The sequence below is a fragment of the Musca domestica genome, unplaced genomic scaffold, assembly GCF_030504385.1.
Source record: "Musca domestica strain aabys unplaced genomic scaffold, Musca_domestica.polishedcontigs.V.1.1 6, whole genome shotgun sequence".
Classification (NCBI taxonomy): domain Eukaryota; kingdom Metazoa; phylum Arthropoda; class Insecta; order Diptera; family Muscidae; genus Musca; species Musca domestica.
In genome coordinates, this window is record NW_026712363.1 from 20,747,647 (window position 1) to 20,808,594 (window position 60,948).

The 60,948-nt window shown below is 35.8% G+C and overlaps 7 protein-coding genes across 9 annotated transcripts; 3 read left to right on the forward strand and 4 right to left on the reverse strand.

Moving 5' to 3' along the window:
• Nucleotides 1–17,747: 17,747 nt before the first annotated feature.
• Nucleotides 17,748–22,414, reverse strand: LOC101889074 (putative uncharacterized protein DDB_G0271606). Of its 2 annotated transcripts, XM_011295072.3 has the most exons (3): nt 22,255–22,414; nt 21,938–22,172; nt 17,748–21,789 (listed from the first exon to the last, which is right to left on the reverse strand). In XM_011295072.3, exon 3 carries the CDS (start codon nt 21,744–21,746, stop codon nt 18,015–18,017), a length of 3,732 nt encoding a protein of 1,243 aa, XP_011293374.2. In that variant the 5' UTR covers nt 21,747–21,789; nt 21,938–22,172; nt 22,255–22,414; the 3' UTR covers nt 17,748–18,014. The 2 variants fall into 2 exon arrangements, with proteins under 2 accessions (XP_011293374.2, XP_005185632.2); XM_005185575.4 differs by having other exon boundaries at nt 17,748–22,172.
• A 2,565-nt stretch (nt 22,415–24,979) lies between these two features.
• LOC101888893 (uncharacterized) lies at nt 24,980–25,534 on the reverse strand. The gene is made up of 2 exons (XM_005185574.4): nt 25,336–25,534; nt 24,980–25,270 (listed from the first exon to the last, which is right to left on the reverse strand). The coding sequence occupies exons 1-2, from the start codon at nt 25,427–25,429 to the stop codon at nt 25,083–25,085; spliced, it is 282 nt and encodes a 93-aa protein (XP_005185631.1). The 5' UTR covers nt 25,430–25,534; the 3' UTR covers nt 24,980–25,082.
• A 2,290-nt stretch (nt 25,535–27,824) lies between these two features.
• LOC101888713 (syntaxin-12) lies at nt 27,825–35,404 on the reverse strand. The gene is made up of 3 exons (XM_005185573.4): nt 35,223–35,404; nt 28,781–29,691; nt 27,825–28,716 (listed from the first exon to the last, which is right to left on the reverse strand). Exons 2-3 carry the CDS (start codon nt 29,490–29,492, stop codon nt 28,538–28,540), a joined length of 891 nt encoding a protein of 296 aa, XP_005185630.2. The 5' UTR covers nt 29,493–29,691; nt 35,223–35,404; the 3' UTR covers nt 27,825–28,537.
• A 1,722-nt stretch (nt 35,405–37,126) lies between these two features.
• Nucleotides 37,127–37,732, forward strand: LOC101888366 (SOSS complex subunit C homolog). Of its 2 annotated transcripts, none has more exons than XM_011295071.3 (3): nt 37,127–37,286; nt 37,355–37,470; nt 37,535–37,732. In XM_011295071.3, exons 1-3 carry the CDS (start codon nt 37,256–37,258, stop codon nt 37,730–37,732), a joined length of 345 nt encoding a protein of 114 aa, XP_011293373.1. In that variant the 5' UTR covers nt 37,127–37,255. The 2 variants fall into 2 exon arrangements, with proteins under 2 accessions (XP_011293373.1, XP_058985113.1); XM_059129130.1 differs by having other exon boundaries at nt 37,550–37,732.
• Nucleotides 37,733–37,798: 66 nt separating this feature from the next.
• Nucleotides 37,799–38,837, forward strand: LOC101888534 (rRNA N6-adenosine-methyltransferase Mettl5). Its single transcript, XM_005185572.4, has 4 exons — nt 37,799–37,931; nt 37,999–38,130; nt 38,269–38,492; nt 38,554–38,837. The coding sequence occupies exons 1-4, from the start codon at nt 37,800–37,802 to the stop codon at nt 38,711–38,713; spliced, it is 648 nt and encodes a 215-aa protein (XP_005185629.1). The 5' UTR covers nt 37,799; the 3' UTR covers nt 38,714–38,837.
• LOC101888197 (putative aldehyde dehydrogenase family 7 member A1 homolog) lies at nt 38,748–43,780 on the reverse strand. The gene is made up of 3 exons (XM_005185570.4): nt 43,623–43,780; nt 39,997–40,636; nt 38,748–39,936 (listed from the first exon to the last, which is right to left on the reverse strand). The coding sequence occupies exons 2-3, from the start codon at nt 40,633–40,635 to the stop codon at nt 38,935–38,937; spliced, it is 1,641 nt and encodes a 546-aa protein (XP_005185627.1). The 5' UTR covers nt 40,636; nt 43,623–43,780; the 3' UTR covers nt 38,748–38,934.
• A 5,385-nt stretch (nt 43,781–49,165) lies between these two features.
• LOC101889590 (uncharacterized) lies at nt 49,166–60,711 on the forward strand. Its single transcript, XM_005185578.3, has 11 exons — nt 49,166–49,391; nt 49,457–49,642; nt 51,509–52,160; nt 52,450–52,559; nt 55,363–55,578; nt 55,636–55,831; nt 55,900–56,051; nt 56,111–56,345; nt 56,402–56,820; nt 60,125–60,292; nt 60,358–60,711. The coding sequence occupies exons 1-11, from the start codon at nt 49,317–49,319 to the stop codon at nt 60,550–60,552; spliced, it is 2,604 nt and encodes an 867-aa protein (XP_005185635.2). The 5' UTR covers nt 49,166–49,316; the 3' UTR covers nt 60,553–60,711.
• The last annotated feature ends 237 nt before the right edge of the window (nt 60,712–60,948 follow it).

Here is a 60,948-nt window from a genome sequence, read left to right on the forward strand (position 1 = left end):
ATCTGAACCGATCTCGATAAAATTTAGCAAAGGTATTTCTGAGCTGCATTTGATATATTTCTCCAAATATTGTTGTTACAGAGTGTATATTACGGCTGCGGAGAACAAAAATATCAAATCGGATGAACAATATATATGGGAGCTATAAATCTGAACCGATCTCGATAACATTTAGCAAAGGTATTTCTGAGCTGCATTTGATATATTTCTCCAAATATTGTTGTTACAGAGTGTATATTACGGCTGCGGAGAACAAAAATAACAAATCGGATGAACAATATATATGGGAGCTATAGCTATATCTGAACCGATTTCGATAAAATTTGGCATACTTATTTTCAGGCCTAATTTGGTTGTATTTGCAAAATTCCATACTATTCGGGCTGATATTACACGTTTGGTACACAATAAAAGCCAAATCGGACGAATATATATATGGGAGCTATATCTAAATTTTTACCGTTTATCTCCAATTTCAATAGGGTTCGTCCTTGGGCCAAACAAATGTTGTTTGCCAAATTTGCATTTTGCATTTTGTTCACAAGAATACATGGACAGACGGACGGACGGACGGACAGACGGACTGACATGCATAAATCAACTCAGAAAGTGATTCTATGCAGATCATCAAAAGGAACTAAGGGTCTATCTCGTTTCCTTTTGCCTGTGACAAACAAATGCACAAAGACATAATACCCTGACCACCTTGTGGAGTAGGGTATAAATATAATTAACCAACACGGAAAAGTCACAGGTCAGGCGGGGCCGACTATATGATACCCTACTCCACTATGCATATTTAGTATAGCTCCCGTAACAAAAGAATTTATTTGAAGTAGATCATACCACCTATCAACATTTGGGTTACGAGCAGTTATAATTCGGTTTCAGAGGGAACTAATATATGGGAAGCACAGAATTGATTTTCACCAAATTTGACGAAGACATCTTCAGCTATTCTACAAAATAAAATTGATACAGAGTGCATGATATCACTTCGAGAGGATTATATTAAAAAATATATATCGGAGCCGAGTTCCACAAAATGGAAACGTACGTCCCGAAATTCACTCCATTTGACATTATTATACCCTCCACCATGGGTAGGAGGGTATATTAACTTTGTCATTCCGTTTGTAACACCTCTAAATATTCGTCGTAGACCCCATAAAGTATATATATTCATAATCAGCATAAAATTCTAAGACGATTTAGCGATGTCCGTCTGTCTGTCCGTCTGTCTGTCTGTCTGTCCGTCTGTTGAAATCACGATACAGCCCACATTATTTGACGTAGAGCTCCAAAATTTAGCAGAGCTATTTGCATTGTGTCTAGGATGGTTGGTATTGAAAATGAGATATATCGGTCCTCGTTCTGGTATAGTCCCCATATAACTGTACCTCCCGATATTCGGTATTTTGATGATTTATGCCACATTTTTTCACGGATTTATCTGAAAATTGGTATTTGTAGGTCATGACGGGTCCCTAAGCGTGTGGCAAAACATTGCATGTATAGGTCCACGTTTTGGTATAGCCCCCATATAACGGTACCTACCGATATTCGTTATTTTGATGATTTATGCCACATTTTTTCACGGATTTGTCTGAAAATTGGTATTTGTAGGTCACAACGGGTCCCTGAGCGTGTGGCAAAACATTGCATGTATAGGTCCACGTTCTGGTATAGTCCCCATATAACGGTACCTCCCGATATTCGGTATTTTGATGATTTATGCCACATTTTTTCACTGATTTGTGTAAAAGTTGGTATTTGTGGGTCATAATGGGTCCTAGTTCGTGTGGCGAAACATTGTAATTATAGGTGCACGTGTTGGTGTAGCCCCTATATAACGGTACCTCCCGATATTCGGCATTTTAATGTTTTTTGCCACATTTCTTCTAATGTTCTTTTACCCTAGGGTGGAGGGTATTAAAAGTTTGGCCCGGCCGAACTTAATGTTTTTTTACTTGTTTGATATTAAGGGTATTTTTGGGAACAATATCCAAATCTTAGCCAATCTCGATAAAAATAGGTATTACCTAACTCTATAAGATATTTTGCACAAAATATCATTGCTGTCGAAGGCATACAGAGTGAGATGATAAAACTGCAACCAACTTTAGACAGCTTTTAAAATTATTCTAATGACAGCTCATTATATTGTTTATTAGCGTACAAAGCATTTTGGTGAGAAATTTCCAGAAAAAAAGTTATTCGTTATGGAATTCAGGCGTGATGGTGTGCTTTCTTTATATTTGGCTGGAAAACCACAAGTGGCTATCATTAGAGGACTCCAGTATTTAAATGTGAATAAATGTTTTGTGTCTCGTAAAATCGCTCATTGATACTGGTAGCGTAGCCCGGCTCAAAGAAGTGGACGGAAGAAAACAGCAACATCAGCAGAAATGGTTCGAAAAGTAAAAGCGACTTGATCGAAACCCGCGTAGCTGTGGCCGAAAAATGGTTTACTTACCAAAGAGCTGAAAATGTGCACCTTCGGTTGGCCACCAGAACTCAAGCACCGGCCATGGTGATGGTGATGGTGTGGGCCGCCATAACAGCCGATGGGCGCTCTCCGCTCGTATTAATCGACCGTGGCATCAGAGTAATTGCCGAATATTATCGCGAAAATATTCTGATATTCAGGCATGTCACAGAATGTAAAATCGTTTAAGAGTGAAAACGAAAACGGTTTTAGCTTCTCTAAAAAACGGAAAACGCAAAAATTTTGCGTTTTGATATCACTTTCAAAAAGCAGGGTGAAATTGAAATGTTTAGAAGACACATACATTTAACAGAAAATATTGTATTAACCAAATTCTCTTAGAATGAACAAGTTTTTGGAATTTATTTTACAAAAAATCTATTATTTTTCTAATCCATGATGAAAACGCAAAAAAATATGCAGAAATGAACGGCAGACTTGTATTGTTGAACCAGTAAGGAAAGCTCAAAAGTCGGGCGGGGCCGACTATATGATACCCCACACCACTATGCATATTTAGTAGAGCTCTCGTAAAAAGGTTTATACAGGGCATTTCAGAGCTCTATGAGATATTTGGTACAAAATCAAAATCTATCTAATTCTATCGTGCATTTTACGAACAATAGCTATCTCTGAACTGGGTTTCTCCAAATTTTACGTATTCTTCTTCTTCTTCTAGACTGGTGATTTGGGCTGATATTGACCATTTTGTGCACATTTAACCCGAAATCGGATGAAGATATATATGAGAGCTATATCCAAATCTGAACCGATTTCGATAAAATTTAAAACAGCTATTCCTGTGCTCCATCTAATACCTGGTACCAAATATCACGGTTGTGGAGTGAATATTACGAATGTATGGGACTAAAATTCTAAATCGGATGAAACATATATATGGTTGCTATATTTATATCTGAACCGATTTTCACTAAATTTGATATACTTGCTTCTAGGCTGAATTTGGCCCGATGTACTAAAATTCAGTCCATTTGGACTTATATCGGCCATTTGGTGCTCAATTAACCCGAAATCGGATGAAGATATATATGGGAGCTATATCCAAATCTGAACCGATTTCGATAAAATTACAAACATCTATTTCTGGGCTGCATCTTATATCTGGTACCAAATATCATTCTTGTGGAGTGCATATTACGAATGTGAGAGGCTTAAACATCAAATCGGATGAAAGATATATATGGGAGCTATAGCTATATCTGAACCGATTTTCTCCAAATTTGATATACTTGCTTCTAGGCCGAACTCGGTTGGGTGTGCCAAAATTCAGGTAATTTGGACTGATAGTGGACATTTGGTGCACATTTAACCCGAAATCGGATGAAGATATATATGGGAGCTATAGCTGTTTCTGAACCGATTTTCTCCAAATTTGTTGTATTTGCTTTAAGGCTAATCTCGGTCACATGTGCCAAAATTCGGGCCATTTGGGATGATATTGGTCATTTGGTGGTCAATTAACCCGAAATAGGATGAAGATATATATGGGAGCTATATCCAAATCTGAACCGATTTCAATAAAATTTAAAGCAGCTATTTCTGTGCTCCATCTAATACCTGGTACCAAATATCACGGTTGTGGAGTGCATAGTAGGAATGTGAGGAACTTAAAGATCAAATCGGATGGAAGATATATATGGGAGCTATAGCTATATCTGAACCGATTTTCTCCAAATTTGATATACTTGCTTCTAGGCCGAACTCGGTTGGGTGTGCCAAAATTCAGGTAATTTGGATTGATAGTGGATATTTGGTGCACATTTAACCCGAAATCGGATGAAGATATATATGGGAGCTATATCTAAATTTGATCCGATTCTCACCAATTTCAATAGGGTTCGTCCTTGGGCCAAAAAAATATTGTTTGGAAAATTTTATCTCAATCGGATAATAAATGCGACCTGCATTTTGTTCACAAGAATACATGGACAGACGGACGGACGGACGGACGGACGGACGGACTGAAATGCATAAATCGACTCAGAAAGTGAAAACTATGTCTCTATCTCACTTCCTTCTCCATGTTACAAACAAATGCACAAAGACATAATACCCTTACCACTATGTGGTGTAGGGTATAAAAATCGCATAAAAATATCTCTCTATAGATGAAAATATTGATTTTTTAACATTTTCTCATATTTTTTCAATTTTGTCATATTTTTGGCATATTTTCATTATACCCTACAACACTATGTGTTGGGGGTATTATAAGTTTGATTGGGCCAAAAATTATGTAACACCACGAAATATTGATTACCCACATAGGAAAGTATATATGGATCTTCCTATCTCGCCGAGCTGAGTCGATCTAGCTATGTATGTCCGTCCGTCCGTCTGTCCGTCTGTCCATGTTAATTTGTAATCACTCTACAGGTCGCAATTATGGTCCGATCTTCACGAAATTTAAAATGGAGGTGGGGCTAGGGTCAGAATAGAACCCTATTTCTTTTGGTGATGATCGCATAATATTTAGGGGTTGAAATGGACCAAAAACTGAAAAAATTCCTGATTTTGCACTTGCTCTACAGGTCGCAATTATAGACCAATCGACGCGGAATTTCGCATGTAGCTAGAGCTTAGGGCGGGGAAGAAGCCTACCCATTTGGGTGGTCATCGGATAATATTTAGCGGGTAAAATAGACCATATCTTTTTTGTTGTAAAAATTCAAAATTTTTCATTAAACCGCGAATCCCGGCGAAATCACAAAGCCGTGACAAGGTTACTTCTGATCTTTACATTGATCTTAACATCCAACAAAACGGATAAATAGCAAAATATGTGCGATATATATGTTTGTCAAAGAAGATATGCTTGAAAAATCTCTTATATGTCGAGAACGGCTGAACTATTTCGACAGTTCTCATTAATTCAGAACGGCCTCTTGGCAGGAAAGAAAAAACGTCTAAAAAAAACGCATAAAAATATCTCTCTAAAGATGAAAATATTGATTTTGTAAAATTTTCTCATATTTTTTCAATTTTGTCATATTTTTGGCATATTTTCATTTTGAATTAAACATTTGGTAATATTTCTACAGCTAACAAAACAGATCGCATTTATGGCCCGATGCTTACGAAATTTTGCATGGAGATAAGATGAGGGTCAGAATAAAAGCCTATTCTTTTTGGAGATGATCGCCATATATTTAGGGGTTGAAATGGACCAAAAAACTGCAAAATTGTCAGCAGGTCGTAATTATCGCAAAAGCCAAGCAGTTTTGGATGGCCATCCAAAAATATTCAATGTGTGAAGGAGTTTGCCAACTTTTTTAGACAAAATACGAAAATGTCCATTCCAGTGACTTTTTGGAGAATTCACTTCTTACTATTTCGTTAACGCTGATTTCGTTGAAGAATATAGTCAAATGTCTGCATCTCATATAGATACGTTTCAGTCAAAAACCAATAATAAATGTTTATCTTTTGCCACTTCTGAGAGATTATAGGTCTTTGGGAAATATTGGTTCCAGATCTAGGAAGACCATTTACGTGCAACATCTACCAATAAATTGGAAATGAGCAAATTAGTTTAAGTTTATTATTCGAAAATTAGAGAACGAAACCTGATGGTTTTCTTTTATTATTTGTCACAATATCTTGTGGAATTCTTTCGAGTATCTCGCCTATATAAACTGTATCGTTTATTATAGTGTTGTAGGGTATTCAACGGTCGGCCCCGCTCGACTGTAGCCTTTGCTTACTTGTTCTAAAATTTGATGCTATTTCCGACATTTTTGCTTTCATTGAATAAAATTTGATTCAAAGTTGTAAAAATTATGGCGTTTGACCTTGCTGCAGTTTTTTTTACCAAACCTTGTATGTGGGAGTGATATCCAAATCTTAACCGATCCTGACAAAATTTGATACACTTATTTCAGAGCTGTATCTGATATCTGGTACCAAAGATATATGGAAGCTATATATGAACAGATTTTCACCAAAATTTGGTATACTTGCCTCTTGGCTGAATTCCGTCGAAAGTGCCAAATTTCAGGACATTTGGACTGATATTGGTCATTTGGTGCATAATTAACCGGAAATCTGTTGAAGATATATCTGGGAGCTACATCCAAATCTGAATCGATCTTGATTCAATTTGTCGGAGGTATTTCTGGGCTGTATCTGTTATCTGGTACCAAATGGCATTCTTGTGGAGTGCATATTACGAATGTGAGGGATTTTGGAAACATCATATCGAATGAAACATATATATGGGAGCTTTAGCTATATCTGAGCCGATGTTTAACAAATTTGATGTACTTGCTGCTAATAATAGTTATGTCGGATGTCTAAAATTCAGGTCATTTGTACTACAGTTATATCGTAAAAATATGGTGCCATAATTAATTACTTAGAATATTTTAGAAATAAATAGTACTGAATTGGAATTAGTGGATTTTCACATCAATGTACCCTCCCTAATAAATGTACGTACATCATCATATTTACCATTTAATTGTTTATCTTCTGGTAATTCTCTAAATAAATTCGGTCGAAGGTTTATTGAACTCTCGATGGATTTTGCCAACAACAATTAAAGTAGATAGTAGGTAATGGCCGTACCGAAAGTATTAATGTATGTAAATATGTAGATGGTTATTATATCTATTTGCAATTTAGGGTAATTGAATATTGGCATAACCGAAGAAGAGATTAAGATATTATCAAAGCAGAAGAGGAGAATGAAAGTCATTTTGGTGATGACGAATTAAGTTGACTTAATGTTCTTCGAATTATTGGGAAATGATAACGAACCGCACCCAAAACTTAAGGAAATTGGGTGAGTGTGGATCGAAAGATAATAAAAATAACAGATAAATTATGAAGAGGTAACGAGGAAGTCAGCCGATGATTGCAAAAGATACCTTTTTTGCGAAATTTTTGCCGATTTCTCTTCGATAACTCAAAAGTCTAGCAAATGAAAATGGGAACACGATAATTCAATAATTTGTAATATTTTGTACAAATTAATACAAAATGTTGTGCGATAAGCCAAAACCCAGTAAATAAGAGTGAACTGAGAGTTTACAAACTCTTACTTAGTGGGATGGTATACAGGGTGAGATAAAAAACTGCAACAAAGTCAAACGGCCAATGAAACCGTCACACGCTGCACGAATGTTGCTCTGCGGTATTTTGGTCCATTCCCGGCGAAGTGCTTGCTTGAGGTGATCGACACTTTGGTAGTTTTTGGAGCTAACCTTGCTTTCCAAAATACTCCAGACACAATAGTTCAACGGATTGGTATCCGGAGATTTTGGTGGACACTGTGCGCTGGAAATGAAGCGAGGAAACTCATTTTGTAACCATTCATGGGTGGCGCGTGCTGAGTGCGATGGTGCTGAGTCCTGTTGGAATGTCCAAGGTCTGCGGCCAAAATGTTTGCCTGCCCCAGAACATTTTCGCCATAATATTCGTTTACTCTGATGCCACGGTCGATTAAAACGAGCGGAGAACGACCATCGACGGTTTGGCGGCCCACACCATCACCATGGCCGGCTCTTGACTTCTGGTGGCCAACCGAAGGTGCACATTTTCAGCTGACCTCTTTGGCAAGCAAACGCGATCATTTTGTTTGTTTACAAACTGCTGGACAACGAATGTTTTCTCATCGGAGAAAACCAAATTCGGCAGTTCACTACTTTCGGCCAAGCAAAGCAACTCTTTAGCTCTTTTGAGTCTATTTTCTTTCTGTTGCGGTGTAAGTTCTTGAACTTTTGGGAATTTCAATGGCTTTACTCCGAGCTCATTTTTCAATATTTGCCGAATCGAACATTGCGCCGCGGGTTTCGATCAAGTCGCTTCTTTATTTTTCGAACCATTTTTGCTGATGTAGCTGTTTTCTTCCGTCCTCTTCCTTGATGCCGGGTTTCGCTACCAGTATCACGGTAATGAGCGACGGTAGAAAAGAAGTATTCTCATTTAAATACTGGAGTGCTCTAACGATAGCCACTTGTGGTTTTCCAGTCAAATATAAAGAAATCACACTATCACGCTTGAATTCCATCAGGATTAACTTTTTTTCTGGAAAATTCTCAACAAAATGATTTAGAACGCTTGTAAACAATATAATGAGCTGTCACTCTAATAATTTTAACAGCTGTCGGATGAGTGGCTTAGAAATGACAGGAGTCTAAAGTTTGTTTCAGTTTTTTCATCTCACCCTGTAAACCTGTCTGCCAACCCGTACAAACCAAAAAACGTACAATATTGTACCTAAAATCTCTATGTTCTAACAAATTGTAATTGTGCTTCGTACACAATAAAATTTAGTTTTCGCTCGAAAACCAGTTTAGCTAAATTTTTACTGAAAGTTTGAAAAATGTTTTTTTGATAAAGGACTCATTCTCCTAACTTAAGTTACTGAGCAATGATTACTCGGCAAATAACAGACCTATAAATGTTCTATGTAATTTATGAAAAATTTAAGTCTTGAAGTTTTCCTTCGCACAAAAAGTTTCGCTATGTTATCTTTAACAAATAATCAATATTCCAAAAGTGCATTCAAATCTCAGGATAAGTCGTATGAATAATCTTGTACATGCACTTGACGTTCGTCGTACTTCTGTCCCACAGCAACTAAAAAAATTCCAACGAGTGACTTCTTTATTCCATTATGCTACTCTCAAATTTTCCATTTGCAGATAAAGTTAATAAAAACAAGTTAAAAAGCACTAAGTTCGGCCGGGCCGAACTTTTAATACCCTCCACCATTTGAAACGAATTTGGAAAATTTTAAAAAATACAATCCTTAAAAAATTCTGTTAAAATTTTAAAAATATCGAATATAGCCGTTATATTGGGGTCTATACGACGTGGACATACCTAGGCATTGTTTGTCATAAGCCATTACCATATTTAAATTCGAAACTTCAAATAAACGGTGAATAATGTAGCTAAAATCATCAAATAGTAGGTGCCGTTAAATTGGAGCTGTGCAAAGACCTGGACCAGCATAGACAATTTTCTGTCACAGGCTGTAGCATCCATTACGAACTTCAAATACCACATTTCAAACAATTTCGGTGGGTATTGTAACTAAAATCGTCAAAATACCGATTATGGGGAGGTACTGATATATGGGGCCTATACGAAGACCTGGACCCGCACATACAATTTTCTGTCACAGACTGTAGTATTCATTACGAACTTCAAATACCAATTTTGAAACAATTCCGGTGAATAATGTCGCTAAAATCATCAAAATACCGAAAATAGGGAGGTACCGTTATATGGGGGCTATACGAAGACGTGGACCTGCATAGACAATTTTCTGTCTTAGTGTGTAGTATCCATTTTGAGCTTCAAGTACCAAATTTGAAACAATTCCCGTGAATAATGTTTTTAAAATCACCAAAATACCGAATATCAGGAGGTAACGTTATATGGGGGCTATACGAAGACATGGACTTGCACAGACAATTTTCTATCTTAGACTGTAGTATTCAATACGAACTTCAAATACCAATTTTCAAACAATTCCCGTGAATAATGTCGTTAAAATCATCAAAATACCGAATATAGGGAGGTACCGTTATATGGGGGCTATACGAAGACATGGACTTACACAGACAATTTTCTATTTTAGACTGTAGTATTCATTACGAACTTCAAATACCAATTTTGAAACAATTCCGGTGAGTAATGTCGCTAAAATCATCAAAATACCGAATATAGGGAGGTACCGTTATATGGGAGCTATACGAAGACGTGGACCTGCACAGACAATTTTCTATATTAGGGTGTAGTATTCATTTTGAACTTCAAATACCAAATGTGAAACAATTCCCGTGAATAATGTCGCTAAAATCATCAAAATACCGAATATCGGGAGGTACCGTTATATGGGGGCTATACGAAGACGTGGACCTGCACAGACAATTTTCTGTCTTAGGGTGTAGTATCCATTTTGAACTTCAAATACCAAATTTGAAACAATGCCAGTGAAAAATGTCCCTAAAATCATCAAAATACCGTATATAGGGAGGTACCGTTATATGGGGGGCTATATGAAAACGTGGACCTACATGGCCCATTTACGAACTTAACATGCCTACTGGAAAAATAAACATGTGTGCAAAATTTTAGCCATCTATCTCAATTCATTCGAAAGATAGCGTGATTACAACAGACAGACAGACGGACAGACAGACAGACAGACAGACAGACAGACAGACAGACGGACAGACAGACAGACAGACAGACGGACATCGCTAAATCGCCTTAGAGTTTTACGCTGATCAAGAATATATATACTTTGTTGGGTCTGACATGAGTATTTCGAGGAGTTACAAACGGAATGACAAAGTTAATATACCCTCCATAGTAGGTGGAGGGTATAAAAAGACTCAAAACTTACAAAACAAAATTTCATTATTTTGTTTTTCTTTTTTTTTTTTCTTTGTTGAAACCACAACTTTTCATTTTACAATTCGATTTCCCACAATTTTTAGTCATTTATTTTTCCTGTTTTATCATTCATTTAGAGTGCATATGATTTCTGTTCAAAGAAAGTTTCCTATGAAATACGATAGTTGTTAAGTTTGTAAGTACGTTATGTGCACACACACACTCGTATGAAATAATGTTTGGCATTGTGTGCAAATGTTTATGTTTTATATATTTACAGAGATTAAAAGTGGTTTTTTTATGCCCTACACCTAGTAAAGGTATTATGTCTTTGTGCATTTGTTTGTAACATAAAGAAGGAAGCGAGATAGACCCATAGTTACTTTTGAGGATCTTTATAGAATCACTTTCTGAGTCGATTTATGCATGTAAGTCCGTTCGTTCGTCTGTCCATGTACAAAATGCAGGTCGCATTTATTATCTGATTGAGATTAAATTTTCTTTGGACCAAAGACGAACCCTATTGGTGAGAATCTGTTCAAATTTAGATATAACTCCCATGTATATATCCAACCGATTTCGGGTTAATTGTGCACCGAATGACCAATATCAGTCCAAATTACTTGAATTTTGGTACATCCGAACGAATTCAGTCTAGAAGCAAGTACCTCAAATTTGGTGAAAATCGGTTCAGATAAAGCTTTACCTCCCTAATATGTATGTTTCATCTGATTTGGTGTTTAAGTCCCTCATATTCGCAATATGCATTCGACAACCATGATATTTGGTACCTGATATCTCATAGAGCTCAGAAATACTTTTCCAAATTTTATCAAGATCCGTTCAAATTTAGATATAACTCCCATATATATCTTCAACCGATTTCAAATGACCAATATCAGTACAAATGAGCTCAATTTTGCCACATCCGACCGAATTCAGTCTAGAAAAGAGCACATCAAATTTGGTGACAATCGGTTCAGATATAGCTATAGCTCCCATATATATGTTTCATCCGTTTTGGGGTTATAAGTCCCTCGCATGTGTAATATGCACTCCACAACGATGATCTTTGGTACCTGATATCAGATACAGCTCCGAAATAAGTGCCTAAAATTTTGTCTAGATCGGTTTAGATTTGGATATAGCTTCCATATATAAATGTATCCGATTTCAGGTTTATTGTGCACCAAAGGGCTAATATTAGCCCAAATAGACTTAACCGAGCACATATGTTATCAATATAACAATTTCTTCTCTTTATTTAAAAAATAGCATTTGCCATATTTTTTATTATATGCTATAGAAGAGAATGACATTTACCCCCCAACGAAAAGTTATTTGTTAAAAATATTTCTTTTGGTTATCAAGTACTCCCAATAAAAAAGTAAACTTTTCATAGTAACTGTAAAATAAAAGCACTTCCCACCACAAGTGTAATAATTCAACTTCAGATAACTTTCTAACCACAACTAAACGATCGCTTACTTTCCCCTTTTGTATAAACACACACATAATTTCCAATATCTCTGCACAATGACATATTTCTTCCAAATAAGTAACACATTCACTAACCAGGACAATGAGACCCAGCAGATACTTCCTTATGCTCTTGTAAAAAATGCAAGAGACCAAGTTGTGTTAACTTGTTTTTAAAAATGTCAAAAATAAAACTAATTATCGATAAAAAAAAAACTTTAGACAACCCACCGCCACCCACACTTATCAAAAATAACTTGAAGCAGCACTTTTGCAAAGTATCACATAGTAATACTGTTGCCAGTGAACACTGAAAATTAAGTCAATTTAGAGCGTAAAATTTCACTCACACTCACGCCAAGGCATTATGAAAAGGAAAGTTCTAGCCAAGCCAAATGATACATATTGAAACCCCCTTCAATCGTAAATATATTGTGTTCACATGCCTTTAAACAAGTAAAAAATCAGTAAATTCGGCCGAGCCGTACTTTGAATACCCTCCACCATTGGGAACGAATTTGGCAATTTTCAAAAAAAAAAATCCGTTAAAAATTCTGTTCAAATTTAAAAAAATAACGAATGTTGCCGTTATATTAGGGTCAATACGACGACGTGGACCTGCATAGGCAACTTTTGTCATAAGCCATTAGAATATTCAATTGCGAAACTTGAAAACCAGTAAAGAAAGTCCTAACGTCGGGCGGGGCCGATTTTATGATACCCTACACCACTTTGCTAATTTAGTAGAGCTCCACATAACAATTAAAAGTTTTTATGGGAGAATTCCGCCATGATTATAATTATAATTTAAAGTTCAAAGGACTAAATATGACGAAGCATTTGTATCTTTTAAATTCGGACTTGAATTGCCCATTTGGTGCACAATTAATTTGAAATCAGATAAAGATATATATGGGAACTATATCCAAATCTGAACCGATCTCGATAAAATTTGGCAAAGATATTTCTGAGCTGTATTTGATATATTTCCCTCAATATCGTTGTTACGGAGTGCATATTACGGCTGTAGGTAACAAATACAACAAATCGGATGAACAATATATATGGGAGCTATAGCTATATCTGAACCGATCTTCACCGAATTTGGCATACTACCTTCTAGACTCAATTCGGTAGTATGTGCCAAATTCCATCCCATTTGGGCAAATATTAGACGTTTGGTGCACAATAAAAGGTAAATCGGACGAAGTTATATATGGGAGCTATATCCAAATCTGAACCGATCTCGATAAAATTTAGCAAAGGTATTTCTGAGCTGCATTTGATATATTTCCCTAAATATTGTTGTTACAGAGTGCATATTACGGCTGCGGAGGACAAAAATAACAAGTCGGATGTTATGGGAGCTATAGCTGTATCTGAACCGATTTCGATCAATTTTGACATACTTATTTTCAGGTCCAATTTGATCGTATGTGCAAAATTCCATACTATTCGGACTGATATTACACGTTTAGTGCACAATAAAAAGCAAATCGGACGAAGATATATATGGGAGCTATATCTAAATTTTTACCGATTATCTCCAATTTCAATAGGGCTCGTCATTGGACCAAACAAATGTTGTTTGCAAAATTTCATCTCAATCGGATAATAAATGCGACCTGCATTTTGTTCACAAGAATACATGGACAGACGGACGGACGGACGGACAGACGGACTGACATGCATAAATCAACTCAGAAATTGATTCTATGCAGATCATCAAAAGGAACTATGGGTCTATCTCGTTTCCTTTTGCCTGTTACAAACAAATGCACAAAGACATAATACCCTGACCACCTTGTGGTGTAGGGTATAAAGAGTTCGGTGCATTATGTCGCTAAAATCATCAAAATACCGAATATAGGAAGGTACCATTATATGGGGGATATAACAAAACGTGGACCTGCACAGACAATTTTCTGTCATGATTTGTAATATAATGATTTGTAATGTAAGAGTTGCCGTTACATGGGGGCTATACGAAGACGTGGACCTGCACGGACAATTTTCTATCCTAGACTGTAGTATCCATTACGAACTTCAAATACCAAATTTGAAACATTTCCTGTGAATAATGTAGCTTAAAACACCAAAATACCGAAAATAGGGAGGTACCATTATATGGGGTTATACGAAGGCGTCGACCTGCACGGACAATTTTCTGTCCTAGACTGTAGTATCCATTACGAACTTCAAATACCAAATTTGAAACATGTCCGGTGAATAATGTAACTTAAATCACCAAAATACCGAAAATAGGGAGGTACCATGGACGTGGATCCACGTGGGCTATTTTCAATACTAAAAGTCCTGCAGACATAATATACATTTGATTAAAATTTTATCATTTTATACTTCATTTCGTTCGGAAGCTAGAGTGATTTCTACAGACGGACAGACGTACGGACATCGCTAAATACTTTATGGGGTCTAAAAAGAAGCTCACATCGCCTGCAATCATAAACCGTTTCCCCTAAAATGTAACGTTTTTCAAATCGTAAGTATAAACGTTTAACAATAGTGTACCTAACACACTTCCCTGCGCCATGATTGACCGATAGCCGGAAAAATAATGTGTTCTGCTTGCACCCAACGTATGCCAGCTTCTTTATCAGATTGCTGTGGTCCACAAGATCGAACGCTTTGGTGAAGTCAAAAAAGAATCTCCAGTCACTCCTTTGCTGACAGTATCTAATCCCTTGCATATGTACTTAATTAAGATAAACACCGCAACAGGTCTGAACTTATCCACACTTTTCGAGTTAGCTTTCATAGTAAAATAAATAATCGAGATATTTTCCTTTTATAATAATATCGTTAAAAAGCTGCTTAAAACCTCAGCAACCTCAGATTATCTCATTAGTAACATCTTAGGCTGAACATCTTATCTGAACCACAACATTTTGTGATGTCTTCAATGACTAATCGTTCGTCACTTCCAACATATCAAACCGACTCCAGCGGTCAAAATGAATTAATTTCATTATTTCATATCTCTAAAGTGTCTCTTCAATTTCTCCACCTTGTCAACATCTATAAAAAGGACATTATCATTGCCATCAACTATTTCTGTCAAAAGTCATATTTCTTCCCATTTCCTTGTCGAAATGTGTCACATTTGCTCGTATTTCATTTTCACGATCTAATTTTGTTTAAAAAATAATAATCTCATAAATTTAAAATTTGTTCATTACATTTCCACTCCGTTTTAATCGATTTTTTACGCTTATATTTTTTTTTATTTTTACGCCTCACAGCAAGCCATTTCATCTTGTAATCAATCAATGAAATCAACTGATCAGAAATCCAGAGAGCTTTGTTCCGTCGAATATTCACATTCTCCGCTACATATTCAATTATCTGACTAACAGCAGACTGTAGCACGTAACTTAACGTTTCGCACTTGCTCTCCTTCTTTTTACAAGAACGTGACAGGTAAAAGATCAAAGTTATAAATCAAAAGCATGGAGTTATTAGCTGACCTTTGGCATAGTATTTTCACCCAAATCTTATCATGGCATTTTCAGTCAAATGTTGGCATGATTTCTTTTTAATAACTCAATTTTTAGTAAATATATGTTCTCAGAAAGAATTTGAAAACTGACAATAGCAAATTGCATTGTCAATTCAATCCCATTCACTGGACTTTGGGTTATGGTACACATTATTACAAAACTAACAAGTGTCTGCTACTTCGTCAGCCCAAAAACTCCTCCCTAAAATCTTGCATTCGTTCCAACAGTTCTTGCTAAGCCTTTTTAATACTCAAAATGTACAATTTGTTCATTTTGATAATTTTATCAAAACTTCATACATCGTGCTAAATTTTTCAGTCTTTCAAGGTTTTATATATTCTTCAAGTGTTTACCTTTTAGGAAAGAATAATAGGGATAATGGGGAATACACCAAAATGTGTAAAAATCGTTCATTTTGAAGTTTACATATAGTTTTCTGTCGAAAACTATATCAATGTCTCCTTTTATAAACCATAGAAACCAACAGAGACCTCAATATCAAATTTTAGAACGCTTAACCCAAATACTGAATTTAGTAACATATAGTACGCATATACAAAATAATCAACATCTTTCTTTCCTAAACACCAACAGTGATCCACAATTAATACCACTTACTACTTTTCGAACAATTATAGTACACATTTCCAATACCACCTCTATTTCTATATCAAATTTCAGGATTTAAGCTCCATTCCTTCACCCTGTACTATGTTAAGTACTTTTCGTACAATAATAGTACACATTTCCAATACCACCTCCATTTCTATATCAAATTTGAGGATTCAGCCAATATCCAGTTTAGTACGATTAAGTACTTTTCGGATATAGAATGCATTTACAATCTACCGCTAAATCTCAGATACAGATACCATCGTTACCGTATACACATATATACATGCTCTGTTCTAGTACTTGCAAGAATCTACTAGTTCTACACATAGTGGCAAGGGTATTATCTTTGTGCATTTGTTTGTAACATAGAGAAAGAAAGTGAGATAGACACATAGTTATCTTTTAGGATTTTCATAGAATCACTTTCTGAGTCATTTATACATGTCACTCCGTCTGTTCGTCCATGTATTATTGTGAACAAAATGCCGGTCGCCTTTATTATCCGCTTAAGATAAAATTTTCCAAACAATAAGTGGATCAGATTTAGATATAGCTCCCATATATCTTCAACCGATTTCGGGTTAATTGTGCACCAAATGACCAAAATAAGTCCAAATGATCTGAATTTTGGCACATCGAACCGAATTCAGTCTAGAAGTAAGTATATCAAATTTGGTGAAAATCGGTTCAGATGTAGCTATAGCCCCCATATATATGTTTCATCCGATTTGGTGTTTAAGTCCCTCACATCCGTAATATGCATTAGATAACAATGATATTTGGTACCACATAGATACAGCTCAGAAATACCTCTACCAAATTATATCAAGATCGGTGCAGAGTTGGATGTAGCTCCCACATATATCTTCAACCGATTTCGGGTTAATTGTGCACCAAATGACCAATATCTGTCCAAAAGCCCTGAATTTTGGCACATCCGACCGAATTCAGTCTAGAAGCAAGTCATAAAATTCGGAGAATATCGGTTCAGATATAGCTATGGCTCCCATATATATGTTTACATTTGACTTTATATTTTATAGCCATTTCAAGAGTTTACATTTTATTTGAACATACGCATTTGGTTCACAATGAACTGAATTCAATTCCATCCATCATACAAATATCATGGGAACATATATAATTAAAGATATTTTGTAAGATAAAAAGAACGCTTTTGAAACTCCATTAAAAAAAGAAATCTTAAGATAAGAAACTTAAGAAAAACTACCAAAACATTGAACCCCCATTCATTAACAGATTTCTTTAAATATATTTTTTGTTTGAATAATTTTATTTAAATTGATTAATTAGTTTTACATAATATTGACAAAAAGTTAATTTCGCTTCGGTAATAATTCAATTAAAGAGTGTGTGTGTGTGTGTGTTTGTTTGGGGGTTTGATTAAATATATTTATATAATAGAGATTAAAATAAAACAATCCGTTCTTCTTCATCATCACCATTACATTGTTATACTCTCTCTTCTTTATTGTTTTGATATATCGTTTGTGTGTATGTGTGTGTTGTATTTCAAATTAAACAAATTGATGGGTTTTCAGATATTCCAGCATACCTTGGACACTAGCATCAACATTTAGATGACCCTGTGAATTATGATGTTGACCATTTGGCATTTGACCATTACCACCTGGTGGTCCGCCACCTAAGCCAAAACCTGCAGCTTGTTGGCTGAGATGTTGCAAGAACATATCCTGAGGTGGTGGCTGTTGTTGCTGCTGCTGTGGTGGTGGCGGCATTTGTGGGGGACCCATTTGATTTTGTTGTTGCTGCTGGGGAAAAGAGAACTGTCTAAATGAAAGTATGGCTGGATCCATGGCGGTCCAATCACTGCCACCACCACTGCCATAGCCAGGCTTCTGATTTGCCATATTTTGTGGTTGTCCGAGGTTATCGTGACGCAATCCCATGCCCTGCTGTTGCTGCTGTTGCATATTGCCTAAGTGTGAGCTCCAAACATTGGGATTGGGCATTTGTAAAGGATGTGTTTGTTGTTGCTGTGGTGGCATGTGTGGAGGATTACCAGCCCCGCCGTTGTTTGTTCCAGGCAAATTCATAAAAGGCAACATTTTACTATTCTGATTGCTATGCATTCGTGGATCCATGCCTCCATAACCTCCTAAATTGCTATTATGATGGCTAAAGCCGGGCGGAGGCATGCGTAGTCTTTGCATATATTCCAGCATGGGATCTTGTTGATGTGGCGGTGTCGGTTGAGTCTGCGGTTGTTTGGGTGGACCAATTGGATTGGAGTGTGACGTAGGCACATGATTGTGCTGTTGCAGTTGCTGCTGTTCCTCCTCATTTTCAATGAGCTCAGCTAAAGCCTTTTGCGTTTCAATGAATGGATCAAAGCCTAAGTCATCGTCCGCATTGGAATTCTGTAAATATTGCGATTTCAAGTGATTTTGGTTCCCGTGCATGTTGGAGAGGTTCTTATTGAGGGCCTGTTGCTGCTGCAGTTGTTGCTGATGATGCATCATAGGATCCATTTTACCATACAACTGTTGCTTTTGTTTCTGTTGCTGCTGTTGTAGATGGGAGTTAAGCAACGAATTTGGATCCAAGAGTTGGGAATTCAAGGGTTTGTTTTCCAACAGGGACATCATGTGGAAATTATCACTTAGCGACCCCAAACCACCAGCTGCAGGGCCTCCAATACCTCCACCGTAATGCTGCAGTTTTTGTTGCTGCTGATGTTTGTGAAAATCGAAAAATTTCGACATGTTTGTTTCGAATGGTAACTGCGCGGAATTTTGCAATAGGTTTTCAGAGGACAGATTCGGTTGATGCTGCAATAAAGGATTTTGTTGGGCCATAAAGTGCGAATGTCGTCCAAGATCACTTCCCAAGGGACCCAGTGGCCCTCCCAACTGTGACACACGCATGGAGTTCAATAAAATATTGCGTTTCTGCAGTTCCTGTAACTTTCGTAAATCTTCCTGTGTTTTCAGATGAAGATGGCTATTGAGGTGCTGTTGCAACTGCTGTTGTTGTTGCATCTTCTCCTCCATTTGTTTATTCGTTTTGAGTATGACACTTTTGAAAGCATCCTCCCAATCATTACTGCAATTTAAATTACTCTGGTAACCATCAATGCCATTAATAAGATCGGGTAAATTGGGCATGGTTCTGCCAGTCAGAAGGGGATCTTCCAATAGTTTGTTGTTTAATAATGAAGCGGTATGTTGTTGCTGTTGTTGCAATGGAGGCATCTGAGAGATTTTGTCAGGATTTAAACTAAAGAAACTCCTATCATCGAAGAGACTCAACTTGGGCACATCGGAAATAGTTGTGCTTAAAAGTGTCGCGGATTGTGTACTCTCAATGGAATTCTTGATCTTATCGCCTTCATCTATTGAAGAATTTATACCATTATACAAAGGCGATTTGTTTTTATTGCCGAAAACGGAAAAGTTATCTGGGATACTGGCAGCTGTGCGCTCGATGCTTTCTGTGAATGGACATGTTGCCGATTTTTCTAGGGAGTCGGATGTTGTGATGGTAGTTGCGGGTGGCGACGCTGCTGTTGTTGTTGTTGCTGTTGCACTAGCCAGAGGCTCCTCTACGGAATTCGATTTCAGTATCTGTTGAGTTGTGGTTGTTTCCGAACTTAGATTTCCATTGCTGGCGGTACTGCTACTGCTGCTATTGCTAGTACTACTACTACTGCTGCTGCTACTACTAAGACTGCTATTACTGCTATTAGAAACGTACATGGTGTTCTCTGTTGTTGTTGTTGGTGGTGTTGCTGATTCCTGTTTGCATTCGTTTTTAGATCTGTCTCGTTCACTATTTGTAGCCTGGCTTTTGCTGTTATTGCTATCTGTGCTGGCGGCTTTTGTTTTGGAGTTGGTTTTGCTGGTTTCGACTGTCTCGGTTCTTGCTGGTAGTTCTTCTTTTCTTTGATTTTGGGAATTATTGGATGTACTGTGACTGTTTTGTTGTTGTTGTTGCTGCTGTTGTTTTCGATCCCGATCTTTATCTGTTGTTCTTGTTTTGTCACTATCCGCGACTGCCGCTGTTGCTGATTTACTGTTGTTAGTGTGTGTTGCCTCCACGGGATCTTTGCTTGCAGGATTTGTATTACTGTTGCTATTATTGTTGTGGTTGTTGTTATTGTTGGAGGTTGAGTTGGAATTTTTGTTTTTCGCTTTGCCATTCTTCTCCGGTTTCGTCTTTTCCTGTTTTTGTCGTTCTTTCTTACTTTTGGGACCACCATTCGCCGGATTTGCTTCATCCTTTTTAATTACCGGCCACACGAATAAACTAGGCCATGCCTCCGATGAGGACTGTTGGCCACCATTGACCGCTGGTGCCGTTGTACCACCACCGGAACTGTCGTGACCATTGTTAATGGCATTGGCTGATTTACTGGTAGCCAGACCACTCGATTTGTAGTTGGAATCTGTCGACTTGCCATTACCACTTAATATACCACCGGACGATGCAGATGACGACGACGGTGTTGTTGTCGACACCAAACCACCTCCTGTCGTCGAACTACCCGCAGTGGCTATTAACGCCTCATGTAAACGTTTCTCATAATCCTGATGTTTACCTTGGTGCATTTCCTCCTTGGTAAAACTAGCTTCGGGATCACCCAACTCATGCAGATACATACAATCGCTCTTGGGGCATTGTTGATTCTTCATGAAATGGCTACAGTACTTGGTGGTGCCCAAACTAGTTTTTATTAAACGGCCATCAATCGTTATGTTGTTAACGCTCTGTATGGCCCTCAGTGCGTCCGGATTGTGCACATAAGTCACATAGGCTGAAGCCGAGGGACCCTGCACTCCCGCGTACGTTGTGCTAGGATTAATAACTACCTTATGAATCTTACCATATTTGCCAAAATACTCATGTTTCTTGAGGATCTCAGCATCCGCCAACCTGGGTGGCAAGCCCACCACGAATACCAAATTCTTTTGCACCACTCTCACATTGGCCAGATGTTTACGATTTTCGGTAATTTCCTGCTTACGCTTCTGATCGCGTTGGCGTTTTTGGAATTTAAAGGCAACCATTTCCTCCTGACTAAGTGGCTTGAAATCAGCTGGATTCTCAGGATATTCCTTGCGGCATGCAGGACACAGCTGATTTTCGTCGGTACGTATTCTGTGCCAGCAGAATCTGCATATTTGATAGCCACAGGTGCAGGGAAAGAAGTTGAGATCATCAACCTCCAATGGCTCCATGCACAGTGGGCACTCCACAATGTCATCGGTGTTATTTAGATTATTCATAGTTAATTTCCAGGAAGTAGCAGCACAACTTCTTGGGTTAAGTCTATGAAAGGCGAAAAGAGTTACTGATGTTGTGTGGTTGTTGTTGCTTTTGACGACAACGACGACAACGAATGGATGAATTGATGGTTGATTGGTTACTCTGCCACAAAAGCAAGCCAGCAATCAATCAATCAACAGTTTCTTCTTACTCTAAAAGGTCTTCTTCTATTTCGTTTTTCTTCTCCTTTTCCAGAGCTCGTTTCGCTAAATTCGCAAAGATGATGTTTTCCTCTTGATTTAAATGTACTCGCCTTGGGATTTCTCTTCCACAACGAAGAAAAGTTTTCCCAATCGCTAGATCTCGTTGAGTTACAAAAAAGTGATTTTCTCGGACCCTCTCGAACAACGACGACTACGACGATGAATATGTTTGTGGTGACACAACTATTTCACAGTTAAGAAAAGTGTTGTCAATATCATTGATTGGCAGGCTAATGAGGGGGAGTATCAATATCATTCAACAAACCTATAAAAATCCGTTGAGTTTTTGCAAAAAAATTCAATATTCAAGGGCTCCTGGTATTCTATATATACGGCAATTCATATAAATAAATAATTCTACACGTTAACCTTCAGTAACTTTTTTATTCCATCAGCAGTGCTAATATTTTGGGGAAACTAACAAATTGACTATAAAGTATTCGGTATAGAAACGGGCGAATGTGTACATAACAAGCGTTTAGCGCTTCACGAATTTTCAAGCTTTGGAGAAGGAAATTAATGGCCAAAATCCAATTTCTATACCAATAAACATATTCACAATGTAATACGAACATTAAGTTTTACATTTCCATACATATATAGAACAGATGGGATATATAAAATATATATTAATATATTAAGCCTCAAAATATACTTGACGCCTAATAAGTGTTGTGTGCAACACAGCTTCTCTAAGTACTTGGTATTTAGTTACTTTATTCTCTTATTATTGCCAATCGATGGATGTGTTCAATACTCTTGCTGTTTCACTCCCGCTCATTGTTATTCATATTTACCTTTTGTAGTTGATAATTGCTTCTATGCAAAGGAAAAACATGTTATCTCTCTTCGACGAAAATACAAGTGTTAAACAAAATGCAGGCAAAAGCGTACAACGTACGGCGATAAAACGGAAATTCTACATCATAATTTTTTTCGTGAAGCTGTTAATATTTGAATAAATAAAAGGATTTTGTAAAGTAAATCCTCAAGTCTTTGGGGAAAAAAGGAAATGCAGCAACATTCAGTTAAAGTTAGTATTTGAATTCCATAAAATTTGGCAGTAGTATTTCTTCTTTGTAATCTCGAAGAAATGGAAAATAGGTTGTTCGGTTCCAGAACTGCAAGAATATAAAAGCATTTAACAATTTTTACTACGATAACCGATTTTCCCATTATAATTAAAAAAGTAGATTCTTGCAGGTTCTTGAACAGGTCAATAATAGGTATTTTTTCGTAAAAGCACAAAAGATTTTAGATTGACTTAAATTGATTTTCTCACAATTTCAAACCGAATGTGCTGTAACTTGGGAATATGTTTTTCCAGTATGTAGGAAACATCCGTGCGGAAAACTGTGCATATAGGTCCAAGTTTTGGTATAGACTCCAAATAACTGTACCTCCAAATATTCAATATTTTCCCGGAATTGTTTCAAATGTTGGTATTTGAAGATTGTAAGGCTTAACTCTAGTTTAGTAAAAACTCTTCAATTTTTTTCGAAATTTTTTATAATAGATGACAATATAGATGAAAATACTTATCCAACAAGTGGTCACATGAAGTTATAGTCAAATTATCGATTTTTTGGACCCGGATTTTTTATAAAACCCCCAAAAAGTCAAAAAATGGTCCATTATTGGGGACAACAAAATTGATGCCAAATTACACTGACACTCTTACCTTTCCAAAATGCTACAATTTGTGCTAATACCTTTACTCAATCCAGATAAATAGGTCTTTCCATCCGCATAACCCGATTCTAACCAGTTCATTAAAATGATGATAAGCTTTCAATCGATACCCATATTGTCTATATCGGGTAAGTGGATCCGGGTCCAGGCGGGGTCTTGATCCCGGACTTTCGGGTCAAAAATCTGGGGTCCCGGGTCCGCCCCCAAGAAAAAAATAGTTTCCCGGGATCAGGGTAAAAATACCTACCTCTGGAAAAAATTTCGAAAGAATCGAAGAGTTTTTACTAAACTAGAGTTGTTCCGATTGTAACGGTAATTAAAAAAGCAGCTAAGTTCTGCCGGGCCGAATTTGCTGTACATATAGGTCCAAGTTTTGGTAAACTCCATATAACTATCCCTCCAGAGGAGGGAGGTATCATTATATGAGGGCTATACGAAGACGTGTATCTGCAAACGTAATTTTTTGTCAGTAGTATCAGTTACGAGCTTCAAATACGAAATTTGAAACAATTCCGACGAATGATATCCCTAAACTCTTCAAAATACCGATTATGGGATGTAACGTTATACGGGGGTATACGAAGACATGGGCCCGGAAACGCAATTTTTTATCATAAGCTTACGAGCTTCAAATACGAAATTTGAAACATTTCCGATAAAAAAAATGCCGCTTAAATCATAAAAATAACGAATATCGGCTGGTACAGTTGTATGGGAGCTATACGATATCGTGGGCTGTGTTACAGGCGGAAAAATACCCTTGTGTAGAATTTTAGACAATTCCATTGAAAAATGTTTGCTAATTTTTCATCAAAATACCAAATATGGGCGCTATACAATATCGCAAACCGATGGTTCCTATCTTAAATTGTTTTTACTCTAGCGTGCTTACAACAGACGGACGGTCAGGGCCAAATCGTCTAGAATCTTTCGCTGATCAAGAATATATATACTTGGTTAGGTCTACAATTATTAAGAGTAACAAACTGATGCCGAACTTAATATACCCTCTATACTAGTATGTTGAAGGCTATAATAAGGAATTTGTAAACAAACGACAGAAATCGGAAAATTGTTATTTCTATTGTGCCAAATATTATTGATATAGGGAACATATGACGGCCTTCCGGATGGTTGAACTCATATCGGCTACAACATACATCTGGACACTGTAATTATCTAGATTTAATACCCTGTTCCGCAGTTTGGTGTACCGATAAAATATGAATAGATTACAAGAATAAAAATAATACAACCTTAAACTATAAAATTTGCTTCATCCTTCTAAAACATCTTGGTGACATGATAAAAAGTTTAATTTATTTGGTGAATATCTATATTTTTACAATAACAAATTAACTAAAAATATTTAAGACGCATTTTCAGAGGGCATCACGAAGTCTACGTGGAGGGCTCTACCGTTTTGTTATGTTTGGCCACAGCTTCCTGAGCCTTACTCAATTTTAATTTTCCTTCGGCAGCACGAGAACGCATCTCCTCCTCTACGGACTTGTTAAGAGTTTTGGATATGGCCTGTTTTATCTTTTGATGTTCATTGAATTTGGATTTCTTTGCTTGAATTGGAGCATCTATGGAAGAAAAACAATAAGGTTTACCATGGTTTGGTTGTAATAAATATTTGGGAAAAACTTACTTGATCTCCTTGTAAAAGCGGCACTGTTCTTTTGCTTTTGTTTCTTTTGGACACTCGCTGGGAGTTTTGCCTTCTTGAATTTTCCTTGGACCATATTAAATTCTTTTAAAATTAAGTTGCTAAGAACACAAAAAACGTGTGTTGTTGTTTTGTTTTGAAATCAAAGGGAGAAAAACAGAACAAGAGAGAGAATGATGTATTGCCGAGAGCGATTATTTTGTGAAAACGGTTATTGAATAACGAAAATTTAACGTGGCTTGGCGACACAACAATCTGTTTCAACTTTCCAACGGCAATAATATCACATTTACATGTCTGTAAAAATTGATTTCTTATTGGGAATCATAAATGGTAAATAATTAATATGGTACACAATGGAAATCAACTGAATACATTTTTTCTTATGGGAAATATTAAAGAAAAACACAGTTTTTGTATCACTTTATTGTAGAAGAAAATTTTGCGTTTTGGTGAAAAAAAGAAAAAACAACTTAATGTTAACATTTGAAGTTCCCTTCTCCCTAGGCTTGGAGGATAACAATAAACCAGCAGGTCTACGAATGGAGACCAACTGCGCATCCTTTAACCCAACCAAGTCATCATTTGAAGTTACAAGATTCTAGCTTTAAAATTGTGCTTTATATATTTAACCAATCGGCCCTACCTTGTAATTATTGGATAATACCAGAAACTAACTCCCACATTCCAAAATTAGTAAACGTTAAGACCTATTTTTAAATAGGAGAAATACACTCTGCCCCAAGGCCTATTCAATAAGGTCGCTCCGGAGGCAATTTCAGATCCTACTTTCGGTAAGGAATCAGTTAAAAAGAAACTGACAAATGTTTAAACCAGTAAGGAAAAGTCAAAAGTCTTTGTCTATGGAAGCGAGATAAACCCATAGTTACTTTGGAGGATCTACATTTAATCACTTGCTGAGTCGATTTATGCATGTCAGTCCGTCCATGTATTCTTTTGTATTTTTTATCCGATTGAGATGAAATCTTCCAAGCAGTATTTGTTTGGGCCAAGGATGAACCCTATTGAAATTGAGAATCGGTTAGAATTTAGGTATACTTCCCATATATATCTTTAACTGATTTCGGGTTAATTTTGCACCAAATGTCCGATATAAGTTCAAATGACTTCGGCACATCCAAACGAAGTCTGGAAGCAACTAATTCAAATTTGGTGAAAATCAATATAGCTACACCTCCCATATATATGTTTCATCCGATTTCGTGTTTAAGTCCCTCATATTCGTAATATGCACTCCAAAAGAACGACATTTTGTACCAGATATCAGATATAGCAGAAAAAACTTTGCCTAATTGAATCAATATCGGTTCAGTTTTGGATATAATTCCTATATACAGGGTGAGATAAAAAAAACTGCAACAAAGTCAAACGCCATAATTTTTTATTTTTTTAATTTTATTGAATGAAACCAAAAAATGTCGGAAATAGCATCAAATTTTAAAATAAGTTTAGATTTGTTCGAATTGGACAATTATGGCCTTCAAACGGCCAATGAAACCGTCACATGCTGCCCGAATGTTGCTCTGAGGTGTTTTGGCCACTTCCCGGCGAAGCGCTTCCTGAGGTGATCGACACATTGGTATTTTTCAGTGCAAACCTTGCTTTCCAAAATACGCCAGACACAATAGTCCAACGGATTGATATCCGGAAATTAAACATTCTTGGGTGGCGCGTGCTGAGTCCTGTTGTAAAGTCTAAGGTCTGCGGCCAAAATGTTTGCGTGTCCAAGGCTTTAATACACCATCCAGAATATTTTCGCGATATTATTCGGCATTGATTCTGATGCGGAGAGCGACCATCGGCTGTTATGGCGGCTCACACCATCACCATGGCCGTCGCTTGAGTTCTGGTGGCCAACCGAAGGTGCACATTTTCAGCTGACCTCTTTCGCAAGTAATCACGATCATTTTGTTTGTTTACAAACTGTTGGACAACAAATGTTTTCTAATCGGAGAAAAACAAATTCGGCCAAGCAAAGCAACTCTTTAGCCCTTTTGAGTCTATTTTCTTTCTTCTGTTACGGTGCAAGTTCTTGCACTTGTTGAAATTTCAATGGCTTTACCCCGAGCTAATTTTTCAATATTTGCAGAATGGAATATCACGAGCCATTTTTCGGCCACTGCGAAGTTTTGTAGTTTTTTCATCTAACCCTGTATTGTAGCATTTTGGATAGGTTATAGTGCCATCTATAATTTGACATATATTTCGTAGACTCCGACTTTTGGGGTTTTTTTGGGGCTCTACTTGTTGGATAGGTATTGGTTGGATAACTCGAAATGTGTTCGACACCAAATGAGGTTATTTACTCCCTGTACATCATGTGTCCGACTTCTGACGTTACTTTACCTGTCAATAATAAGGTGATTTCAGAACTCTTAAAAATGTACATATTAAATCTAGAGGGAAGGTGAAAACCATCAACATGTTTTAAAAAAATAACGAAATAAATATTTGTTTTTGAAATATAGAGACGACCACCATATTTATTAATAATTTTATTTTCATATTTCTTAAAATATTAAAAAAAAACATGTTTTTTTTTTTTGCATTTACAATAACTGAGCAACAAAATGCAATACGCTTAGCTAAATTGAATGTTACAATTTGATGACACATTTGAAATAGGGTGTACTCGCAAAGGTTCGAAATTATGTAAATTGCCGGGGCAATTTTCTGGAACTCATATATGTACATACTTCACGAGAAAACAATCAAAAGTTAAGACAAATTTCAGACATTCTCGACTACACTCTAAATCTTTAAACAAAATTTCATTTCATTTAGTTTGATATTAATAAAACATTTCACTCAATTATATGTAAAAAAATAATGTTTTCCATAAAACTACACAGCAAGTGTAGTGTAGACATTAAAGAAAATGATAATATTCTAATAAAATACCCTAATTAAATTTGAATAAATAATGTAAATTTATGTATTTTATGGGACATTTTCAATGCCTTTTTTTCGTTTTAGTGGAAACTATGATGTGATTATTGTATGTCATTTGATAAAATAACATATGTACGCTTAAAAGGGGACCCAGTTTAGCAAACAAAAATAATGTGATAAGCTATTTGTTGGCATGGTAAAATGCCCAAACTTAGGTTGAATAAATACTTAGTAGAATACAATAAATGAAGGCAAAACGCATATCAAATGTTTAACTTGTTAGTTTGCTGACAATAATACCAGTCACTATTAAGCCTATTATCACAGCAATTGCTAAAAGTATTAAAATTTTACGTCTATAACTTTGACGGTGGCTAGCAGCTTTGGCTAATTCCTCACGACCAAGTTCAACTTCATTGGCGGTATATTCAACGGAAGTCTCAATGCGTTCTGAAAGAGATCAAATATTGATATTTATTTATGACAAAAAGGAAATACTGTTTGCTACACTTACCCACATCTTCACCCTGTGCCTGCACCAGGGTGCTAATGTTACGCATTATTGAATTAACATCCAAAATATCAGCCTCTATTTGTTTAATTTGTCTTTCACGGTCCACCATTAAATCATGCTCGAATTGCATTTGTTGTTGTTCCATTTGCATTTGTCGTTGCAATAATACCTGCCTATCCGAATCATGCTGCTCACTCTGCATTTGATCGTGCATTTGGGCCAGTTGTGTTTGGTTATAGGTTTGGCGCATTGCCGTGGCAATGCGTTTTTGCACGGCCGAATACTTTTCAACCACGTTACAGAAGTCATTGGTGAGTTTTTCCAGCTGCAATTTTTGCTGTTTGTCACCACGACGCACGATAGCGGTTAAACGTTGCAAATCAGTGGTTGTTGCCTCAATGTGTGGATTTACTTTGGTATGAATATCATGGGCCTTATCACGTGTCGACTGTTGATCACGAGGTGTACCAATAATTTGTAAAATCTTATCCAATTGCTTGTATGACGAATTGATGGCCTGTATATTGTGAGCAATATCTTCGCTGAGTGACATAAATTCGGTTGGACTGAAACCGGAGAAATTCACATCGGGTATTGATGATGTTGTTCCCGTCGCGGATGTGCCACCACCAGCCATGATATTTGCCGATGTACTGGAAGTGGCACCATAATCACGATGTGATGATGACATAGTATTGAGATTTTGCGACATGTTCAGTGTTATTCGGAGATATGGCGCCGGACTCTCTCAGCCTGTCACTCTACACCACCGCCAAACAAAAGCAATGTGAGCTTAAGTTGGCTTTGTAATTAATTGGTTTTTTCTTTGTTTTAATCACGAATTTTGGCTTCTCGATAATAAGTGCTCGCTCATAGACGTATGTATTCTTGTGTGTATGGTTTTCGTTTAACTGTGGAAAAATTCAATAAACAAATAAAAAATACTGATTACAATATAAATCAAGTGTATTCTGATTGATTTCATAAAGTCAAGTATGGGAAAGTCATAAAATATGGGATGCAAATCAATCTCAGCCTATTTTTTGGAATATAAAGACTTTAGAAACTTTTGCTGTTGAATAAATATCAAGGCCCATATAAGTTCGGCCAAGAAGTCTGCTTATGACATTGTGATCTAACAATCTTTGAATTTCAAATCACAATTTTTTTTGATAGCAAATTTAGTTGTCGAATGGGCTTACTGGCCAACCTTATATAGGCCATCATGCAGATATCTACATTTTCACTTTTTGTTTCTGCCAAAAACATAATTATTTGACTAGATACATATATGTTTTCGACATAAATGTTGTATTTTTACAAAACTCAAACAGTGACGTAAAAAATATAGGGTGTGATGAAAAAACTGCAACCGACAGCTGTTAAAATTATTCTAGTGACAGCTCATTATGTCGTTTACAAGCGTCCAGAAGCATTTTGGTGAGAATTTTCTAGAAAAAAAGTTATGATGATATTATGGTCATGGAATTCAAGCGTGATTGTGTGATTTGTTTGTATTTGGCTGGAAAACCACAAGTGGCTATCGTTAGAGCACTCCAGCATTTGAATGTGAATAAATCTGTTGTGTCTCGTACAGCGATGCTTAAGAAAAAATACCTCTTTTCAGTCAAATTTCTCTTTGCTTATTTAAATCAAGAACAAAACAGTGTTAAGTCATTATTTATACAAATATTATTTATCCATTTGCTTTATAAATTAATTTGGCAAACATTCGTGTTTAAAACAATTTAATAGAACCGTAAAATATAAAGAAAAACAGAATTTTAATTTTCTCTTAAATGATCTCTTTTTTCGATTAATGTTCTAGAACACGGTTTTGAGCACCGCTGGTCTCGTACCATCGCTCGTTACCATGATACCGGTAGCGCAGCCTGACGTCAAGGAAGTGGACAGAAGAAAACAGCAACATCAGCAGAAATGGTTTGAAAAATAAATAAGCGACTTGATCGAAACACGCGTTGCAGTGGCCGAAAAATGGCTCGCGAGCTGAACATATCGCAATATTCGATTCGGCAAATGTTGAAAAATGAGTTCGGGGTAAAGCCATGGAAATTCCAAAAAGTGCAAGAACTTACACCGCAACAGAAAGAAAATACTAGACTTAAAAGAGCTAAAGAGTTGTTTCGCTTGGCCAAAAGTGGTGAACTGCCGAATTTGGTTTTCTCCAATGAGAAAACATTCGTTGCCCAGCAGTTTGTAAACAAACAAAATGATCGTGTTTACTTTCCATAGAGGTCAGCTGAAAATGTGAACCTTCGGTTGGCCACCAGAACTCAAGCGCCGGCCATGGTGATGGTGTGGGCCGCCTTAACAGCCGATGTTCGCTCTCCTCTTGGATTTATCGACCGTGGCATCAGAATAAATGCCGAATATTATCGCGAAAATATTCTGGAGCACGCACCACCCAAGAATTGTTACAAAATGAGGTTCCTCGCTTCATTTCCAGTGCACAATGGCCACCAAAATCTCCGGATAACAATCTGTTAGACTATTGTGACTGGAGTATTTCGGAAAACAAGATTGGAACTAAAAAAAATTCAAAAGTGTCGATCACCTTAAGCAAGCGCTTCGCCGGGAAAGGGCCAAAATAACGGAGAGCAACATTCGGGCAGTGTGTGACGGTTTCATTGGCCGTTTAAAAGCCAAAATTCGTGCCAAAGGTGACCAATTCGAACAAATCTAAAGTTATTCTAAATTTTGATGCTATTTTCAACATTTTTTGCATTCATTCAATAAAATTTAAAAAAATGTAAAAATTATGGCGTTTGACTTTGTTGCAGTTGTTTTTATCTCACCCTGTACAATGTTTTTGACATATGAATTATTAAGTCAATGAACGTGTTGTTTTTTACAAAACTCAGTGATGTAAACAAATACGTCGTGTTGTCGTTGTATACAATGCTCACTACGCCACTGACATTATAACGCCCTCAATTGAAATAAACAAAAAAAAAACACATTTTAATAATTTAACTGCAGTAGCATTACACAAAGCATTTCTATTGAGTTTTATAATAAAAAAAAAAAAAAAAAAACACATCCCGCATTTATTCGATGTCCAGTCGTAATATAAACGGCGATGATTCATGGTGCATTATTTCTATAATAAAAACAAAAAATCTTTGTTTTCCAATATCATAGAGACCAATAACTTTTTACTTTGCCGCCACAACGATTAAATAACAATAAACTTATGACTTACTCTAAATACCACAAGACATTGATAAAGCGTCTACAAAAAAAAAAAAAAAATAGAAATGAAACTTAAGCTATTTCCCGCATACTTCAGGGTAGAATGCAATACAATATTCAAGATAAAACAATTATAAGTTGCACATCAAAAGAGCTTCTAAGATTTGTTAAAAAGAGTGGTGTTGTCTAGATATTGGGTGGGATCGAAAGTTCCGTTGTGAAATTATATGTGTCATAAGAAACTTTATTATTCCACACTCTCAATATATCCAAAGAATCTTGGGGATGAAACACCTCATATTTCCACATCATATGTCGTCTTTCCTTTATGTGCATGTAGTTATATTAATCCACTTCCATATCAATCAAAAAAAAAATCACTTATTTTACACATATCAGATGTATAATCTTTCTTGTGTGGCTGCTTGAGTTCACTGTCAACAAAAAAAGAAACTGATGATCCCAACCAGAGGTATACCAAACATAAGTTATGTTATTTTTATATGGCTTCTTTGAGTGAGAATTTCTTCAGAACAAATAAAGAGCACAGACAAAGTGTCAACACATATTGAGATAAGAATATGGAGCACATGGACGTCAAAACCGCATGTCAAAAAGTTCCATGACATTTCGTTCTGTAACAATATGAAAAAATTAAGTATGGGAACAATAAGATTAACACGATGTGCACAAATCTGTTGAAAAAATACAAGTTTTATGCAATCTTTATTAAATTTCGATGAGAAGGTTTATTGACTGTCTGCGCTTATTTCGTATTAAAATGCGATTGAAATTTTTAATATCTTTTATCCAGATACAAATCGGCAATAGAATGTCCACATAGTGATAAGGGTATTATGTTTTTGTGCATTCCTTCGTAACATGGAGAAGGAAGCGAGATAGGCCCATAGTTACTTTTGAGGATCTTCTGTCCGTCCGTCCATGTATTCTTGTGGGCAAAATGCAGGTCGTATTTATCATCCGAAAGAGATGAAATGTTCCAAACAATATTTGTTTGGCCCAAGGACGAACCCTATTGAAAAGTCCATATGACCTGAATTTTGGTACATTCCACCGAGTTTAGTCTAGACCCAAGTACATCAAATTTGGAGAAAATCGGTTCAGATATAGCTATAGCTATAGACCCTCACATGCGTAATATGCACTCCACAAGAATGATATTTGGTACCAGATATCAGATACAGCTGTGAAATAAGCTATGTTTATAAATCTGCAGAAGAGGGAGGTCAAAGCATATCAATATCGTTTTGCCATTTGTGATATGGAAAATGCTTAAGTCGTTATATATCATGGAGGGATGTTGAATATTAGAAAAGGAGGTCCAACGCTATAAGAGAGAAACTCTGGTCAAGAAGCCTATCAGGCAGATCTGATTGGCATTCATTCAATTAAAATATGAATGTCGTCCTTAGAGTTCACCTCTCATTCATTGCAGCTGAAGAATGTTGGCAGTCTTGGCAAACCAGGCTAGTTTGTATTGGGCACGAGTTGACGAAGAAAACGTCAGCCCGACGCGTGATATAGGCCCGCACAATACGCTTTAATTGCCTGCCAAACCTACCCCAAACACTTCAGAAAGTCTTTGGCTTCAGGCCGCGAAAGTAGCCAAATTATTGAAGCTAGTTTTCGGATTTTTTTTTCAAATTGTTCAAGTTCCTTCCAAATGGTGGATGATATTAAAAGTTCGACCCGGCCGAAATTAACAGCTTTTTTACTTGTTTTCCTTTGTTTTTGATTCTTTTTACCTAAGACTATGATCAGTTTAATGAAGGTACTTAGAACTGATTCTGTGCTAATTTTCCTCTGATCGTCGTCAGCATTCTTTATAAGCACTTTGTGCCGATTTCATAGGTTTTCTTTTAATGTAGGCGTATTGTACAGCACGAAAAGAGATTGGATGTAGGAGGTTCTTGATCTAACACTCTATTTATTAAGGAGAATTGTTAGTCTGTGGGTGTTGGAAGTAGTTGATTTGGTTTCGCAGCAGTGGACATGTAAACGCCTTTTTTCAACAGAACAGGGGAGAGTGATACGATAGATATTCTTGAAAATTTATCTTAACAATTGATGTCTGTTGATGGTAGATTTTAGATTTTTTTAACTAAGACTATGATCATCTGACAGTTTAATATAGGTTCTTAGAACTGTTTATGTGCTAATTCGTCGTCAGCATTCTTTATAACAACTTTATGCCGATTCCCAGGGTTTTCTTTCTATGTAGGCATATTGTTTTCACTTGATCTTACCCTATATTTATTTGAGAGAATTCTTAGTCTGCGGTGTTTTGATAGTAATTGATTCGGTTTCCTAGCAGTGGGCATGTAAACGAGTTTTCAGCAGGACCGGGAAGGATGATAAATGGATAACCTTGATGTCTGTTGATACATGGCAGGAAAAATAACTTCTGGTCTTGCTCACTATATTAGTTTACATTTTCTACAATGAAATTCTTGCAGAAAGTAATATAACATAATTATGACATTTCATATAAGGGTTATCTTACTCTACGGCAGAGGTCAAAGAACTTGTGGAACCCAATTGAAAGACAATTTAGTTTGCTAATTTTAATCAGTGTTTACGGTATATGCTTTAGCCATCAGTACCACGCTTCAAAAGATGACTATATCATGACGACTCAAAAAGTCCCACAAAATGAAAGCACGTATTTTGGGTTTTAATGTGGTGTCACTGTTGACACTAAGTTTTGAGGTTTTTTACATTTCTATATTGCAATATGAAGTGCAATTTTGACCATTTTTAAAGCAACCCACACCATTTATTTAGCAAGATTTCCATAATTGTTTTTAGTCAATTTTTGCTCCAAATTCTTTTTATTGTAGTAAATATTCACACGACGCTTTCCCTTATCCATTATAAGTCTTATTCCCTAAGGGATATGCAATTCTAAGAAATGATTAAAACTTTACATCACCCCATTTTCAGTTTGACCACCAGAGTTTTGTTTCGTTTGTTGTCAGGGGCGAAAATGCAATGGCATAAATGTTACTAAAAAAAGGGCATCATAACCAAGTGGGAGGAGGGTGAAGAAGCCCGAAAAATCATTACTAACAACAATGCAAGTTAGGGAATTGGATAGGGGTACGGGAACAAGGCGCTGCAACAAGCAGCAATTGTTTTGCAAAAACACAAAAGACTGATATTTGCAACAAATCATTTGGTATGTTTGACACTTTAGTTGTTTGTTTACCTCACGGATGACAAATTAGCCAATTTTTTTATCTTTTGTCCGATACTGGTATTAGGTAGGAATTAACAACAAAATAAAAACAATGCGTTTTATATTTTTTCTATTGCGTTTCGAAGGAATAAACAACTTAAAACTACGCGAACCACAATGTAGGAATTACAAAATCGCCTTTAAACTAATCGATAAATGGGGAAAAACTCAAAGTCGACTGTTTCTTAATTTACGCCGAGAGCAGCTGATGCCATGAGAAGGGAAAATACGATCAGCTGTTTTAATGGCTGTGTAATGCTAGGAACACAATTGGAGCGAACGACGAATTTCGCCCTACGCGGCGACAAAATGAGCCGCGAAAATTCGTCGTATGGAACACAATACCGACGAAATTATAAAACAGCTGATGAAGTTGTTTACTTTTTGCTCATTTGTTGACTACAATGAATTATACAAGAACACATAATTCTTTACGTTCTCTATTATAATTTCACTTATGTCCATCTTCTCTATTATAAATTCACTGATATCCATCTTCACTCAGGCGCAAGTACACAAATAAATAAACAAATTAATTAGGTTTTTTTATACGAGTAACAGATAGTAGAGTGACCATAACAAATTTTAAAGTAAAAAGTAACTTTATTTACTAAAACACATAAAATTCGTACAAGTATGGCCACCTTGTACTGTTTTGTTCGCCGGTCGCCGGCGTATGAAATAGAAATAAAGCTAATTGAGTTCGCGGCGACCGACGAAATTTTCGCCGGTGCCGTGATTGTGTGCACTTCCATATACACGTATGTGTTTTATTTTTGACGGCGAACATACGCCGCGAAAAAATTCGTCGTTCGCTCCAATTGTGTTCCTAGCATAATGTGGGCTAAACACTATTCCCCAAATTGAAAATAATTGCCAAATTTTCATTTGTTTGATAAAACTGAACGACTTGTCTTTGAGAATTGGTCAACAATAATAAAGAAAGAAGCATTGTTTTATTATACAAAACGCCAACGTTGATGGCGCGGAAGTATTCTTTAACGTTTTGTAAAAATGTATTTTCTTTGAATTGTAAAATGTGGTATACCCTATTGGTTTGTGTCACAATTTGAATTTGGTGTTGCTTTTACGACGATTTCCTAGCGATTGAAATGCACGGTCCATGGTAAAAGTATAAAGGTAGATGCATCAACGCTTGGGAACATTGATATGTAAGAATTATTAAAAGGTTTTTTTCAAAAATAAGTAGATTTATACAACTACTCTTATACGATACCAATCGGAGGTTGTTATAATATTTGTTTTTCAATAATTTTTTACAAATTTGTATAATTTTTCATTAAAAATGTTCTATTTCACAATTGGTTTGACACATGGTAGAAGAATATAGGTAGATACATCGACGCTTGGGAACATTGATATGTCAAACATTTTTAAACAAAATGTTTCTCCAAATATAAGTAGATTGTTATATGTTTTCTTATACGGCGTCAATCGGAGATATTTATAATATGCGTTTTTTAACAGTTTTTACAAGTTTAAATAATTTTTCGTTCAAAAATTTTAATTGCAATATATGTTTGACAGTTCATTGTCCCAGCAACTGTGTCGATGCGTCTGCCTGCATTCTTCTGCCATGGTTTGACAGTTAATTCTTAGCAGATGCATTCTTCTACCATTGCACGTTTCTTTCAACCATTGATTTTGACAAATTGTTATTTCTATTTCCTAAATAAAAATACAAAATTAACAGGAATAGGGAATACCCAGAAAAAAAAAAAACGTTTTTATTGTACCGAGTTTGATGTAACCAACACTTTTCTCGTTTATTTCTCCATGAATTTTTTTTTACACATGTAAATGTATCATTAGTTTTTTGTCTATGTTTACATTTCTCATCCACAGTAACGACGGCGTTACTAACATTTATACATCGCCTCAGTTATCCATTCAACAGACAAAGATAAGCGTGCTCAAGTTCTCTCTTTTGTCGAACAATTATAAATATTTTTTAATTTTCCAATATTTTATTTGTTTATTTGATGGCTTTTCCTATTCTTGGAGCTCAACAAGGTACACAAAAAACTAAATCATAAGAATTTACAGAAAAACTTAATTTAAAACTTATCATTTTACCATAGAAACCAATCGAAAAATTCTGGAAGATTTACAGATTAAACGACAACTCTTGCAAAAAGGTGCTGACATTACATTGGGTACCGGCGGTCTAAACAATCTCAATACTCCCATTGCCCAGGTAAATACAGGTCCTCAAATATAGTTATTTTGTAATTCCGGAATAAAAGACTACATATTTCCAGATGCCAACATCACAGTTACTGGGCCAGCCAACGGAGTTTCAATCCAGCGGCGCAATAACTGTTCCACGAACAGTTTTCAATCCAACAAGTTCGACAACGTTGGGTTATTTTGTGAGTCAAGACTCACATTACGGTAATTCGTTCATACCAGTATTGCCCCGTTTGGATCCCCTACCGCCAAATCATACTGCTAAATAGGGTTAAATTTTAAATTTCAAAACCATTTTTTAATTTATTTTTGTGCAAGAGAATAATTACGCTGACAATGGCACGAATGCGCATGAAGAAATTGGAGGAGTTTTTGTCCGGTGTTGACGGTTTCGAAAAACCAAAAATCTTGTTGGAACAATATCCTACGCCTCCTCATATAGCTAGCTGTGTCTTGTATAACGTTCAGGTAAATTTGCATTGTTATTGAAGGACTCAGTTGATGTTATTAGAAAATACAAATTCTTTATTTTTAGGCTCAATATTTTGATTTGGAAGATAAATTAGTGGGTGATCTCGGATGTGGCTGTGGAATGTTAAGCATCGGCTCCTTTTTATTGGGAGCACAGCTTACAATTGGTTTTGAATTGGACCCTGATGCTATAGATGTAAGTTAAATAAAATATAGATTATTCTAAATTTTTAGTACTATGCATTAACGATGTATTCCTTTATCTTGAAGGGATATAAAGGAATATAACGGCTATTTTTTCTGTTCCCTTTTTAATTTTCACTTATTTTTCCAGATTTTCCGCAATAATGTTACTGAAATGGAAATACCTGCCATTGATTGTGTTCAAACTAATGTATTGGAGCTTACTGGGTCGAAATGGGAAAATGCTTTTGATACAATTGTAACCAATCCTCCATTTGGTACAAAACACAATGCCGGTATGGATATGAAATTTGTTGAGACTGGCATACATTTGGCCACCGGTGCTGTATATTCCCTACACAAAACTTCAACGAGGTGCGATCAATAACAAGTTATTTATTTTATAAATTGTTATAATATTTCATTCTATTTCCAGAGATTACATACACAAAAAATCCAAAGATTGGAAAGTGAAAGGTGAAGTAGTGGCCCAGCTAAACTATAACATAGACAACAGCTATAAATTTCATAAAAGCAAATCGGTTGATATTGAAGTGGATTTTTGGCGTTTCGATGTAACGGAAAAGGAGCTGTAATATACATTTGTAGCGAATTGCAAAAATTTTACCATTTTATTTACAGAATTAAAACATTTATTATGTTTATTATTATATTAAATATACAAAAAAGCAATGATGATTGTGTGCATTTATAACAAAACTCACAATTGATTTTTTTTAAAGCTTAATAGCGGTAAAACGGGAAATTCGGGGAAAATACTTAAAATTAATGTTTTATATATGTGTTCAGACTCTGATTACTCGACATTGAAAACAACACCTTGGGCACAAGCCAATTCTCCAGAATGATTGACGGTTATGGTGGCACGTTTACAGTACTGTTTCCAGGCATCTGAGCCAGATTCACGACCACCGCCAGTGTGTTTCTCACCACCGAAGGCTCCTCCAATTTCAGCACCATTTGTGGTGGTGTTAATGTTGACAATGCCACAATCGGAACCTTGGGCGCCAATCCATTTGAATGCCTTCGACATGTTTTCGGTGAAGATGGCCGACGAGAGACCTTGATCGACTTCGTTATTCCATTCAATAGCTTCTTCAACAGATTTGGTCTTCAATACATAGACAATGGGAGCGAAAGTTTCACGATGTACGACAGGAGCATCATGTGCTAAACCGGTAATAACAGTGGGTTCGACGAAGAATCCTTCACGGTTAATAACATTACCGCCAAAGGCCACTTTACCGCCCAATTTAACAGCATCAGCAATGGTATTCTTATAACCATCAATATTTAGTTGGGAATGAACAGGACCCACTAGGGTATTTGCATCCAATTGATGACCAATGCGAGACAAAACCTGCTTATATTTGCCACATAATTCCTTGACGAATTGATCATAGAGCTTCTCATGGACAATAATACGTCTGGTGGTAGTACAACGTTGTCCAGATGTGCCAATGCAACCGAACAGGGCAGCATCCAAAGCCATTTTCAAATTGGCATCTTCATTAATTACCAAGGCATTGTTACCGCCCAATTCCAAAATGACTTTGCCGAAGCGTTTTTGTACCTCCACTCCAACATCGCGTCCTGTTTGACAGCTGCCGGTAAAGGAAACCAATTTGACGCGTTTATCGCTAACCAATTTCTTGCCAACATCTGCGCCACCTTGGCACAATGTTGTGATTGGAGGCAAGTTATTGCGTTTCAAGACATCGGCGACAATTTTAGTGGTGGCCACCGAAACTAAGGAGGTGGTTGGGGCTCCCTTCCACAAAACACTGTTGCCGCAGGTCTGTAAAAGAGAAAGAGAAATTACTTCTATAACTTTTAATACAAGCAATGTTCTACTTACCAAGGCAATGGCAGCATTCCAGCCAAAAACGGCATTGGGGAAATTATAGGCCGAAATAACGCCCACCAAACCCAATGGACGCCATGCTTCCAAAATTGTGTGTTCAGCTCTTTCCGAGTTAATCATTTGGCCAGCATAGATGCGTGACAGACCCACAGCATAATCACAGATATCAATGAATTCTTGGACTTCACCTTGACCTTCACTGTAGATCTTACCAACTTCCAAGCTTACCAATTTACCCAAAGGCTCCTTGTATTTGCGTAATTCATCACCAATTTGTCGTACAATTTCACCTCTAACGGGAGCAGGTACTTGACACCATTCTTTGTAAGCTTCCACTCCCACCTTTATGGATTCTTCCATTTCTTGAACTGTGCCAGAGCGAACACTGGCAATTGCTTTACCGGTACCAGGATCAATCGAAGTGACAACTTCTCCTGAACCTTTCCATGAGCCAGTGAATACACCGGGATTTTCACGTTCCAATCCAACATCCTTAAGGAAAGCGTACTCTGGAGAATCAATTAAATAACTATTGGCCTTCAGAGCAGAGCTAAGGTGGAGAGATGCTACTCTTTGTGCCTGATGCAAAGGAGCATTTTTCAGTAAACTAACGGCACGGAAAAGTTGAGACATTCTGCACGGAAAGAAAGGGATACAAATAATTAAAAACTATTTCATGATGATGATTTCCGATTTTATTGGACTGTATTCAAGGTCTGGGACTTGAAAAAGAGGAAATAAGCTGGCATGTATCAAATAAGGATTTGAAAGATAAATATAAAGGGCACTTTCTTAAGGTAAGGATAGAACTTTCTTCATTTTTAGCGTGTTTTTGGCCACAGCTATGAAATCAGAAAGTAAGCTACGATATCTTTCATTCAGGAGTGGTGAACTTTTTGGAGTGCCACAATTTTAACCGCCGTTGACGACCATGTTTTATTAAAGAATTATATATTACCATATTATATCTACCTATCTTATCGTTTCAAGAGATATCTGCCCAACTTAACCACGAAATAGGTAAATTTCGATTTTTTGTTTGTTTCTAATTTTAAAATTTCATAAAAAATACGTTTTTTTCAAATACACACCCATTCTCTAATCTCAATATTTACAAAATGTGATAATCTAATGCCTACAGCAGCAAAACTCATTAACATTTGTATGTACGTTTCAAAACCCTTATCAATGAAATCTTCTGAATTATTGCGGGAACTCATGTCGTTCGATATGTTTATTTGTTTCTATGGAATACTTTAGAATAAATATCTCACGAAACGTATGATAGACATTCAATACTGCTTGTTTTGTTTTTCTCCAATGATAAGAAATCTCAACATCGACACCATAAATGTATAGGCACCAGAACTTATCTCTGAATGTAGGTTTGTATTATATATAAACTCAACAATTCGAGATAAATTTTGAAGCAATGAAAGTTTTTTTTTAGTAAACAGAGATAAACCAGCGACATACGATTAGGAGTGTCTTAGAAACATGTTTGCAACAAATTGTTAAATTTGTGATAAAGGTAAAAAAGTCAATTTTACATTTAAGGACGTTCTAAAAACGAAATCCAATCCAATAATTCGGTTCCAATAACACCTTTATCCCCAAGTTTCTCCGCTGCGAGGAGGGATATAAATGACAGACCAATGCTTGAAAATGTTGGCCAGCGGGGAAATAAATCGGAGCAGGTTGTATGTGGAAAATAAATACAATTCTGATCCGTATTGTATAAACGCTTGGTTAATATGGTTGAGGAAGAACAATTGAAAAAGCCGTTAAGTACACTTATACCTTTTTATACCCTCCACCATACATAGTGTAGAGGGTATATTAAGTTCGTTATTCCATCTAAATAATTTTAGAATTCGTAATGGGTACTATAGCCTATGACAAAGAATGCATATGCAGGCCCACGTCTTCGTATAGCCTACATATAATGGTGCCTCCCAATATTTGGTATTTTTATGTTTTTAGCGACATTTTTTACCGGAGTTGTTTCAAATTTCGTATTTAGGGTTTGGAACTAAATGGGAACTACAGTCTATGACAAAAAATTGTCTATGTAGGTCCAGGTCTTCGTATAGGACCCATATATCAAAGAACCCATATATCAGCACCCCTCTATATTTGGTATTTTCACGATTTTATGTACAATATTAACCGAAATCGTTTGAAATTTCGTATTTGAAGTTCCTAATAGGTACTACAGCCTGTGACAGAAATTGTCTATGCATGTCCAAGTCTTCGTACAGCCCCGATATTTTTTTTTTTAATTTCAACCTTTTGTGGGGTTGGTACCAGAAGGAGTGGACCGATATTGCCCATCTCCGAACTCGATCTAAGTTTGATAATAATATTACGATGTACCAAGTTTGGACCAAATCGAATACTCCCTTCGAGAGTTATCGTGCGCACCAGCCAGCCAGACAGACGGACGGACGGACATCGCTAGATCGACTCCAAATCTGTTTCCTGAAACAGATTTGGTCAAGAGAGACCTAAAATCATTATTTCCATGAGGCACGTTTTGGCCGTATCAAATGATATATACCCTCTGTAGCCATATGACTGAGGGTATAAAAAATATACATAGAAATAAAACAACTATATAACAAAAACTAAAATAATGCTCGGCAAGATTAGAATCTGCTCGATTTTGAACGAATTTTGTTCCCACTCAAAAACAAGAAAAATATGTTCATTCATGCTCGAGCGACATCGAAAAATTGTGTTTGTTCGATTCTCTCGAATTCGAGTGACTTTCACTATTTGAACAAATTCGAGCGAGTTTTTCGGAGGTCTGTAGGTCTATTTTGTAACTTTTTAGCAATTTTACTAATTTTTTATTTTTTTTTTCAAAAACTATATTTGTTTTTTTGTTTAACAACTTTTCAATCGATAAAAGTTACAGAATAGGTCTACTGGTGCATATACAATGGATATGTAAATATACATTTTAAAAATAAAATATCAAATGAAAATGTTTGAAAAAAAATTGAATCATATGATTGCATGACATAAGGTGGAAATACAAATCGAAGTAAGTCAAAGTAAAACTCCTCTGTTCCTCTAAGAAGAAGCCAGCCGATGACTTAAGCCCGCCAAATATGCGCTTTATGTATTCCCACCCATAGGCCTTGGACATTTCTTTCCTCCATAAAAGCTTTCATCACACATTTTCGTTGCGTGTGATAGATATTGCTGGACAAAATTCAAACTTTTGAAAATATTCGAATTTTAATAGAAACACTTTTCGATTCGTTTTTTGCAAAAATGATTTTTGCTACACAATTTTCATATCAATTTATTTTTTAAATTGTTATTGGAATATAATCTTTTTGATTTAGAAAACATTCCATTGATATTTGAAATTTAAATTAATGTTTAGCCTTTATTATCAAACAATTTAAATACTTCTTAAGATTTTTAATCATTTTAGACTTTTTGTCATTTAACCTAGAGGTTTATTTTTTTCTAAACCCCAAATCACTTGTTTATTAATTTGTTGCAATTTTATCACGCTATTGTTGTACTAATTGAGTGATAATGCCACCATCTCAACGATTATGATCATATAAAATTCACTTTGTTATTGTTGTTTTGGTACTCACTTGTTTGAATTGTGATAAGAGGTTTAGTCTTATTTATTATTTCGAAAAAATCCAAGTCAGGACCGGCTCGCAATTGTTTTGTGTTCAAGTCTATACGACGTCTCTGGTACAACTGAAAAGTACTTTCAATTTTCCTCTTCTCTGGAGTAAATTGCGCAGGCCTTTTTTACGCTACGAGTTCTTATCAGTAGAGCCGGCTTTTTGAAACCATATGTGCCATATGTTTGTATGGTTTGAATTGCATTGATGATATGGCAATAGGGCTACCATAACCTATCGTAGTTGAGATAATGAGCACAAATAAAAATAAGAATGTTTTGGTCATTGTTGTTTCAAGGTTTTTTTTTTTAAATTCAAATAACACGAAGGTAATGACGTTAAAAACATTTTAAACGTTGTGTTTTTCTTCGCCGTAACACAAAGCCCATTGTTAATCAATTTTTACATTCAGCCCTATATTTTTACAATTGTCTTATCATGTATACCTCCAATAGATTTTAATTAAAAAAAATAAAAAATGGAAAAAGTATATATAATCTTTGTGTATTTCTCATTCCCCATTTTTGATTCCTGTATTTCTAAACTTTGGCAACCCTTTTATATGAAAAACAAATTAACAGCCGGCATATTGATAACAGTCATCTCATACACACATACATGCGTACACATGTAATCATAAATCTATAAAACTGTCACTATGAGCGAGAGAGATTGCACTTTTTCTTATCAACCTCTCATAAATAGACTAAAATTGCTGATAAAAAGGACAACAGCAAACATTTGCTTACCCCTCATTGTTTGATAAACAAGAATTATCTTTCAATATTTTGTGAATTTGGGATCACTTAACAACAAAAACAAGTTAATGTCCTAATTTGTGGAAATTTTCACTTGGTTTCCGATGCCTTTCACACTCAAAGTGGATTTCTCTTCTGTTTTGCAAGTTTAATACATGATAGAAGAATGCAGATAATTTTGAAATTAAAAATTTTGTTTTCTTTCTTATTTTATTTTGGCTTGAGGTCAGTAGAATAAAAAACAATTAATTTTGTTTCATCATTTTATTTCCAATATTTCGATCGGCATCGACGATCTTCATCAGGGATTGAACTTAAAAAAAAAAAAAAAAACAAATAACATGCATTTTAATATTTTAAAATTTTAAACATAATTAACAATTATAATAATTACATTTGTTTATATTCTTAAAAACAATTTCACTTCCACATCACATTACAGAGATTTTCAGACTAAACTTTTCGGTGTCTTTCTATTGTGTTTCTATAAATTTGCGCACAGTGTTCTGTGTCTGATTTGTAATTCATTCTATTTTCAATAGGGACATTAATTATGTGAAGCATTTCCAACATGTATCTTCGCTTGTAATTGTTCTCTTGTGTTAATATGTCAACATTTTTAAAATTAGGAGTATGTCCGGTTGTTGCACAGTGTGCGGCAAGTGCTGTTTTCTGTTCAAGAGGTTTGTCTTTAGCTTTTTGGTCAGATTTATGACCACTTAACCGTGTTTTTATTTTTGTTTTTGTTGTCCCAACATATACTTTATTGCATACGTTGGACCCGTCGCCATTGCATTTTATTTTGTATACAACATTGGATTTGTCATCTTGAGGAGTTTTTGATTTTGTTCTGCTGAAAAAATTGTTGTTAGTGTTGGTGCTTCTCAATGCTAACTGATATTTTTCTTTATTGTACAAATTTGAATAAGAGAAATTTTGAATAAAAAGTTATGTTAATTCGTAAACAATTGTTGAAAAATAATATCATAACAATCTCCGATTGGCGTCGTAAGAAAACATATAAAATTCTACTTTTTTTTGAAAAACATTTCAAAACTTTTGACATATCAAGGTTCCCAAACGTTGATACATCTACCTATATTCTTCTACCATGGTTTAACAATTATATTATAGAACGTTTACAGTTTACTGGATGGATTACCGGATGGATTTAAATTGTCAAATCCATTGCATATACCGCAAATAATTTTTAAAAAAAGAAATGGCCTGTTGCAGAATTTCCAGAATGTAATCATTTTTATTATGATAACCGATTTTACCTTTATTAAATCGAAAAAAAATGCAAAATAGTGGATTCCAGCAGGATCTGGGACAGAGTAAAGGTTAATCTTGGCCTTACGAAATAATTTCTCCTGTAAGAATTTCAAAATCTCAAAACTTTTTCCTCTTTCTGTAGTTTAGAGTTATTCAAGAAATATCCGGTAACAAGTAATACCAATTATGTTTATTTGTAATGGAATTCTCTAGCTCATTTTTTGAGTTACCGACAAATATCGTTAAAATTAAAGCGCAAACTAATATAATAATACTAGTAGGGAAAGGTCAAAAGTCGGGAGTGACCGACTATAAAATACCCTACAACACTATGCGTATTTAGTAGAGCTCCCGTAACAAGAAAAAATATGAGAATTTATGTGAAGTAGATCACTAATCATGGCAATCACAATTTTGGAACTATATCAAATTCTGAATCGATTTTCAACAAATTTGACATAGGCCTTTGTACTTCTATTACCAAATAAAAAGCATTTTTTGGAGCAATAGATATACCAAAAAGAGATTCACCAAATAGAAAATTTATATATTGTGAACAATAACCGTAAAATCGGATGAAATTGTATATTGAAGCTATATAAAAATCTGATCCGATCTCGATAAAATTTGAAACAGGTATTTTCGAGCTGTAAACAATGTCTGCTATTAAATATCATTGTTGGAAGGACTTAAATACAAATTTTTTTCTCTCAATAATAAATAATGAATGCGATCTGCATTTTGATCACAAAAATACATGGACAGAAGGACTGACATGCATAAATCGACTCAGAAAGTGATTCTATGAAGATCCTCAAAAGGGACTATGGGGCTATCTCGCCTTCTTCTCCATTTTACAAACAAATGCCCAAAAACATAATACCCTTACCACTATGTGATGTAGGGTATAAAAATTAACAAGTAAAAAAGTTGTAAGTTCGACCGGGCCGAACTTTGAATACCCTCCACCATTTGGAACGAATTTGGCAATTTTCAAAAACAAAATACCGAATGAGCTGTTATATTAAGATCTACACGACGTCATGGACTGCATATATAACATTATGATTTTAATTATTTTTATACCCTCCACCTTGGAAAGGAGGGTATATTATCTTTGTCATTCCGTTTGTAACATCCTTAAATATTCGTCGTAGACCCCATAAAGTATATATATTCATAATCAGCATAAAATTCTAAGTCGATTTAACGATGTCCGTCTGTCTGTCTGTCTGTCTGTCTGTTGAAATCACGATACAGCCCACATTGTTTGACGTAGAGCGCCAAAATTTAGCAGAGCAATTGGTATTGTGTCTAGGATGGTTGGTATTGAAAATGATATATCGGTCCACGTTCTGGTATAGTCCCCATATAACGGTATCTCCCGATATTCGGTATTGTGATGATTTATGCCACATTTTTTCACGGATTTGTCTGAAAATTGGTATTTGTAGGTCATAATGGGTCCCTGTACGTGTGGCGAAACATTGCATGTATAGGTCCATGTTTTGGTATAGCCCCCATATAATGGTACCTCCCGATATTCGATGTTTTGACTATTTTTGCCACATTTTTTTTTTAACGGATTTGTCTAAAAATTGGTATTTGTTGGTCATAATGGGTTCCAGCTCCGTTGGCAAAACATTGCATGTATGGGTCCATGATTTGGTATAGCCCCCATATAACGGTACCTCCCGATATTCGGCATTTTAATGTTTGTTGCCACATTTCTTCTAATATTTCCTTTACCCTTAGGTGGAGGGTATTAAAAGTTTGGCCCGTCCGAACTTAATGTTTTTTTACTTGTTATTTTCTTGGCTTAATATGTCAACTTTTTATACCCTCCACCATACTATGGAGGGTATATTAATTTTGTCATTCCGTTTGTAACTCCTCGAAATACTCACGTCAGACCCAACAAAGTATATATATTCTTGATCAGCGTAAAATCTAAGACGATTTAGCCATGTCCGTCTGTCTGTCTGTCCGTCTGTCTGTTGTAATCACGCTATCTTTCGAACAAATTGAGATAGAAGGCTAAAATTTTGCACACATGTATATTTTTCCAGTAGGCAGGTTAAGTTCGTAAATGGGTCATGTAGGTCCAAGTTTTCATATAGCCCCCATATAACGGTACCTCTCGATATTCGGTATTTTGATGATTTTAGCGACATTATTCACCGGAATTGTTTCAAATTTGGCATTTGAAGTTCGTAATGGATACTACAGCCTAAGACAGAAAATTATCTGTGCAGGTTCACGTCTTCGTATAGCCCCCATATAACGGTACCCCCCGATATTCGGTATTTTGATGATTTTAGCGACATTATTTAACGGAACCGTTCCAAATTTGGTATTTGAAGTTCGTAATAGATACTGAAGCAGAAAACAGAAAATGGGCCACGTAGGTCCACGTCTTCGTATAGCCCCCATATACCGTACCCCCCGATATTCGATATTTTGATGATTTTAGCGACATTATTTAACGGAACCGTTCCAAATTTGGTATTTGAAGTTCGTAATAGATACTGCAGCAGAAAACAGAAAATGGACCATGTAGGTCCACGTCTTCGTATAGGCCCCATATACCGTACCCCCCGATATTCGGTATTTTGATGATTTTAGCGACATTATTTACCGGGATTGTTTTAAATTTCGCATTTGAAGTTCGTAATGGATACTTCAGCCCATGCCAGAAAATTGTCTGTGCAGGTCCACGTCTTGGTATAGCCTCCATATAACGGTACCCCCTATATTCGGCATTTTGATGATTTTAGCTACATTATAAACAAATTTTTCTTCATGTTTCGCATTTAAATGTTGTAATAACTTATGACAAAAGTTGCCTATGCATGTATACGTCGTCGTATAGACATTCGGTATTTTTAAGATTTTAACAGAATTTTTAAAGGATTTTTTTTATTTTATTTATTTATTTATTTTATTTTTTTGGAAATTGCCAAATTTGTACCAAATGGTGGAGGGTATTAAAAGTTCGGCCCGGCCGAACTTACAGCTTTTTTACTTGTTTTATTTATGTGTGTATTCTTTTCAATAATAAAAACTGTTCAGAAAATATTTAAATTCGGGTTAATGCTGATTGCAACGTATGCATTGACAAAATCTACAGTTTTTTGTAGCGGAATGAACCTTAAGAGATATATAGAAAATGATTTTGAAAAGAAATTTTGACCTTTCATTAAGTTTTCGCGGTTTTCAATTATTTATTCAAAACCAATGCAAAAAGTTGTTTGGTTTTTTGATTGTTTTTAAAGTAATTCTGACGTTGCAAGCCAAACAGGTAGACCTCTATACTTGAAATTTTTTCAAAGTTAGCCTACCTTGTCTTCATTGTACCATGCTAGACAGAAGAAAAATTTGCATTATATTGACGATTGGCTGTCAAGCTTAGCTGTCGTATTGATATAGTTCATTCTTGTCCTAACAAAAGGCACACTAATACTGTTGCCACGACGACAAAACTATTTGTTTGTCGTTAATAATTTGTTGAAAAACTGGAGGAATTGAAACGAATTTCAGCTAGGAATAAAGTAGCTTATTGTGCAAATAATAACATTTAAACATTTAAAGAAGAAGAATAATAAAAAAAAAAAACTACAAAATGGAGGTTATGGAAGAAGGCAATCTTATGGACCGAGTTCCAATTTTATTACAACGTGATTTGGAATTCTATCAGGTATTTATTTTATAAGACTGTAAAATGTGTTATTTGTATTATGTAATTAATTTTTTAAATTCCAGACCCATCAGCGAGTATTGCAAGAACGTCTTTGTACTGGCGTTGTAGGGGGTAAATTGGATTTCCCACGTTATGCTTCTTTTGCTGCCATAAAAATGATTTTATGGTGGGAAGATGAATATTTCGCCTCATATCGCAAACATTCGGGTCTGCTGCATACGGAAAAGGAATTGAGTGAAGGAGATTTTGTAAGTGCAAATAATTATTTAATAATTGAAAAAAAGTATTATTTTAAAACTGGGATGGGAGATCTATTGTGACATTTCTTTAATTGGATGGTACCCAAGAATTTTCTTTAGCTTTATGTTAGGTATGTCTGGTTACTTTTCCTGCAGGAATTGTCCAGCAACTTCTTTCTGAGAAAGAGAGGTAGTTTTAAGCTGGGAATACATAAAGCGCTTATCTGGCTGGCTTCTTCGGAGATGATCAAAGGAGAATAGGGTCAAAATCGAACTAATTCAACCTAAAACTCCTTTGTTCCTCTACGAAGAAGCCAGTCGATGACTTAAGCCAGCCAAATATGCGCTATATGTATTTTCACCCTTATTCTTTTTTGCAAGAAAACTGTGAAAAGTAAAGTGAAAAGTAAGCAAACAGGCGGAATAAAATAACTTAAGAACCCAAAAATAAATCGAAAATCAAAACGATTGTGCTTGCGTTTTTATACCCTACAGTTTGATTGGGCCAAAAATTATGTAACACCTTGGTATTTCGCCGAGCTGAGTCGATCTAGCTATGTATGTCCGTCCGTCCATCTGTCCGTCTGTCCATGTTAATTTGTAATCACTCTACAGGTCGCAATTATGGCCTGCTCTTCACGAAATTTAGAATGGAGGTGGGGCGGGAGCCAGAATAGAGATGATCGCATAATATTTAGGGGTTGAAATGGACCAAAAACTGAAACATGTTCGATTCGATCCGATCCTGTCCGGTTAGGCTCAGAAGGGCGAGGCTTATTCTTTTTAAAAATGCCCGCAATATATTTAGGGGTTAAAATGGACAAACAGCTAAAAATGTTCCTGATTTTGCAGCCGGTCACTCCTCCATACTATGGTGGCCTTTTATACCCTCCACCATAGTATGGAGGTTATATTAAGTTTGTCATTCCGTTCGTAACACCTTGAAGTATACATTTTAGACCCCACAAAGTATATATATTCTTGATCAGCATAAAATTCTGTGTCGATTTAGCGATATACATCCGTCTGTGAAAAACACTCTAGCTTCCGAACGAAATGAAGTAGATTGATAAAATTTTACTTAAATGTATATTTTGTGTGCAGGACTTTTGGTATTGAAAATGGGCCATGTAGGTCCAGGTCTTCATACAGCCCCCATATGACGGAACCTCCCGATATGCGGTATTTTGATGATTTTAGCGACATTGTTTACTGGAATTTGGTATTTGAAGTTCGTAATGGATACTACAGCCTATGCCAGAAAATTGTCTGTGTAGGTCCACGTCTTCGTATAGCCCCCATAAAACGATACCCCAGCTATTCGGTATTTTGATGATTTTTGGGACATTTTTACCTGAATTATTTCAAATTTGGTACTTGGAAGTTCGTAATGAATACTACAGCCTATGAAATAAAATTGTCTGTGCATATCCACGTCTTCGTATATCCCTCATATAACGGTTTCTCCCGTTATTGGGTATTTTGATGATTTTAGAGTCATTATTTACCGGAACTATTTCAAATTCAGTATTTGAAGTTCGTAATGGATATGACAGGAGATTGTCTGTGCAGGTCCACGTCTTCGTATAGCCCCCATATAACGGTACCTCTCGATATTCGGTATTTTGATTATTTTAGCGATATTATTCACCGGAATTGTTTCAAATTTGGTATTTGAAGTTCGTAATGGATACTACAGCCTAGGACAGAAAATTGTCTGTGCAGGTTTTACGTCTTCGTATAGCTCCCATATAATGGTACCTCCCTATATTCGGTATTTTTATGATTTTAGCGACATTATTAATTGACTTTTTTCTAAGTTTTTTTTTATTCCATAACCAAGTAACTTGTTTCCTGTGTCATATCTCTTTTCAGTCTTCGGTGGTTGTAAAGACCTCAGATCCAGATAAATTTGTTGGCATTGTAACCAAATCAGCGGACCTACTGTTAGAACATTTACATGTCCTGTCACAAGAATCTCTGGATCATGCCGATCTCTCGGTGTTGACGGCAACAATTGGCGCTGCAGCTTTGGTTCGCAACTGTTTAAATGTCTATCTACAGGCTTGCACTACAAAAATATGTCCCCCGAAAGGCGATGAGAAAGGTGGAGCATTGAAAATCTCACTTAAACAATATTCCCAACTGTCGGAAGCTTTGGCAGAACGTCTTTTGGATCTGCATTGTCGACTTCTGTTGCTCTATATTGTTCAAGATGCCGATGCCCTGCATTGGGAAGACACTGAACCATTTTTTGAATCCGAACGTGGTAGCTATACCATTCAAATGTGGTGGCTGTACATGTGCGGCACCAAAGATGATCTATGGAATTCTGTGCCACCGAAAATGGCACAACGCATCTTTGGCGGTATGCTTAATGAGACCTTGAGCGTGTTGACGGTACGCTATTCGCAGATTGTCACCAGCAATGCTCGTGCTCAATTGCATTTGTGTGATATTTGCAATTTGTTGTTTTGCATTGCAGAACTGCTGCCACATGTCAGTGAAAGTGGGGAGGCATATGTGGGTAAGTGGTGGAATAACCTATAGCCAATGGCAATGGGAGGACTTGTAAGTATTCCCAGAGGGAGTTAACGGAAATTCTAAGTTCTTACAAAAGAAAGAATTTTCCTAATGATATAGCTAGACCCCCCCATTAAGCATAATTTCTAATTCGCCCTATGCGTTGTTAAAATTTAACCAAATGGAATTGCCTCTAATTAACATTTAATTATCATATTTACAGCATCTGTTTTGTGCATCTTCATATCTTATATATGTGCATTTGTGTGTGTGTGTTTATTTTATTCTCCCAGGATTACAGCTAAATAACCAAAGTGTCATTATACGCGACATACATGCAAAGTGCAGGGAACTCTTCTATTGCCTCCTGCTGAGGGGTGCACCGCTTGGAGTGCTCTCAAAGGTTTGTTGTATTCGTTGGATGGATGCACTTTTACCTTATTGCCACCAACTGGAAAAAGTTAAGAAAAACAAAATGAATAAGTTAAATATTTTCACAATGATTCAAAATTATGCAAATTTTTGGATGTATGATATAATGTGGTGATGTACTATTTAGAGGGTATATATCATTTGATACGGCCAAAACGTGATTCATCGAAATAACGGTTTTAGACCCTAGGTCTCTTTGGACCAAATCAGTTTCAGGACATTTGGAGTCGATCTAGCGATGTCCGTCCTTCCGTCTGTTTGTCTGGCTGGTGCGCACGATAACTCTCGAAGGGAGTATACGATTTAATCCAAACTTGGTCAAACTTAAATCGAGTTCCGGGATGAGCAATATCGGTTCGCTCCCTCTGGTACAACCTCCAAAAAAGCTCGAAGTTTCAAAAAAATTTACTGCACAGAAAGAAAAAGCATAATCCGATTTTGCTAGAAATTTGCAAATTCTAATATTTATATCAGTGTTAGGTCAGGTGAGAAAAATGGACAATATCAGTCCACTCCATAATGTACCTCCCCCAAAAAGTGTTATAATTTCGAAAAATTATAACTTTAATAAAATATGATGTAACACCACGGTTCTCTTCAAATTACACACATTATTAAGCAAAGGTCTGGTGTGAAGATGGTATATATCGGTCCACACCTCCTTCTCCCCAACAAAGGGTTAACATTTTGAATAACCATGAAACTCGTAAAACGCGAAATAAGCATTCTATTCTTTTCATTTCATTCATTTCATGCAATCCAATATATCTACTTAAGCAAGATCAGGTGTGAAGATGGTAGATATCGGACAACTCCTTCTGGTACATCCCCCACAAAGCGTCAAAATGTTGAATAGTTGTAACGTTTATAATAGTTGAACTAAAAGTCCAATTATTTTCAAATTTCGCACATATTAATACTTCCACAAACACAAGGTCTGGTATGAAGAATGGATTGAACGGACTACTCCTTCTAGTACCTCCCCAACAAAGGTTTAACATTTGGAATAACTATTAAGTACATAAAACGCGAAATGAGCATCCGTCCAAATACCTCTATCAACATCCCACAACGTGTCAAAATTTCTAATAAAATTTTTATCAGACTTATGTCAGATACGGAATTGAATATATGGGCCCACTCCTTCAGAACCTCTCCTATGAAGCGTCAACAGTTTGAATAATCATAACGCTAGTCAAAATATACAGAGTGAGATAAAAAACTGCAACTAACTTCAGACTGCTGTCATTTCTAAGCCACTCGTTCGACAGCTGTTAAAATTATTCCAGTGACAGCTCATTATATTGTTTACAAGCGTACAAAAGCATTTTGGTGAGAATTTTCCAGAAAAAAAGTTATTCGTGATGGAATGTGATGGAGTGTGATAGTGTGATTTCTTTATATTTGGCTGGAAATCCACTTTTGGTTAGAGTTCTCCAGCATTTAAATGTGAACAAATCTTTTGTGTCTCGTATCATTTTTCGTTTCCGTGATACTGGTAATGTAGCCCGACGTCAAGGAAGTGGACGGAAGAAAACAGCAACATAAGCAGAAATGGTTCGAAAAATAAAGAAGCGACTTTATCGAAACTCGCATCGCAGTGGCCGAAAAACGGCTCGTGAGAGCTAAAGAGTTGCTTCGCTTGGAGACCTGTCGAATTTGGTTTTCTCCAAAGAGATAACATTCGTTGTCCAGCAGTTTGTAACCAAACAAAATTATCATGTTTACTTGCCAAAGAGGTCAGCTGAAAATTTGCACCTTCGGTTGGTCACCAGAACTCAAGCGCCGGCCATGGTGAAGGTGTGGGCCGACATTACAGCCGATGGTCGCTCTCCTTTCTTATTAATCGACCGTGGCATCATAATAAATACCGAATATTGTCGCGTAAATATTCTGGAGGGTGTATTAAAGCCTTGGACACGCAAACATTTTAGCCGCAGAACTTGGACATTGGAACAGGACACAGCACCATCGCACTCAGCACGCGCCACTCAAGAATGGTTACAAAATGAAGTTCCTCGCTTCATTTCCAGCGCACAATGGCCACCTAAATCTCCGGACGCCAATCCGTTGGACTATTGTGTCTGGAGTATTTTTGAAAGTAAGGTTGGCACTAAAAAATACCAAAGTGTCGATCACCTCAAGCAAGCGCTTCGCCGGGAAATGGGCCAAAATATCGCAGAGCAACATTCGGTTTCATTGGCCGTTTGAAGGCCATAATTCGTGCCAAAGGTGACCAATTCGAATAAATCTAAACTTATTCTAAAATTTGATGTTATTTCCGACATTTTGTGCTTTCATTCAATAAAATTAAAAAAACTGTTAAAAATTATTGCGTTTGACTTTGTTGCAGTTTTTTATCTCACCCTGTATATTAGCTCCCTCTGAAACCAGATTATAACTGCTCTAAAGCCAAATGTTGAATCTTTCCGACTTAAAATAAACCTGGTAGCGAGAAGATCTATTTTTGTACGGTAAATCAGGTTTAATATATCCTGATTAAGCAATTAATCCTAATAATGTGGGTTAGTCCGGATAAAATGTTGAGCTATTAGCAGTTTAATTGGGAGAATGACTCTCATCGTGATATAAGTGCTTTAAGTCCCTTTGGAAGCAATCGCGGTTTTAAGACATTTGAAGCCAATCTAGAAATGCCCGTATGTCCACAGGTCCGCATGTCTGGTTGGTGTGCACAATAACATCCAAAGAGATTATCTGTTTTGATTCAAATGTTATACATCTTCCTGAAACTATTGACATTGATATTTTTCAAGGTTTTCCGCAAAGGTTTGGAAAATATGGAAATGTTTTCATCACGCCACGGACTACCAAGTGCCTGGATAATATTTGCCCTATCGCGAATGTTTCCCAAGGATCAGTCATGTCAGTGGGTAACCGAGTTTGCAGATCTGAATACAAATAGCGCCATTGCTTTGGAGTTGAAAGTTCTTTTGGCATTTCCCGAAGCTGATTGGTCATTTTTGGTGAAGGTAAGGCAATCAAAAGCGGAGATCTTTTCAGAAATAAATTAAAGCTTACCTCCAAAGGTCCTGCTAATGCGTGATGCCCATTTGACGGGTATTATATTGAGGCATCTCTTGCAGCATTTGCCATCATCGGAGAACTTTAAAAATGTCGCCAGAAATTCTTTTGTTGAGGCAGCCACGGAATCGAAAAAGTGTGAGGGTTTTTTGTGTCGCGGGGAATGTTTTAAGGTGTCTGATTTGTTGGCGGAGGATGTGGGTAAGGATACAAACATTTAAAAAATCTTGAAAACTATTTATACCTGCTCTATATTCCTTCTTTTCGAGATCCTGTTGGTCAGTCCAATTGCCAGATAGTTTTGTCTTTGACTTATCTATTGGTGGCCTTGGGCAAAGCCGTGGATATAAAATCATGCCTGGTTAAAAATTTGGAGGAAGTTGGCCTGCCAGGCTGGAGTGATTGTTTGGATAAAAGACAGGTAGATATCTATAGCCATCATCATGACATTAGGTAAATTGTTCATGGAAATTCGTTCAGGTTTGGAACCAAAAACGTCCTCCATGGTTGGAAGCTATTATGCATTTTGTCTATCCAGTGCTGAACACAACGGTGGACATGCTAATAAATGCTGTGGAGGCTGGAGCTAGTATGTATCAAGCTATGTCCTTGGCTCTAACCTGTGTATCCGAAATGTGGGATTGCATACCGGAGGGACTGTACAAGGTTACATCTTTACTGCAAGATATAACACCAGTTTCTACCAGACCACTGAGTAGGTGTTTCCATACCATATTGAGAAACAAAAATATACCTTCAAAACATTTTTAGGTGATTCGGTTTTGATGCAAGTTATGTTTGCCGGCCTATATACGGAACTCATAAAAACAGCTGAGAAATTTGAAAAATCCAATGAACAAGACAAGGCTTCAATTTGTTATACGATCTCCGAGGCCATCTGTTCCATTGACGAAGATGATAAGCATACCGATCAAATCGATTTGTTTTTGAAACAGGCCAAAGATAGCATCATCCTGGAGACTTTTGCAGATTCTGGACGCCGAGTTGGTGGCATGAGTGCTGTTAGCACGGTAAAAATAGATGAAATTGGTACAGCTGACTCAGATCGCATGAGTCATAGTCCGCCGGCTAACTATGCTATGGAAATGGATGTGGGCATAACCGATTTTGTTGCTGAGGTGTTGGCAAGTGACGTCCTAACAACGGACATTGGAAAACAGGCATTGAAGGTAAAACGAGATATAATGATTTTGAAAAAAATGTTTGTCTAAAAGTTTTCTTTCGAAAATATTTTTGTTATTGAAAGGCCATTATCGAAAAATTTTTATCGAACCATTTTTGTATAGAAAGAGTTGTTATCGAACAACTTTTCCACAGAAAAATATGTTATCGAATAACTTTTCTATAGAAAACATCGTTATCGATCCACTTTTCTATAGAAATAGCTTTTATCGAATAACTTTTCTATGTAAAGAGCTGTTATCTATATAGAAAGATTTGTTATCGAACAACTTTTCTATAGAAAGAGTTGTTATCGAACCACTTTTCTCTAGAAAAAGTTCGTTACCGAACAACTTTTCCATAGAAAAGTAAGATATCGAACAACTTTTCCATAATAAGTTTAGTTATCGAACATCGTTCCCATAGTTATCGAACAACTTTTCTAAAGAAAAGTTCGTTATCGAACAACTTTTCTAAAGAAAAGTTCGTTATTAAACAGCTTTTCTATAGAACGAGTTGCTATCGAACAGCTTTTCTGTAGAACGAGTTGTTATCGAACAGCTTTTCTATAGAACGAGTTGTTATCGAACAGCTTTTCTATAGAACGAGTTGTTATCGAACAGCTTTTCTGTAGAACGAGTTTTTACCGAACAACTTTTCTATAGAAATAGTTGTTATCGAACAACTTTTCTATAGAAATAGTTGTTATCGAACAACTTTTCTATAGAAATAGTTGTTATCGAACAACTTTTCTATAGAAATAGTTGTTATCGAACAACTTTTCTATAGAAATAGTTGTTATCGAACAACTTTTCTATAGAAATAGTTGTTATCGAACAACTTTTCTATAGAAATAGTTGTTATCGAACAACTTTTCTATAGAAATAGTTGTTATCGAACAACTTTTCTATAGACATAGTTGTTATCGAACAACTTTTCTATAGAAATAGTTGTTATCGAACAACTTTTTTATAGAAATAGTTGTTATCGAACAACTTTTTTATAGAAATAGTTGTTATCGAACAACTTTTTTATAGAAATAGTTGTTATCGAACAACTTTTCTATAGACATAGTTGTTATCGAACAATTTTTCTATAGAAATAGTTGTTATCGAACAACTTTTTTATAGAAATAGTTGTTATCGAACAACTTTTCTATAGAAATAGTTGTTATCGAACAACTTTTTTTATAGAAATAGTTGTTATCGAACTACTTTTCTATAGAAATAGTTGTTATCGAACAACTTTTCTATAAAAATAGTTGTTTTCGAACACCTTTTCTATAGAAATAGTTGTTTTCGAACACCTTTTCTGCAGAAATAGTTGTTATAGAACAACTTTTCTATAGAAATAGTTGTTATCGAACAACTTTTCTATAGAAATAGTTGTTATCGAACAACTTTTCTATAGAAATAGTTGTTATAGAACAACTTTTCTATAGAAATAGTTGTTATCGAACAACTTTTCTATAGAAATAGTTGTTATCGAACAACTTTTCTATAGAAATAATTGTTATCGAACAACTTTTCTATAGACATAGATGTTATCAAACAATTTTTCTATAGAAATAGTTGTTATCGAACAACTTTTCTATAGAAATAGTTGTTATCGAACAACTTTTCTATAGAAATAGTTGTTATCGAACAACTTTTCTATTGAAATAGTTGTTATCGAACAACTTTTTTATAGAAATAGTTGTTATCGAACAACTTTTTTATAGAAATAGTTGTTATCGAACAACTTTTCTATAGACATAGTTGTTATCGAACAATTTTTCTATAGAAATAGTTGTTATCGAACAACTTTTTTATAGAAATAGTTGTTATCGAACAACTTTTCTATAGAAATAGTTGTTATCGAAAAACTTTTTTTATAGAAATAGTTGTTATCGAACTACTTTTCTATAGAAATAGTTGTTATCGAACAACTTTTCTATAAAAATAGTTGTTTTCGAACACCTTTTCTATAGAAATAGTTGTTTTCGAACACCTTTTCTGCAGAAATAGTTGTTATAGAACAACTTTTCTATAGAAATAGTTGTTATCGAACAACTTTTCTATAGAAATAGTTGTTATCGAACAACTTTTCTATAGAAATAGTTGTTATAGAACAACTTTTCTATAGAAATAGTTGTTATCGAACAACTTTTCTATAGAAATAGTTGTTATCGAACAACTTTTCTATAGAAATAATTGTTATCGAACAACTTTTCTATAGACATAGATGTTATCAAACAATTTTTCTATAGAAATAGTTGTTATCGAACAACTTTTCTATAGAAATAGTTGTTATCGAACAACTTTTCTATAGAAATAGTTGTTATCGAACAACTTTTCTATTGAAATAGTTGTTATCGAACAACTTTTCTATTGAAATAGTTGTTATCGAACAACTTTTCTATAGAAATAGTTGTTATCGAACAACTTTTCTATAGAAATAGTTGTTATCGAACAACTTTTCTATAGAAATAGTTGTTATCGAACAACTTTTCTATATAAATAGTTGTTATCGAACAACTTTGCTATAGAAATAGTTGTTATCGAACAACTTTGCTATAGAAATAGTTGTTATCGAACAACTTTGCTATAGAAATAGTTGTTATCGAACAACTTTGCTATAGAAATAGTTGTTATCGAACAACTTTGCTATAGAAACAGCTGTTATCGAACAACTTTTCTATAGAAATAGTTGTTATCGAACAACGTTTCTATAGAAGTAGTTGTTATCGAACAACTTTGCTATAGAAATAGTTGTTATCGAACAACTTTTCTTTAGAAATAGTTGTTATCGAATAACTTTTCTATAGAAATAGTTGTTATCGAACAACTTTTTTTTAGAAATAGTTGTTATCGAACAACATTTCTATAGAAATAGTTGTTATCGAACAACTTTTCTATAGAAATAGTTGTTATCGGACAACTTTTCTATAGAAATAGTTGTTATCGGACAACTTTTCTATAGAAATAGTTGTTATCGAACAACGTTTCTATAGAAATAGTTGTTATCGAACAACTTTTCTATAGAAATAGTTGTTATCGGACAACTTTTCTATAGAAATAGTTGTTATCGGACAACTTTTCTATAGAAATAGTTGTTATCGGACAACTTTTCTATAGAAATAGTTGTTGTCGGACAACTTTTCTATAGAAATAGTTGTTATCGAACAACTTTTCCATAGAAATAGTTGTTATCGAACAACTTCTATGAAAATTATTGTTATCGAAAAACTATTCTATGAAAAATGTTGTTATCTCCAAAAAGTGTTTGTTTAACTTAAAAAAATTTAATTTGATGTTTTCCGATAATTTACAGGTCTGTTACAATTATTTAAAAAACAACAAAGAATGGCTTATGGAACAATTGGCCACCAGCGAAAATGATCCAAGCCCTTTTCAAGGCGCCCAAGGACAAAATATTAAAGAAACAAAACCCACACTGTTGAAAACTATGTTCTACATCGATCAACATCCATTTGATCAGGTAAGTTGGAAGAACTAATGTAACTACTTCCATCTGAAAATATTTATTGTTCCCATACGCTTCAGCTGCTAACAGGTTCCTTAAAAATCGATTATGTTACATGGCTGCAAACGCCCATATCACTGAATCCGGAACGTGCTTGGCTGCATTTGTCGCGTCGCTGTGATTTTCAAGAAGATGCCAAACTAACAATGCCGGAAGTAGCCATGGTGGCAAGCATAACGAAAATTATGAAGAAACGCAAGAACTATGGCAAGTAGGAAGAGAGGGAGAGAGAGACGTGCGTGCGGTGGCAAAATGAAGTTCATAAAACCCTTAAATGGCGACAAATCAAAATCTTAAACAAAAATTGACTTAAACAAATGCTATGAAATAAAACAGACTTCCAGTAGTCTGAAGGCTTTAAAGCTGTATGTAAGAGCGAACGTGTGTGTGCTTTTATATGAATTACTTTAGAAATGTTTGTGGTTGACAAATTTTTAAAGAGTTTAATCATGTAAATGCGGTTTCAGTTGGGCCAAGGAAATGAAGTGGAAAATTATACGTAAATCATACGCACTGTTGCTCTGAATGCTTGCCTAGCAAAAGGTAAAGGACCGGAATAAATGAATGGGAACATTTATGTCCTTATACGTGCGTATGCCTGCGGCAGAAGA

Excerpts from the sequence above, each read along its gene's own strand:
- LOC101889074 (XM_011295072.3), bottom strand. The coding sequence starts at position 21,746 with ATGAATAATCTAAATAACACCGATGACATTGTGGAGTGCCCACTGTGC.
- LOC101888893 (XM_005185574.4), bottom strand. The coding sequence starts at position 25,429 with ATGGTCCAAGGAAAATTCAAGAAGGCAAAACTCCCAGCGAGTGTCCAA. Across the intron at positions 25,271-25,335 it reads CGCTTTTACAAGGAGATCAA|ATGCTCCAATTCAAGCAAAG; the intron begins GTAAGTTTTTCC and ends TTTCTTCCATAG.
- LOC101888713 (XM_005185573.4), bottom strand. The coding sequence starts at position 29,492 with ATGTCGCAAAATCTCAATACTATGTCATCATCACATCGTGATTATGGT. Across the intron at positions 28,717-28,780 it reads GGCACAGGGTGAAGATGTGG|AACGCATTGAGACTTCCGTT; the intron begins GTAAGTGTAGCA and ends GATCTCTTTCAG.
- LOC101888366 (XM_011295071.3), top strand. The coding sequence starts at position 37,256 with ATGGCTTTTCCTATTCTTGGAGCTCAACAAG. Across the intron at positions 37,287-37,354 it reads TATTCTTGGAGCTCAACAAG|AAACCAATCGAAAAATTCTG; the intron begins GTACACAAAAAA and ends ATTTTACCATAG. Across the intron at positions 37,471-37,534 it reads TCAATACTCCCATTGCCCAG|ATGCCAACATCACAGTTACT; the intron begins GTAAATACAGGT and ends ACATATTTCCAG.
- LOC101888534 (XM_005185572.4), top strand. The coding sequence starts at position 37,800 with ATGGCACGAATGCGCATGAAGAAATTGGAGGAGTTTTTGTCCGGTGTT. Across the intron at positions 38,131-38,268 it reads TGGACCCTGATGCTATAGAT|ATTTTCCGCAATAATGTTAC; the intron begins GTAAGTTAAATA and ends TTATTTTTCCAG. Across the intron at positions 38,493-38,553 it reads CTACACAAAACTTCAACGAG|AGATTACATACACAAAAAAT; the intron begins GTGCGATCAATA and ends TTCTATTTCCAG.
- LOC101888197 (XM_005185570.4), bottom strand. The coding sequence starts at position 40,635 with ATGTCTCAACTTTTCCGTGCCGTTAGTTTACTGAAAAATGCTCCTTTG. Across the intron at positions 39,937-39,996 it reads GGAATGCTGCCATTGCCTTG|ACCTGCGGCAACAGTGTTTT; the intron begins GTAAGTAGAACA and ends TCTCTTTTACAG.
- LOC101889590 (XM_005185578.3), top strand. The coding sequence starts at position 49,317 with ATGGAGGTTATGGAAGAAGGCAATCTTATGGACCGAGTTCCAATTTTA. Across the intron at positions 49,643-51,508 it reads AATTGAGTGAAGGAGATTTT|TCTTCGGTGGTTGTAAAGAC; the intron begins GTAAGTGCAAAT and ends ATCTCTTTTCAG. Across the intron at positions 55,579-55,635 it reads ATTGGTCATTTTTGGTGAAG|GTCCTGCTAATGCGTGATGC; the intron begins GTAAGGCAATCA and ends TTACCTCCAAAG.